This window comes from Helianthus annuus, chromosome 17, assembly GCF_002127325.2.
Source record: "Helianthus annuus cultivar XRQ/B chromosome 17, HanXRQr2.0-SUNRISE, whole genome shotgun sequence".
Lineage (NCBI taxonomy): Eukaryota > Viridiplantae > Streptophyta > Magnoliopsida > Asterales > Asteraceae > Helianthus > Helianthus annuus.
In genome coordinates, this window is record NC_035449.2 from 111,865,459 (window position 1) to 111,937,547 (window position 72,089).

Genomic DNA, 72,089 nt, shown 5'->3' on the forward strand with positions numbered 1-72,089 from the left:
CTGTAATCTAATCAACAATCAAACATTTCTATCATATCAGGCATCTTAGTGTCAGGCAAGTGATTACACAACTAATCATAAACCATTTCACAATAATCAGAATGATCAATAAACACAGAACCATGGTTTGGAGAACTAGGGTTTTGCATGCATCAAATAATCAAGGATTAACAACAAATAAACCTTAGATTGATTATAGATGAAGAGAGAGATCAAAAGTCCAACTTGAGAGCTTGTGCCACCAAGAATGATGAAGAAGATGATTGTAGATGAAAGTTGAAATACGTATAATGATTTGTGAGAGAGGTTAGGGTTAGGGGTTATTAAGGTTTCACAAACTACTCTACTCACCCCTAAGTATCATTTTTTACATAAAACACACACACCACATATAATTTACAGTTTCATCATCAAGTTCATGTATTTGTCAAATCATTCATAAAATAACACATAACCATGCAACAATCACAATACACTTTATCATATCACAACGTATACAGCTACAAAGCAAACAAATTGTGTAAGTAAACAACTAGACAAACAGTTATCGTGCAATAAATGCGAAAGTGGAATCTCGGAAACTCGAGTTGTCACAATCTTCCCCACTCCACACCACCACCACGATCTCCACCTTCAACCACCACCATCTACCCCCACCCCACTTCACCGTAATCACCACTGCCACAACCATCCCTGCCACAACCACCACTGTCGCCATCATCACCGTCGCCTCAACCACACACACCGTTGCACCTCTTCCATCACCGCTACCTACCCTCTGACACCGAAATCTCACCAGAATTCCTCCTCCATCAACCCCCTGCATTAGAATAAATACAATAAATGCAGGACCCACCACCCATTTCATCTTCCACCACCACCACCACCATCGATCATCACTCAACCACCATGAACACTCCACAAGGACCACCATCCCAAATTCTGCTGTTTCTTGATCATTTATACGTTTTATATATTGTAGCAAAATAACCAATAATTATTATGTCTTAGGATATATGATAGAAATAAATACACGTTCCAATTTATACAAGATAATGATAAATCAACTAATAATTTTTGAATCGTAGCATAATCCATATGAAAAAAGGCTAGCATTTGATTCAGATAATTTTAAATTCAAAATAAAATTAAGCATACCCTATCGAAATACCACACAAAAATATCATAGAGTTATAATCTTAAACCTAACTGAAATCACAAGGAAAAATTGTTTTTAATCTGGTAACTTTTTGAAGCGGTTCCTAAGGTTATCTTCCCACGAGAAAATCCTAAAACGCCGAAAATCACCCAAACACAAGTTATGGTTTCCATGCCACCGCTAATATTTCATAATTTTCTAGCTATCAAACTGGATTAATTAATATAGAACATTTAAAGGTCCCGACATATATACATTAAAATAGTAATGTTTATGTATTACCGTATAAAAGTTAGGCAATATATTCTAGATGGTTATTTTAGATATCGAGTCAAAAAATGATTTTTTCCAGATATTCATATGTATATGTGTTCAAAACAACTCTTTTGCTTTTCCAAGAGAATGATTTTAAAACCAATAATCACTTTATTGATTTTGGTTAATTGGTTTCCAAATTAAACACACATGTTCGTACGGAAACAAAGTGATTTGTTTATACTTTCTTACATCGACACCTGTGGGGTTGATATATAGCATCTCATCATCAAAGATGTCGAGAACCAAAACAATAGTCTGTGTTTTTCGGTAACATTTCACGGTTATCAGAAATAATCTAATTAACTGTTACATAGGTTTAGTTTGTACCTGGAGCTCGCCAAGGCGGTCGGATGATTTAGATTCGTGTACATGGACGAGAAATTGATTTGTAGCAGAACTTCATGCAATATTCAAACTTTTTCAACTCCAAAACCGCTGCTTCATGTGGCTGAAGTTCAAAAGAAACCATGGAGGGGGATTGGGGTTTTGACGTAAGCATTTTCGTACTGATAAATTGTTGTGAAACTAGCCTAATAACAACCAATAGAAGGAGAAAAAGAAGAATAATAGTGGGAGAAAGGATTTAATATTTTATTGATTGAGATATATTTACCAATGTTGTAGAAGGTGCTAGGCGCTAGTCGGGCGGCGAGGTACCGCCTAAGGATTAATCGAGATTAATAGGGATTAATCGGGATTAATCGGATTGGACTTTTTAAGTATAATTTTACAATTTTTTTTTATATATATAGATAACTTTATACTTTTTATTAATAAATTTACAAGTTTAGAGATAACTTTATACTTTTTATTAATAAATTTAAAAGTTTAGAAACCATATGTAAACTAGTGAAAGATAGAGGGGGTTAAATGTTAAAATACCTAAAATTAAATGTTAAAATAGGTTTATAAGTAATATTTGGGTTGTAAAACAATGTGCCAGATTCAAAAATGGGTCAAATTTTGTGTTTAATGGGCTGTAAAACATGGACCGATTAGTCCGATTTTGACCGACTGGGACCGATTTTGACCGCCTAAGACCGATTTTGACCATATCCGCATAATTGGGCCGACTAGCTAAAAATTAGTCAGTAACTCACCGCCTAGCGCCTAGGCGCCGATTAATCGGCCGCCTAGGCCGATTTCTGCAACATTGATATTTACAATAAGATACAGCAATAGGGATATATATACAAGAGTACAAAACTTGAAGAGCAAGCTAATATATTTTTTGTGTTGATAACCATAATAATAATTGATGTTTATAACAATTATTAATTTATTTTTTGAGTTAATTACCATTTTATAGATGTGAGGGGGACTAGGCAGGGCTGGGGTTTACAGTTTACCATGTTTAATTTTAGAGTCATTATAAAAAGGGAAATTGGCCTGTAATAATCTCACGTAGACCTTATTGGCCATTAATAATCCCACCTCAGAATATTCCCCCCACTAGTCCCACCTTTCACCTATTTTTCCTACAATGGTCCCCCGTTAAAAAAGCTTAACGGAGTTAAGCTTTTTTCCAAATTACAAACAAATTTTTTAGAGCTTTTGATTAGAACGACGATACGAGTCCATTGATGTAAAACTTGGCTCGAAACGGTGCTCCAAACGATAAAAACGGCGCTTCAATTCGGGTGTTTAAATTTCCAATTAACCAAAATCAAGTCACTTGGAGCACCATTTCAAAGTAAGTTTTACATCAATGGACTCGTATCATCGTTCTGATCAAAAGTCCTAAAAATTCTGTTTGTAATTTGGAAAAAAAACTTAACCCCGTTAAGTTTTTTTAACGGGGGACCATTGTAGGAAAAATATGTGAAAGGTGGGACTGGTGGGGAGAATATTCTAAGGTGGGATTATTAATGGTCAATAAGGTCTAAGTGGGATTATTACAGGCCAATTCCTCTTATAAAAATATCACTGGTTTGAAATTAAGTTAATTACATAAATGGTCCATGTATTTACAAAAGGATATTTTAGTAATTCTACTCAAATTTAACAGAAGTTACTGTAATACTCAAACTCGTTACAAATGGATAATCACAAGCCTCAAACCTGTTTAAAAAAAGTTAGTACCCAAAAGTGAAACTAGCTATAAACCACAAGGTCCATCTGTATAATCAACTCTAAAACTAATATAGTTCCAGCACCAGGAGAAGATAATGTCACCAGCATAATTCAAACTTAGAACTTCTGGGATGTAAACCAGAGTCTTAACCAGGCTGCCCAAATCATTGTTTTAAAGCATCTAATAACTTAAACAAAGGCATATTCAGTTATATAACTTGTTGGTTCATGTCTACCATAACGTGTGACATTGGGTCGATGTTTTAAAAGTTTGCATGACTACACCATTTGTTATCCACTTATCCTGTTTGAGAAAGAGGATACACCAATGTCCAAGCTAAACAAGTAGACAATGAGGCAAGATCATCCTAGGGTGTTTAATATTCAGTCTCAAACAAAACTAAAACCATTTAACATCTAACCAAATACACCTGACTAAAAAACCATTTGAAACCCAATCCAATAAACCAAAATCACCCATCAATCTTCCACTAGGAGGATATATGTAATCACCCACCCAACCTTTCCATCGACATGTTTTAACCATCTTTTGTAAGCTAGCACTTGATTACTTCGGTTATTTTCCGACCAAAGACCGGTTTTCTCTAAAATCGACCAGATCGAATATAGTTGATCAGGACGGTTCCGCTTTACGCTAGCCAGTCCTAACCCATTTTTACCATCCCTACTTTTCCCCTATCTCATTGGTTAATTTCATAAGCACATGGGTCTTACAAAGGGACAAGACAATAATTTTAAGGTACCGAATATGCCTTGGAATACAAGAGACAACGTTTGGTACAACATAAAAAAAAATACTGAGCAATTAGCAATCAGTCTTCCTCGAGGTTGATCGAGTCCTTGAACTTACCATACAAAATCTTCTTCAATTCGGCCATCTGAGCAAGTATCGATTCCTTCTCTTCCTCAAGTTTCTCCAAACGTATGGTAGTTTCCTGTTGCATTTTCTCAATCCGGATCTCGACTTCATCTTTTGGCACATGAGCAAAAACCTCGCCTATTTGGAACCTCACCACCTCTTCATCAGTTAGAATCAATTCATTGCTTGCATCCTCAATGTTCTCATTCGCTTCCTGTCGGAACACCAATTATGTCAAATTAAACAACCAAATTTTATCTATATGTATATATGCATGTTTGTTTCATAAAAGATTAATTCGTGGAGAGAGAGGTGTGTTTGTGCATGGTATATAAACGATTATCAGATGTATGGTAGAGAGTAAAGGAGGTGATTACATAACTGTCTTGTGTATCACCTTCAAAGTAATAGATACAAATGCATTATGCGGTTCTCAAAATAATATTGATCTGAATGAATGTCCCCCTCTCTCCATATATAATTAAACATGACCATTTCAAACTGAATTTCGGTTGAGGGAGGGGGGGATTAGCTAAATACTCTTGGTTTGCCATTTTCAATAAAACTTTCGTCGGTTCTCATGTACAATCACACACAAGCTATTAATATGCACACAAGTTAGGTTTCATGTAAAGATGTAAACAAGCAGCCTCGAGCTTGACTCGTTTAGCATAACAGAGCTCAAGCACGGACGGCTCTTTTGTGATCTATGGCTCATTTACACCCCTAGTTTCATGCCTACTCATCCTGTTATTTTAGTAGAAGAGGAAATTTTCTTTCTGGCTTACTCCGACTAGCAACGTATGGAGATTACCTTGCAAAGCCCGAAAGCCTTAGACTACCAAGGCCACCCTTAATGTAATTGTTTGCTTTCTAAGCACTAAAGAGAAGACAAATTGTGACAAGTATGGCATCATAGATGGAAATAGAATAAAGACACCTACAGCCTACAACTAACTTGGCACAGAAATTCAACAGCATATTAACACCCTATTCGGCTACTCCATGGTACATAAGCAAATTTTCCCGATTTAGTAGCGATTAGGAAGAAAACAACATCAGTTTTTGAGCTACAAATAACTTATTTACACGAAGGAAAGAGGGATGTGCATATTCATTATCTAAGGCCCGTCATTATTTTTGCATTTATTTGTCTTCTACATTTTAGATGAGTAGATTCACGCCCCGCTTGCGGTATGCGCATATCATAGTCACAGAATTCGCCCAAAATAGCACGAATTTCGAATTGGTACGTTTCGTATGGTACGGAATTCGTATACGACCCAATTCGCTATCAATTCGCGAATTTAGGGTTTGATTCTTCGTTTCAATTCGTTGTTTTGGATCGTTCCAATTCGTGTTTCCGGAGCTTCAACTGAAGCCAGGTGATTCGCGAACACATATTGAATTATCGACCAAATAGCGAATCTCGACAGAGAATCCTGGTGCCGGTGCTGCAATATCGGCAGGAAAGAAGAAGGAGAATAGCGGCTGTGCGTAACTTGGGTTTCAGCTTTAGGTTTAAATAAGTTTAGAAACTTTTAACATTTAACCCCTCTATCTTTTACTACTTTACATTTAGTCCATAAAGCTTTAAATTTTTACATATAAAGTGTAAAACTAGTTGTTTTATTTTAACATTTAACCCCTCTATCTTCACTAGTTTACATTTGGTCTTCAAACTTATAAGTTTATACAAAAAAATTATAAAATGAACATTATAAATGGTACACCGTACCAGAATAGCGTACCGGATCGTACCGAAATGAACATACCCCCGTCCGTACCGAATTCGTGCCATCTAGCGAATCGCGAACCCGAACCGCGTATCCGAACCGGAGCGAACCACGAATTAGGTGACTATGGCGCATATAATGTATATATGTGTGGGCTCTCGGCAGGCAAAAGTGAAAATGCACTAATTTTAACGTTATTTTACTAACTTCGTGAAAATAACGTTAAAAAGGCGAGGGACGGTTAATCATGCATCATGTGGTGGTGTTGATAGTCACGAATCGGCTTTTGTCCCAATTGCTGAGTGTTATTGATACGGATTCGTATACGAGTGGACGCTAGAAACCCTAGCATGATAACCTGCCTTCGATTACCCGAAAGACAAAGAACAATATTGTTCTAAAATAATTCTTATTCTTCAAAAAACTGAACCATCCAATCAGAGATTACAATGTTTAAATAAGAAACTAGAAAACGACAATTATGGAATAAAAAAAAAGATAAACATAGAAAAGATCATTACTAAATTAAAAGAGATAACTTATGAAAACCAAAAGATTGGATGGGCAAAATTAAAGGGCTGGCAGCCTCTAGCCATGGTTCGTTGGGCCTGGTGGTTCTTCGAATGGGCTCTGATCCGTATCATCCTCCCCTCCTAAAAATGGACTCGACCCCGAGTCACCTGCATCCTCGGGAACATATGGCGCTAAATCGGCGACGTTAAAAGTGGCAGACACTTTATAATGTCCCGGGAGATCGATCTTGTAAGCATTGTCATTGATTCGTCTTAGGACACGGAAAGGACCATCCACCCGTGGTTGAAGCTTCCCGAAACGTCCATGTGGAAAACGCTCACGTCGCAAATAAACCCAAACCAAATCACCTTCATTAAAAACCACTTGTCGTCGGTGTTTATTCTCCCGCGTCTGATATTGCAAATTATGCTTCACAATCTGCTCCCGAACTTGTTCGTGTAGCTTTTTAATCTGGTTGGCTTGTTCATCTCCTTCTGCGCTGTAGTGATCTAGCTCAGGAAGAAGAGCCAAATCAAGTGGAGTGAAAGGATTTCGCCCATACACAATGAAGAAAGGACTGCGCCCTGTTGCACTATGATTGGATCAATTATATGCAAATTCTGCTTGAGGCAAAACCAAATCCCACTTCTTTGGGTTATCACCGACAAGGGCCCGAAGTAAATTTCCCAAACTCCGGTTGGTCACCTCCGTTTGACCGTCCGTTTGTGGGTGGTGTGAACTACTAAATTTTAACTTTGCACCTAAACGTTTCCACAACGTTCGCCAAAAATGGCTAATGAACTTGACATCTCGATCGGACGTAATCGTCTTTGGAACCCCATGCAAACGTACGATTTCTGCGAAATAAAGTCGGGTGACTTGCGAGGCATCAAATGTCTTGACACATGGAATAAAATGAGCCATCTTAGAAAAACGATCAACGACAACCATAATCGAGTCCTTCTTTCTTTGTGTCAAAGGTAAACCCAATACAAAATCGAGACTAACATCCTCCCATGGTCCCGTAGGGGCGGGCAACGGTGTGTATAAACCTTGATTTGTATTGTGGGTTTTAGCAACATGACAAACACGACATCTTTTCAAAACCATGGAAACGTCCCGTGTTAGTTTCGGCCAAAAGAAACGATCTTGTACCAAAGAAACTGTTTTAGCCCTTCCAAAATGACCTGACAAAGCCCCTTGGTGACACTCAACAACAATGGCTTCCCTATAGGAGGATTGAGGTACACACAAACATTTCCTTTTGTACAGCAACCCATTTTTTTGTATGAATGACTGATATGGTGCAGTTCTACTCTTTTCCCAAATAGCATGAAAATCAAGATCGTCTTGGTACAAATTAGAAAACGATTCAAACCCGGTTACCTGAAAAGTGATGGTGGTGATGAAAGCTGGCCTACGGCTTAAAGCGTCCGCGACGGAGTTGGCCGAACCTGCTTTGTGCCGGATAACAAACGTGAAATCTTGTAGAGTTTCGACCCATTTTGCGTGTCGGGGATTCAACTTTGCTTGGCCCTGAATGAACTTAAGCGCCTGATGGTCTGAATAAAGAACGAATTCATTGGGGAGTAGGTAGTGTCGCCAATATTCAAGACTCCTAACAATGGCATAAAATTCTTTGTCATACGTGCTATATCGTCTCCGTGTGTCACTTAGTTTTTCGCTAAAAAAGCAATAGGACGCTTTTGTTGGCTCAAAACGCCCCCAATGCCGACCCCCGAGGCATCACATTCGACATGAAAAACGTGTTCGAAGTTTGGTAAGGCAAGAACGGGTGCGTTGGTGACGGCGGTTTTAAGAGCATCAAACGAGTGTTGGGCGGCGGAAGACCAAGTAAACTTACTACTCTTTAAGCATTCCGTAATAGGGGTGACAATAGTGGTAAAGTTGCGAATGAAGCGGCGATAGAAAGACGCGAGACCGTGAAAACTTCTAACCTCATAAATCGACTGTGGGCATGGCCACGATGTAATGGCCGAAACTTTAGAGTCATCCATGCGGATGCCATTACCCGAGACTAGATAACCCAAAAATATAATCTCTGTTGTCAAGAATTGGCACTTTGTTGCATTAGCATAAAGCTTTTGCTCTTGGAGGATCACAAAAACGTCGCGTAGGTGGGTTAAATGTGTGGCAACATCTTTGCTAAAAACCAATATATCATCAAAATAAACAACAACACACTGACCGATAAGCGGTTTAAAAATGTGATTCATTAACCGCATAAAAGTACTTGGTGCATTAGATAACCCAAATGGCATCACCATCCACTCATATAACCCATCTCGCGTCTTGAACGCGGTTTTCCACTCATCGTCGGATCGCATGCGGATTTGGTGATACCCACTACGTAAATCAATTTTGGAAAAGACCTTTGCGCCATGTAAGTGATCAAGTAAATCATCAAAACGCGGAATAGGAAACCGGTATTTTATTGTAATTTTGTTAACGGCCCGGCTATCAATACACATCCGAAAAGTACCATTTGGCTTGGGCACGAGTAGAGCCGGGACTGCACATGGACTCATACTCTCCCGAATGAGGCCTTTTTCCAACAGTTCGGTTACCTGGCGATGTAATTCCGCAAACTCTTTCGGATTCATTCGATAAGCGGGCTTGTTTGGAATACTTGCGCCTGGAAAAAAATCGATACAATGTTGGATTTCCCGTATGAGCGGAAGACCGGCGGGGATGTCGGTTGGAAAAACATCACGAAACTCGGTCAAGAGGGGTTGCACTTCTCGTGGAACTATCGGTACAGTGGGGTTTTCTTCGGCAATTAATAGCCCAAAAGTAAGATGTTCTTGGTTATTCTGGGTGAGTTTTGTGAATTCTGACTTTGCTACCAACAGTGAAGTGGACTCTTCTTTCTTAGGATCCAAGGGTGCCAAAGTGATATTAAGGCCATCCTTTTTAAAGGTGTAAGTATTGCGGAAACCGTCGTGTTTTACGCGGCGGTCATAAAGCCATGGGCGACCCAATAAAAGATGACATGCGTCCATCGGAATGACTTCACACCATAGTTCGTCTGTATACTTATTACCAATGGAGATTGGAACCAAACACCGATGAGTAACTTTAAGAAGATTACCCTTTTTTAACCATGTAAGTTGGTACGGGTCGGGGTGGTCTTGAAGCGGTAATCTGAGTTTTTCCACCATGGTACTTGCTACCATATTTTCACAACTGCCTCCGTCAATGATCACGGTACAAACCTTGCCTTTAGATGTACACTTTGTGCGGAAGATGTTGTTACGAAGCCATTGCGTGTCATCGGACGAATCTGCTACGGACGTGTTTAGAATACGTTGGATAACAAGTGCTTCACCCCGATCGGGATAGAGGACCTCGGATGGTTCATCCGAATCATTTTCTGGGTCGGTATCGTATTTCGGGACCGTGTCTTCAATGAGTGCGACCACTTGTTTGTTAGGGCATTCCCGCTTCACGTGACCAATGCCGTGACATTTTTAGCAGCGGGTCGTGATGTTCCCAGGTCCTGACGGCTGCTGTGGAGGTAAGGTGGAGTCCGGCTTAGGGTTGTCTACCCGAGATTGAGACGATGAAGGTGTTGGCTTGTATGAAGAAAACCGAGTGGCGGGTTTGGGTTTGGCCGCTAATTGGCGTTCCACTCGTTGACCTAACCTGCACACATCAGAAAAATACCAATATTGTTGCAACATAACGACATCCGCTATGTCCGAACGTAGGGCCCCCAAGAAACGGGCAATAGTTTGTTCTTCGTCTTCTTCAATACCGCACCGCATGCGTAATTGTTCAAACTTGACGATAAATTCCTCCACAGGAAGTGCAGCCTGCTTAAAGTTGTAGTATTCCAGAAACGAGTCTTGTTTATGATTTACGGGGACAAATTTGGAACGCATCAAGCGTTTCATCTTTTCCCATGTTTCAACCTTGTGTTTACCCTCCCGACAACGTTGATTCTGAACATGCTCCCACCATAAAGAAGCATATTTACGTAGGCGAATAGCGACGAGTTTTACCTTTAAATTGTCGGGGACTTGGCAGAGATCGAATATACGTTCAACGGTTTGGAGCCAATCAATGAAATTATCAGGTTCCATGCGTCCCTCAAACTCTGGAATTTCGGTGCGAATGCCCAGGGCGCGGATTGGATCAACAGGAGGCGGTGGTGGGGGTTCTTGGCGGCGGGGTGGGCGGGCAAAAATATTGTGAAATCGATCGTCGTCTTCGTCATCCCAGATGACGGATTCGGTTGCGGAATGATCATATGGGTCGTATCTATCAAATCCCTGTTGCTGATTGAATTCGAGTTCACGAACCCGTTGTTGCAGTCGCTCGATCTCGGCGTCACGCGGATCACGCTGTTCCGGACCACTGCCTCCGGCGGCGAATCTGTGGTGCGGTTGACGATCTTTCCGAAAAGTGGACATCCTGACGAACCTGAAGCTGCTGATACCACTTGATACGGATTCGTATACGAGTGGACGCTAGAAACCCTAGCGTGATAACCTGCCTTCGATTACCCGAAAGACAAAGAACAATATTGTTCTAAAATAATTCTTATTCTTCAAAAAACTGAACCATCCAATCAGAGATTACAATCTTTAAATAAGAAACTAGAAAACGACAATTATGGAATAAAAAAAAGATAAACATAGAAAAGATCATTACTAAATTAAAAGAGATAACTTATGAAAACCAAAAGATTGGATGGGCAAAACTAAAGGGCTGGCAGCCTCTAGCCATGGTTCGTTGGGCCTGGTGGTTCTTCGAATGGGCTCTGATCCGTATCAGTTATGTGCCTTATGTCCAAGGCTTGATGCAAAACTACTATCGAGCCGTGGGTCTCACTGGAAGCAGCCTCTCTATTCCTACAGGGTAGAGGTAAGGCTGTCTACATCTTACCCTCCTCAGACCCTACCTTAGCTTTGCTATTGGTGGGATTTACTGAGTATGATGATGATGATGATGATGATGATTTTAGATGAGCAGATTGGTAACTTCATTTTCGTTCATAAACTTACAATAGCCAAAAAAAGAAAAACATATATAGAATGTCGACAGTTATAGTTCTAATCTAGAGAAACTACAAAGGTACCTTGGCAATCTTTATTTCATCTTCAAGTTCGTGAAAGCGGTTGTTGAGTCTCCCAAACTTGTTGATGTTCTGCTGATCCTCCCATGTCACTTCAGTTTCAGAGCCACCAGCCTTTCATTTTTATTAAAATGGAAAGTTAAGTAATAGAAATCACAGAGAAAAGTCCGAAGTTATTAAAATATATTATGCATTGTTTATTTATATATGGTAATGGTATCTACCGAAAACTAAAACACAAAAAGAAATGAAAAAAGAGAAAAGTATTTAAGGATCTCACCTGTTGCATGATTGATACTGGAAGATGATGCTTCCAGAGACAATAGAGGGCTTCAGCTAAATTATGTGCACCGTACTGCATCCATGGCAATATAAGTGTTGTTAACTTAAAAGACTTCCACCAACCTTGATATCTTTATGAATCTAATCTAGTCTTTTATCACTCTATCTGATTATAAAGTATCTTGGTTTTAAAAAGTGCAAGCTGCTACAAACCATTTTGGTCCCAAAATCCGCATCACATACGTGAGGGGCACACCCAAATAAGCTTTATTTACAACCCAGAAACTGCATATCTTTCATTTGCTTTACATTCAAACCTATTTATCAAGTCTAGAACTACATGCAGTGCACCTTCATTCCCCTGATGTATTTTCCTCAGCGCCTCATGTGCCTTTTTAAACCAAGTAAAGTATACAAGAATAATCCAGTGCAGTTTACTATTTAAACTAAACCTAATCTCATTTTACAAAATTAATTAAAAAATCAAATTCAACCCTAACAGGTAACACAAACGAAATCAGACTGACGAAACGAACAAATGATGATTGAATATGAAAGCAAAAATTGAGTTGTGGAGAGGAAGCCTTACTGCGTTGTCACCGGAGAACAGAAGGTCGCCGTTTCCGGAGCGGAGTGGGAGGACACGACTGATAGTGATCAAGGGTTTTGCAGATTCATTTATGTGTTACTAACCGATACTTTTACACTGTATTTTAAAAATCCATCAAAGTTCACCCTTTGTGAAGTTCAAAGTGTCGTTTTTTCCCCCAATTATTATTAGGGTTATTGGATTTTAACACCCCAAACTATTGGTTATTGGTCGTTGTCATCCTCAACTATCACTTTGACGTCCGTCACCCCCAACTTAACACTTAGTGTGTTCTGTCACCATGTCGATAACTGATCACTAACTTTTGATCATGTTACTATACTTTTATTTTAGGCTCAAGCTCGGCTCGGACTCGATAAGGCTCGGCTTATTTCGAGCATTTTCTCGAGCCGATCTTGAGTAGTTCGCGAGCCGCTCCACTTGTTTGCACTCCTGCTTTTAACCAATTCTGATTAGAAAATTATCTACTTTAGTTTTTTCACACTTAGAACGATACATTATCAACTTCTAAAAAAGAGGCAATGAATTTATTTTTACACTTAGAAGGATACTTTATCAAGTTCTAAAAAAAGGCAATGAATTTATCTCTTAGCTTTTTACAACTATGTTAGTTTTTTAACATGTTCAGGAACTTTTGATAAATAAAGATTGTATTGAATTTAGAGTAAAATACACGGATACTTCCTGTGGTTTGGTAAAATTTCACTTTTAGACTATGGGGTATGGGGCGGGGATTGGGGTGTGGGTTGGAGAGAAACGCCCAAGTCACCACCCCGGGTGGGCTTGGGTTTGGGCGTGGCCCCTTGGGCGGGAGTTTAAGGCCGAGCGTGGGGCATGCTAGCGATCCTATGTGGCCGGCTCTTATTGGCTTGTTGGCTAGGGAATAGTAATACACCTGGCCAAGCCACGCCGGGCTAGCCACGCCCCGCCATACCCCACGGACACGTCACTCACCAGCGGGGGGCTCAAACTCCACGTGTCAACCCATGCCCCAAACCCCCGCCCCACCATACCCCATGGTCTTAGTTCCCAACTTTTGGAAATTACACTCTTGTTCCCTGTAGTTTGCTCGATTGTTACTCGGATAGTCCTTAGAGCAGATGGCCGTTAGTTTATGGCGTTAAGTGGATATGAAATGACATATTTACCCTTTATAATAAAAAAAATAAATAAAAATTGATTAGGCATCACCACAATTCTTCAACCTTCACCCACCACCTACCACTGTCACCTACCTCCACCCTCTATGTCACCCTCCTCCACTTTCCACCATCACCGCCCTTGCCATCATATTCCCATGCAAGGAAGCACAAAATCGTGAACTCCATTAAATTGGAAGAAATTTAGGACAACCATATGATACTTCATCCAGATCCATAAAACCCCAATCATCACACAGAGCATATGAGTAGCCGATTGAACACGGCTAGTTGTCGCCGCCAGAGAATTCGAACATTATCATCATCATCTCCAACCACCATGAACGACCCCCGCATAAAACCAAACTGCTATCACCGGAGTGACCACCGTTATCACCGGATAATCTTAGGTGGAGATCGGTACTTGTGGCTCTGTCGTGCCTCTGTCGTCGGCCGGCAAGCCACCCTCCATCTCTGCTTCCAAAATCATTATAAACATTTAATAATTCAAACTATACATTTTTGGCGTTTTGTAGATTTTACCAATTGAATTAATCCCATATATCTTATAAAGGTAATTTTTCTTGCGTTCATGGCGTTCTTAATAATTTAAAAGATTATAATAAGATGAGATAAAACAAATTAATAGTCTTCTGTGTATGGGATTACATCAGAGATATTGAATAAGACAACTATCGAAACGTCGACAAAAATGTGTAGGTCCAGGGGCGGTTTTGGGCCTGTGCAGGTCGGGCCACTGCACAAGGCCCAAATTGCCAAGGAGCCCAAATATTTTTTTTTAAGTTTCTATGTATTGTTTATTTATTAGATCTGATAGTTTAAAGTCCAAAACAAAAACCCAACTCAAATTTGGGCCTCAATCCCTAAATCCACTTACATAATCTTGTTGGCTGTGGGGGTGCAAAAAGAAAAACGCAGAACAATTGTCATTTTCACGATTCATCTCCAAGGCTCCAAGCTTGCAGCGCATGATTCCCTGAGCGATTAGGAATTGCGATATTTGGCCGACATCATCAGTCAATCGCTCGCGTTAACCATTGAAATTGAAATTCAATCCTAAAACATAAATCCCCAAACTTGATGAGTTCTGCAGATTGATATAACCATGATCACATGCTCTTGATCTGGGTGACGTACTGTTTGATCTTGTTTTTGAGGTAAATCCTTTAATCCATAGTTTAACAATTCATAGTTGACTGCTTACAAACTGTTCGACGAAATGCCCCGGTGAAGTGTTGTGTCTTTATAAGGGATTTTATTGTTTCTGATCAGTTTTTGATATTCCTTTGAGGTAAATCTATTAATCCCATCTTCCATATATCGTAGATTGCATTCTATAATACTTGTTTCTGATCACTATCAATGCCATTAAATATGTTTTTGGATATTAGGCAATTTATTAGGTGTTTTTTATATACTAACGATTTAAAGAAGTAAAATAATGAACTGGTTCTAAATGAACATAGTTGAAAGTTATCTAAATTTTCAAAATTGAAGTTGTTGAAGTCTTATATGCGATCGACAATGTCCCAAGAAAGACTTAATGGCTTGGCGATGATATCTATTGAAAACGAAATATTAGAAAGTATGGACTATAAAGACTTGATCGAGAGCTTTGCTTCCAAAAACGCTAGGAGAGCCTAACGATTTGCTTAAGTAAGTTAGTTTGATTATTTTGCTACACTACTATTGTTTTGTATATTTTTATAACAATTAATCAATTATTGTCGTATTGTGGTTTTTGGATATATATAATTCATAAGTTTATATTATACAAAGAGGGCCCAATTTTTTTGTCTTGCACGAGGCCCAAATTTTTTTTATTAATCTCGGGGACGACCCTGTGTAGGTCGTCATGCTATATTTGGATTTTTTTAAACAGTATAGTTTATAAGATATGTCAAGAATACGTAAAAAAATTATAAATTTGTTGTGGATGGGTGAATTGTAACTAATTATCTATAAATTTGTTAAAACCGTAGGGATTTAAGTGTAATAAATTTAGGGGCTAAAAAATAAATAGTGTTTAAAAAACTAAAACTACCCTCATTTTAAGGGTTTTTCTATAAAGAGTTAATTACTGTTTTCGTCCCTATGGTTTGTCAAAAATTACTATTTCAGTCCATTAATTTAAAATTTACGATTTCAGTCCCTGTGGTTTCATTTTCGTACCCATTTCAGTCCCTGTGGTTTTACTTTCGTAACCATTTCAATCCATTATTCTGTTAAGTACAGGGACTGAAATGGTTATGAGGTGGACTGAAATGGTTACGAAAGTGAAACCACAGGGACTGAAATCACAAATTTTAAACTAATGGACTGAAATAGTGATTTTTGACAAACCACATGGACGAAAAACGGTAATTAACTCTTCTATAAATAAAGTGGGGAAAAATTTATTATATTTTGGGTATCTTAAAATACCCTCACTCTTGTATTATAATATTAGTATAGATAAATTTGTAAAGACATTTGACATCGACATTTAAATAAGTGGCCTGCCTTTGCAGGTAACTTGTTTGTGTTCATAACGACGATAGGGGAAGGGTATCCACGATGATACGCCTTTGAAACCCGGCGGAAAACCAAAATAACTGAAGCAAAACAAAATAACCACGCACAATGAATACACACTGCTAACAACAGCTTGTCATAGAAATCAATGAAAGAATTACTGGTCAGAATATGATAGTTTTAATTCAATAACTCTTGAATGGAAAATCAAGAATTTTGCCACACATATCACCTCATATTTGATGCCGCAGCAACCACCATCTTTCTTCTTTCTGTTCTTTCAGCGATCTTCAGTCTTGGTGATTTTGGTTTTGTGACTCCTTTTGATGACCTTTTTATGTAAACAACCCAAAATTAAATTAGGAAAATGAGAAACCACAGGGACTGAAATCATAATTTTTAAACTAATGGACTGAAATAGTGATTTTTGACAAACCACAGGGATGAAAACAGTAATCAACTCTTTTTTATATTACGAGAGCAAAAGCTACAGCATCCATACTTTTGAGGTAAAAAAGGCTTGCTGAAATTTGGCACTGGTCTTGCATGAGGTACCAAAGTCCTTCTTAGTTGTTTTAAAGCTTTCTCCTCCTCCATCTGAACGATAATCAGAATTACTTAACTTTCATGCATAGATAGATATTTCACAATAAAAATATCAGAATCAGCCATACCATCTTTGCAGACTCTTCTTCATCACGGTATCTTTTGTACATCATCTCTTTCTCCTTGACTTTTTTGTCAAATTCCGCTCTATACACTGCTCGGTGTTGTGCATGCAGATCGAATTCCTGAACTTCAGTCAGTGGCCTGCGGACTTTCTCAGGTAATGGAACAGGATCCCTGCCATTTTAACCAAAAGTCAGCATAAAAAGTATCGGTTTTGACCAAATTTCAGCTTTTTTTTTTCTTACTCTTTCAATATCGGTTGTGCCTTAAACATTCTCATCCTAGCTTCTTCCTCTTTCAACCTCTTTCTTTCTTCCATGTCCTTTCGTACTTCTTCTTCATGCCTTGCCACACTCTCTAATCGAAACGGTTCTGGTTTGGTGCACTGTTTAGGCTGTGGTTTTGGTGGAACCTACACACATAAATTGGCCAACAAACGTGCCAAATTCCACCCATTTAAAATATATAATGGGTCGGTCTTCATTCTGTTTTCCTTATATGCGTAAATGTGTTGTTCATTTAATTAGATGAACAAACATGAACACACACGTCTCTTTTGTGCATTTATGTTTGTTCACTTGCATTCATTCATTTTACATAATTCATTTATATCCATTCGTTAATATTCTGAAAAAATGTGCATACACAACATGAAGAAAAAACCCCGTTCATGTTAGTTTACAGGCCTAAAGGTGGATGGATAAGTTTGCATACCACAGGGTAATCCGTAGTAAACTGATATGGGGTAGCTTTGGGAATTATGGCCTGCTCCTCTTCTATCTGCTTGTGCATCACTTCCGTTACAAATCTCTTTACTTTCTTTGCTCCTCTTTCCTCAGTTTGCAAATGGAACGGATTGGGTGCAGTATTCCTAGTAACTTGTTTCTGGTTGTGCGAAACCGAGTGCACCGATAGCTGTAAAAACGTAACACAAATGTTTCATTTGTTAGAAAAAAATTCGTAACACTCAACTAATTTGTTGAGATTGCTAATACTCACCTTATGAAACAAGTCGGCAACATTTGAGGATGCAGGCGGAATCCTTTCATCAGTAGCAAAACGAAACTCTTGTGGCGTTGTAACTTGTCGCTTTCGGTTACAAAACAATCCCATCTCACCTTTGCTTTCAAATATCTGCACAAAGTATTAGATAAAACACAGTAAGCAAAATGTAATGATATAGGAAGCATAACCTAACGAGGGTTGGTGTTCATTAATACCATCTTGTTCAAAGGCCTGGCCTTGAATTTGGGAGCGTTCTCTAGCTCTTCCTTTTCTAGTTCTTCGGTACTTTTGATCTTCACAGGTCGTGCCCTTAATAACGTTTGTAGAGGTGGTGTTTTTGGTGTTGTAAGATGAGGCTTCCATTGATGAACCCGAGAGGCTGCTGCTGTTTCTGTTGATGCAACGGTTGAAGTTTCTGCATTTTGATTAGCTCTTTCGGTTGTTTCCAAATGAAATTCATGGAATTCGGGAAGCTGAGGTGTGCTTCGCTTCATCGCTGGTAAGGTTGGAGCCTTAAGTATCTGTTGAAACAATTTGATTTCAACAAAAAAACATGCTTTTGATTTGTTGGTGGTAATATGATCTGAAAAGAAAATTTATTACCTTTTTGTTGAGAGGACGAGCCTTGAACTTGGGAATTTTAGCCATCATCTCTTCCTCGAGCTCTGCTGAACTCTTGAGTTTAACAGATCTAACGCGCTGAGATGTTTCAAAAGCGGGGTCTTTCGGTCGAGTTAGTGTTAGTTTAGTCTTTCTTTGCATCACTTGACTTGGAGGATCATCCTGTAGTGAAAAGTTCATTAAAAATTTAAAATCACTTAACCGAAACAAATTTATTATCATTAGCTAAAAAAGATGAAATTTACATGTGATAGTGAAGAAGGACGGGGAGGCAGATTCAGATCCCGTGTGCCGGTTTGAAACTTTCTCATCATTTCCGCCGTTGAAACAAATGGAACCGGGGCATGGTCACGAATATACATCTTCTCAAAGTAAGAACAATAAAAAAAAAAAAGTTTAACATCAACATCACTTATTTGAAGCATAAAATAGTAGAGAGAACTTTCTTGAAACAATGAAACAAACCTTTCTTTCTTCCGTTCGAGATCTTGTTGATGGGATGGCTAAGTTGGAGTTGCTAACAACCCCTGGACTTGTTTTGTGGGGCAAGATTTGTGTTTCGATATTCAAAATCTGAAATTTCTTAAGGATTTCAATTGTTATTGAAACTGTCGATTTTTTTTTTTTTCAAAAATTGGTTCTTTTGAAAACGCATGATGACACATGGGTAGTTTTTTGGTTTAACTTCAAATATGAATCAGACACTTCAGCAGCAAAAAGACAAATTTTCGACACTTCGTCTTATCTTGGTCAAATTTGCATACCCGTAGCATCTGAAAGATTTGAAGTCCAACAAAAAAGGAACCCATTTGTCGTAATGCATTTTCAACACACCCATTTTAAAAAAAGTTCTAAAAATTCATGAGGATCGATAAGAACAGAAACATACCTGTCTTGTCTTCCCCTCTTCAAGCTTCTGCCTCTTTACGGCTTGGTTTTCTTGAGCAAAATTAAGTGTACCACAAACCTTATTCGTTCGATTTGTATCCCTGTATCACATACAAAATTAAGTGTAACCAAACATGGGATCACAAATGATCGACCAAATAAAAAAAACATAAGTAATGCTGGTGTACCTTCTCACAGTAGATGGTGTTTTGGTGCATTTAGCTTGTGTTTGGTTCTTCGATTCGAGTGTGGATGGATTCTTGAGTGCACTAGCAATTCTTCTGGCTGTCTGTTGCTTCTTGGATTCTGTTTGTAACATGTTCTTGTTCTTTTGAGAAGCCTTAGGGGTGCATGCTTCTTCTCCTGTATATATATTTGCATATCTAAGTTACATCGTTATTTTTGTAATGATGTTAACAACTTATGATATCATTATCACACCAACCTTGAGAAGGGTATGTGGTTATTTGGGTCTTAGTTTGTTCAACTGTCAGATTTGAAGAAGGGAGATCTTTCGTGAGTTCGGTTGGCTTCTCGACAACGCATAACTGTAAAGAAGAGGAACTGTGATCAGAAGTGTGAACGTTAAAGAATATACATCTTCTACTTTACAATTTTACATAAAGAATAATACCTGATTGGAAACGCTTTCAACGTCTTCATCATTTGAGGTCGCATCTTCAGAAGGATAACGCTCAGTATTTGCACTGATTTTGATAACAAAATAGAACACAATTATTAAATACTTTTAAAAACATAAGTAATAATTATGGGTTACCAGGAAACCCATGAAAGAAAACTGAAGAATGCAAATATGCTCTGACCTGTGTTTCTCTGGTTCCAAATCAACTTTCTTCAAAGTATGTGATGAACTTGTTGACTCAGATGGTACAGGTTCCTACAATCAGAAAATTCTAAAATTGTAAACAAAACGAACAATCAAGTTGTATGACAAACTGGGGCTTAATTCAGATAATTCATGGCTTATTACCTTCTCAGATGTTTCTGGAAAATTACAAACGGTGTCCAACTGAAAGGCTCTTGTAGTCTTGATCTTGTGCATTATGGCTTCAACCAAAAAAGATCAAACATGAGCCATAACTGCAAACATCTCTATTAGGGGCGTTGTTTATAAACCGGAACTGACCCAAAACCTCCCAAAGTTGGCCATTTACAATTTACTACTTTTTACGTGTATATATTTTATAAACAATCCTTATCATAAAAAAACTTAATACACAACCATGCTTTCTAAAGAAAAACAAGGTTCTTTTGTCTAAAACCACTAAACCGCCAAAACCGAACTGTCAAAACATGAAAACTGGCGGTTTCAGCCCACCCAACCATCCCAGCCGGTTCAGTGTGTCTTTTTCCCAAACCGTTGTTACCGGTTCGGCCCAAACTTTTTGTTGAGACAGGCTAAACCTTACTGTGAACATCTCTAAATTCTCTATAGAGAAACCGAAAACTATAGTTCATAGCTAAAACAATTTTCATGATCAGTCTTCATTAAAGAGGTTAAGGTTCTACAAGTGCAGCAATTTGAGTTGCTGACAAATAAATGTACACATGAACTCCATAGTATTGAAATTAATCAACAGACTTCATAATTTGAAACACATCCAATGAAAAAATAAATCAAACAACAGATTCAAGAACACCAGATCAGCATACAATTTAACCAAGAAGAAACCGAATAAAATCAATTTAACCAAATCATATAAACTTACTCGTAACTAAGAAACCCTACAAACCCTAATTCCTAAAACCAACCGAATCATAACAAAATCCAACACAAAAATACGAGAATTACGACGAAGAACTTACGAGAAGGGGCATAAGCAAGAGCCGTATCGAACCATAGCTGTGTTTCACGAATCTGATCGTCAGTTTCTCCTTTAACGAAATCGTAAAATTTTGGTGCACGGAATTCGTAATCAGGATCAATTATCACATCCACTGAGTCCTCCGTCATTGCTACTGGATTAATAACAGATTTCAACTGGAAATTGATTAGGTAGAAGACGAATTTTAGTTTCAGGTTAGGGTTTGAGAGCGGAAAACAGATTTCAACCGGAAACTGAGTCCTCCGTCGTCATTGCTACTGGATTAATAACAGTTTGGGTCTCTTTAACCATCTTATTATTTTAAAAAAGGGTCGAGAGAGAACAAGTGTGGTATTGGAAGACCCCTTTATATAACGGCTACAATGAGAAATCTCTACTTTGTAATAAAGTAATGGGTCGTATTATTGGCACACCTTGGAAAATTAAATCGACAACTTTAATACGTATTGTATACGTCTATACAATACGTGTTAGGGTTGATTTAAATTTCAAGGTCAGTCAAAGGCTGACAATATACGATGCGTATTGAAGGTGTCGATTTAATATTCCAATGTAGCTTTCTGTCACGCGAGCGAAGAAGCAGCACTTTGGACGGAAAACTACACGGGACAGATAGCGTGGTATGAAACAATAACAAAGCCTAACATTGACAGGACAGTGAATTATATTGATTTATTTGTATAGTTAAAGAAAAATTTCTTAAATTTATTTGTTTTATTTATTCCAATATTTACCTTCTTCAACATTTTCAGTTTTTTTTCACCGCTCTCTCGTGCCATCAATATTTTTTTTCACGAACAGAAAATCCCAAAAAAGTTTACCAAAGATCACCGGAAGCAAAACATGTCGAACAACAATGTCTTGTTAATTGTTTCAGATGACAAGGTTTGGCCTCTCTGTTGGACGGTGTCTGACGAAGGTAAGCTCTGGCTGCAGAAGGGTTGGCCTGAGTTTCATAAGCATTATTGCTTAAAGTTTGGACATTTTTTAGTCTTCAAACATCTAGGAAAATCTAAATTTCATGTTAGAATATTCGACCCGGAAGATGTGATTAATGTAAGCGTGCCGTAAAGTTGCATCTTTTAGAGAGAGACCTTTAAATTGCTGGGGTGTGACTGTTCAAACAATATGAATGAACGCAACGAATTTGACAACAGTGATGTGACACTTCGGGTTTTCCCGGGCAACTTTCTTGATGTAACATTGCGTGTACGTATATTATTAAATGGAAACTATGAATTATCTGTTATTACGTGTTGTATGTATGTATATTATATATATATATGAGTGTGTTACAAGTGAGCCGAGACCCCAAGGATCCGACTCGAGACCACTCCCAGTCTCGAGTAAACCGTAACAGGCGGGCCGGTTGGGCCATGCAACCGAGGAGCCCATTTCGGGAGCCCTCAACCCACTCAAGGTGCACCACCCCTCCTTTATATTAACCAAGAACTCAACACACCCTCCTTTACACTCTCCCTCATTTCACTCTCACACTCTCTACCTCTCCCTCACTAAAACCCTAGCATCATCACTCTCTTCTCTTGTCTCGGATCACTAGTAGCGGCTCACATTCCAAGCTAGGAGGTTTCCCCTTTGGCCGATCTCACAAACACTCTCACACTCGAACACCATCCGGTTAGTATTTCACACTATTTGATATGTTGATGATTATTTGATGAATGTTACACATGATTAGTCTAAATGTCTCCTTGTATGGTTTTGGTATGATAAACATGATAACTTGGTGAATAGATTACATGATAAAGGATAGGTGCAATGATAGTTCATAAGGATGTGCTATTGTATGTTATATGAATCAATATAGATGATGTTATACTATGAGTTATGAACCGAATTGTTTACAAGCATGATGACCAAGTAATTTTGATTGTTGGCATGATCATACGGGTTTAATGAGGTATAGATGTGTGTTAGAGATGTTTGGATAAAATGATGAAAACCCTAGAATGATGAACTAGATGAATGTGATATGAATATTCAAAAATGCTTGTTTTGATCCATTTTGGTTGATAACCGGACAAGAAAACATGTTGGTGGAATGCTATTGGTTAGTACACATTATCACAAATATGAAATTCTATTGGCTAGTACATTGGACAGGTTCTAGAAGGATTCTGGTGCACGTAATCATGGTTGCGAGTCGGAACCCTTGGTTGCAACTCGAGACCAAAGCATGATGAACCGAGACGAGCTTCAGGGACTCGAGACCGACTAAGTCTCGACTTGAGACGACATGATCTCGACTCGAGACTGGGCTCGAGACTCCTGAGATTGCGACTCGCAAGCAGCACACTCGAGACCAAAACGTGATTCTTCGAGATCTCCCGGTTGCGACTCGAGACCGTGTATTCTCGAGTCGAGACCACCCTTGTCTCGACTGGGCTGCCTACGTGTTATTGGGCCACGACTTGTTGGGCTATCTGTTGACTGGGCTGCATGTGTTCTGTTACTGCTTATTTGTGAAAATGTTAGGGCAGGCCCAATAACCCAACTGTATGTTTGTATGCATGCTAAGTGTGTCTATACGTGTTTGCTATACGTGATTACTTGTACCCCAACTTGACCTATATTTGGTAACCATGCTAGGACGTGGTGACCAACGTGATTGACCGGGTATTTAATCTACCGAGCAACCCAAGGTGAGTTCACAACCTAAAGCATGCGTTCCCGGTGGTTTGGGAAACGGAACTAAAAACAACACTATCCCCTTATGAGGGATACAACTTACTTTCTTCCATTGTTATTGGGAACCTTTAGTTAATTACTGTTTATACGGAATGCAACATACGACACTAAACGAAACTCTATCACTCAAGTCCCTACTACATAATACCGATTAGTCGCTGGGGCCAGGCGAACGGGTTATTAGTTGATAGCGCTATTTAGGTCTTACCAACCTCACACCATGCCATGGTATGGGATCGGTCGTGAACTAATGTACTCAGGCATCCGTCAATGATGATAGAACATTGACATCGGGGCATCCTGCGGAAACGCAAACGGTTACCTAGTGTTCGGTATTGGAAAAACAGTTTAGTCGCTAACTTTTGGGGTAGCTCCCCATGGCATGTATAAACGGATAAATTAACTGGTGAAACAAGTTTTTGGTAATTAAAACTGGACAACTAGTGAACTCACTCAGCATTATTGTTGACACCTTACTGCATGCTTTGCAGGTAACCAGTGACTGAGGAGCTGCTGCTTGGGGATGTGTAGTGTTCGTCCACCCCTGTGTTGGGTGTTAAATAAACATGAACTATGAACCTTGTTTAAAACTGTTTTACTTATGCTTCCGCTCCTTACTACTATTTGAACTTAAAACTTTAAACTCTGAACTTGATATTTGCTAATCGTATGGTTAGTAAGTATTACTATGGTTATTAATTCAATTATTCAGTATAATTGGTGGCTGGATCTTGGTCGGTCACGCCCTCAAGCGGATGATACTCCGCAGGTGGAATTTGGGGGTGTGACAAGTGACAGCTTATTAAAAGTTGAGTAAATTACAAAAATCGTCCTTTATGTATGTCACTTATTGCAAATTGTTTCATTTGTCTTCAATAAATACAGAAAACGTACTCGATGTTTGCAAACCCTTGCAAGTTATGTCCTTTAGCCCTAACTCAGTTATTTTTTGTGGTTAAATCTAACCAAATAGATCCCACATGAGGGTATTTTTGTGGTTAAATATGACCAAATGGACCCCACAATAGAGTAAAATGACCAAAAGACCCTCGTATGGGGTCCATTTGGTCAGATTTAACCACAAAAAATTAATTGAGTTAGGGCTAAAGGACATAACTTGCAAGGGTTTGCAAACAACGAGTACGTTTTCTGTAATTATTGAAGATAAAGGACACAGTTTGCAATAAGTGACATACATAAAGGACGATTTTTGTAATTTACTCTTAAAAGTTCCTCAGGCTCACGATAACCGCACTGGTAACAAACTGGTACTACTGGTGGTCTTCTTTCATGTTTCTAAAAATAATTTGAAGGCTCACAAATTTCAATATCATTTTGGTGATTTTCTAAGTGTTTGTAACCTTCGTCTGATTCTGAAGACGATAACTCGTTATATGTATTTTTATGTATCAACCTGCGATTTCTTCTGGAAATCGCCATTTGCACATACTGTGGAGAACTTGTTTGCGTTATCCTTCTTGGTGAAGGATGATCGGTTTTTAATATTATCATTCAACACGTGACCCGAATCGATTTCGGAGAATGTGTAATCCAGAGGTCGGTCTCGGGTGGGCATAAGATCCGTGGGCCCTATTGTCGGATATGTGACTCCATGGAATATGTGATTAAGGTAAGCGTGCCGTAAAGTTTCATATTTTAAGAGAGACCTTTAAGTACGGATCCTACAGCTGCATTTGGAACAAGAAGTCCAACAATTCATTCATTATCTGTTGTTGTCTCAACAATATGAATGCATGCAACAAATTTGACAACTGTGACAGCTTATTGAAAGTTCCTCCAGCTCACGGCAACCGCACTAGTAACAAACTGGTATTGCTGGTGGCTGTTTTGGAAATTGAAGGAAAAGGAGTGCGATTATGTTTTTTCAACGGGGATGTAATGCAATGATTCCTCTCAATTGAATAGATACACACTTGCTTCATAGGACTCACTTGAATCGTCTCAGATGTAATAACAATACGGTTAGTGGATGTTAATTGCTGGGGTGTGACTGTTCAAACAATATAAATGCACGCAACGAATTTGACAACTGTGACAACTTATTAAAAGTTCCTCAGGCTCACGACAACTGCACTGGTAACAAACTGGTATTGCTGGTGGCTGTTTTGGAAATTGTACGGAAAGGACTGTGATTATGTTTTTCAACGGGGATGTAATGCAATATAAAGTTTAAACTTATCGTTATCTAACTACCGAGTTACACCAATTTGTTGAAACCACACATTCGTGTGTTGTAGTTTGGAAAGATGACCGAATAGAGATCTGAATAACATATATATCCAACTGAACATATCTAGGATCGTGATGTTGACCCGAATGAGTCGTTCAGAGGAGCTTTGATCAATTACAGGTGCGGAAAACAAGTAATTGACTTAGAAACAGCTGATTCTTCACTTTAACTACTGATTGTATTGATTAGAACTCAATTACACTCAGTCTTCACACTGGCAGCACTTCGGCGTGGAATACAAGGCCATTCTTACAGATTTCGCTCCAGGTGACCTATATATAGGCCACCTGATTTCGCCCCAAGATGTACACAAGTCAACAGGAGCGAAATCAGCTAATGTGATTTCGCCCGAAATCAGCTAATGTGATTTCGCCCGAAATCACCCAACTGACACTATGAGCGAAATCAGCATGCTAACAACATAAACTATCCTATTTTCTCGTAAAACGTGCCCTAATCTATACAATGCAATATAAGACTCAATACAAGACGAAGTCGACAGATGTATGCACCAACAGACTCCCCCTCAGATGTTGACGAGTCGTTCGTGTCGAGTCTTTTCAAACTTCAGCCTTGATCAGTCTCTGGGCTTCACTTTCATTAACAGCATCAACAGACTCCCCCTAACAATGTGCTGGCATTTCTTTGTTCTTCAGCAAACTGCTACAGGATCGTTGTCTGGCTTTCATAGGCTCACGATTGTTGCCTGGCTTTAACTTTGACCTCAGAATCTAAGCCTGGCTCAAGCTCTATCCACATAGTCTTCAGGTATCGAAATCTGGCTCTCTAACATTAGCTTTTCAGTATCGATCAGCCTGGCTCTTCAGAAGATTGTTCCAAGATCGTCACTTGGCTCTCGTTCTGCTCAGGACTCAGGATCGAATAACCTGGCTCAACTTAACCTGCATAACCTCTACCTCAAAGTAAATTTCAAATATTTCAAATATCGAGGCATGCACCAACACATACTCTCCCTCAGATCAAACTATCCACTTTGATGAACCGCTTGTTGATATAAAAACATATTTTGACATTCAAAACACACTCCCCCTCACAACAATGTCATCATGTTTAGCACTTGAGATTTTGAAAATCAGTTTTCCAACATCAGTTGTTGAAAATCTTTTTGACTTTTTCAAAATTTATGCTAAAACACACACAAAATCTTTTTGGATTTTTCTAAAAGAAAGTAAATGCAGAAACGAATATTTACAGACAATATTTTTGTGAGTTTGTGTAAGAGGATCATATCAGTTTATGAGACATGTCACGAACACCGTTAAGCTTGATTTACATTTTAAGTTCTAAACAATTCACCTAGATTGTCAGTATATTTGTCCACTTAAATTTTCACACAAATTTCAATTGATCCGAGATACGATGTCAGTGTTTTAAGCACTTGAACTTATCCGTGTGTCCCACTACTTGAATAAACTCCCTTATCCAGATCCCAATATTCAGTCTTACAGGTGAGTATACCACAGATGATATCTGTTCAGGGGTTAGGTGCAAAACCGTGAGAGCTCAGGTCAGAACTTCCGTTCAGCAGAGAGATGCCGGCTCGACTTTTGGTGTGTCCCCTTTAGAGGATCTTTTGATTTCAACAGCAGTGACTATCAATTTTATTGTTTCATCAACTTGCTGAGGGCAATGCTTTTTCAAGATTTGCAGAAAGTATTATCCGGGGACTAGGTCAGTACTTCCATACAGCAGAAGTCATGGGATAATACCCCAGATATCACTGATCATAAAGACCTAGTATCTCAGAATAAGGGACCTTTCAAACAAGATTTCAGGGGTTACCTATATATCCAAGCAGTTGTTCCCCACAGAATAATCAAGTTTGAATTTTTTTAGGTTTATATCTCGTCACAATTTACTAAATGTATAAAAATCTACTGACACATCCGCAGTGAGATTGTTTATCACATTTTTTACATTACAATTCTTTAGCATGTTGTGACAGTCCACTGATGTACTATCATTTCCTCTTTTGACAACAAAACTCATTTTACATTTTATCATGTTTTTTGTATTTTTCAAATTTTCTAATTTTTTGGATTTTCTGAAAATTTTCTACTCCCCCTAAAATGCAAACACATTAAAGAAAAATTTGAAAACAAACTAAACTCTTGACCCAATTCTAAAACTATACAGAAACTTTGACAACTGACATCGAATTGCATCAATTCGCCATCCACTAAGGCATAAACAATCCGAGCTCCCCCTTTCAACAAACCATTCTCTCATTTAGATTTCAAAACACTTAAGTTTGTTTTAATCAAAATGATTTTTCCGGAAAATGAGTTTGTTTGTACCAATTCTAATAGATTTGGGGATATGGTTCATCATCTGTTTAATCATGTGTAGTAAATCAAGTACAAATTAATGTCCCTGATTTACCGTTTTGCAATAAAGCAACCTCTGTACCAATTATAAGTATATCTGAATCAATACCACTTGTAGGAATGTCACGTCTACATAAATCACTTTACCAATCAGGATGCCGATTCCTGCTTCACACTTACCGACCTGGAAGCTCCGGCGTAGTCCTTTACCTATAACATTCAAACACTTTCAAAAACTTTCATACAAACTCATTAAAAACATGAATGATGCCGATTCCTGATCCACGATTACAAACTTGGGATCTCCGGCGTAGTCCTAAGACTTTAAGGAAAATAAACTTCCATCCAAGTCTTCTCAGACTTGATGGTTTTCAATTCTTGCGCAGTAGGGTTGTAAGTTGCCTTTTTAGTTGCATAAAAATCCTTAACCCCCTTTGCTTTCCCATTAAGCATTTTCCCAAAAATTTTCTTAACATTCCCATTGAATGTTTTCTCGACATCAAACTTAGTTTTCTCGGTATAAAACTGATTCGAGATATCAACTTTACCAACTTTCTGTTTAACCTCTTCAAATTTCAGTGATGGAAACTCATCATCATCCACTGAATTTTTCACCTCAACCTGTGGCTCTTCTGGCTTTGTGGAACCAGATTCATCGCCGACTATCTCATCAACTTTCTTAACAACCCACACTTGGTTGTCTTTCTCTTTCTTTTTTGTAAAAATTCTTTTTAGAACACTCACCAATCTCATAAGTTGAGTTTTCAAAAATCTTAAATTTTTCGATTGGTGGTTCAACATCAACTTCTTTTTCTTTCAATTTCTTAGAAACTCCCTGTTTTGTTTTGGCATTTTTCGGACAGTTCCATGCAATGTGACTGTTAGGAAACTTTATCTGTAAGTATTGAAGAAAATCTCAATCAACTGGATCGCTGAAGAAGATAACAGTCCTGAAGAACACAGCAAGATGAAGAAAAATAGTTGGGACAACCGAAAAGCAAAGTATCTACTACAAAGAATCTCAAGTTGATAAAAGAGTTGATTTGGATTATCAGAGAAGGTCGTTTCTGATGGATCTGATGATATTTCTGATGAAATATCATCAGTTTCTGACAAATTCTGATCATCAAATTTTCTGATGATTTGTTCACCAGAATTTCTGATGAAGTGGCTTATCAGAAATTCTGATAACAGACCCACTTGTCTAAAATCACAACTCTATCCTGCCACCCATGACCGAAGCATGACATTATTGGTTTTCATGATTACAAATGCAACTTGAACGATGGATTCAATGAATATGTCAAATTGCTACTTTATGCAGGACTTATTGCATGAATAAACAATTATTTATTCATGCCCACAACCGTCTATAAATAGAAGGCTCGAGAGGCAGAAGATACTTGAGTTTGAAGCCTAGCATTCACATACATACACTCAAACTCCAACTGCTCTTCTCACCCACAGAAATCAAGATTCATTTGTATTAGATAATAATCTTACAATCACCTTGTTAAACTAAAGAAAATTGAAAGAAAAGTGAAACACCTGATTTTTCCAGATATACATGGGTTGAATTTTTGAGAAAGAAAAGTGAAACACCTGATCTGATCATTAATTTTAAAGAAAATTGAAAATCTGTTAAAACTAACAGTAAGAAGGATCAGATCAGACGATGGGACAGAATTCAAAAATTCTGAAATTGAAAGCTTTCTTGTAAACAAAGGAATCTCTCATGACTTTTCTGCTCCCAGAACCCCTCAACAAAATGGGGTTGTTGAAAGAAAAAATAGAACCTTAGTAGAAGCTGCCAGAACAATGCTTGCATATGCCAAAATGCCCTCTCACTTCTGGGCAGAAGCAATTGCAAATGCATGTTTTACTCAAAACAGAACTCTCATCAACAAAAGGCTAAACAAAACACCCTACAACATAATAAATAATAGAATTCCAACTGTAAAATTTTTACACACATTTGGTTGTAGATGTTTTGTTTTCAATGATTTTGAAAGCCTTGAAAACTTTGACAGAAAAGCAGAAAAAGGTATTTTTCTTGGATATTCATTGTCCTTAAAAGCTTATAGAATTTTCATTCTTAATACAAGGACAATCAGAGAAAGTTTATATGTCTCATTTGATGATTCATCAGAGACTGAAGTTTCTGATGAATACATGAAAGAAATAAACTTCTCTGATAAATAAGAAAATTATGAGCATCTCTTTGAAATAATATCAGAAGATCTTTTAGAACATGACAAAGCTTGTACATTTAAATCATCAGAAATATCATGTACTAACCCTGAAGAACAAGTAAATAGCACAACAGAAAATCAAAATTCTGGTGCTTTACATGAAACAGAGGTAACTGAACAGGGGGGAACTTCAAATCCATCAGAACCAACAGTTGTTCAAAATAGGTTGAGATGGATCAAAGGGCATGTTCATTCTGATATCATTGGCAATCCAGCTGATGGTGTGAGAACAAGATCTGCAACTGCACATGAATGTGCATATGCTGGGTTCTTAAGCACAATAGAACCCAAATATGCCAAAGAAGCTCTGAATGATCCAGATTGGATACAAGCTATGCAAGAAGAGTTGGATCAATTCGAAAAGAGCAAGGTGTGGAATCTGGTACCCAAGCCCAAAGACAAATCTGTCATAGGCTCAAAATGGGTATACAGGAATAAATCTGATGAAAATGGCATAATCACAAGGAACAAAGCAAGGTTAGTAGTCAAAGGTTACTGTCAACAAGAAGGTATTGATTATGATGAAACCTTTGCACCTGTAGCTAGATTAGAAGCTGTAAGAATTTTTCTTGCTTATGCTGCATCCAAGGATTTCAAAGTTTATCAAATGGATGTAAAATCAGCTTTCCTAAATGGTAAAATTGAAGAAGAAGTTTATGTGCAACAACCTGAAGGCTTTGTTGATCCAAAATTTCAAAATCATGTTTATAGATTAAACAAAGCCTTGTATGGATTGAAGCAAGCTCCAAGAGCCTGGTATGAAACATTATCAAACTTCTTACTCAATTCTGGATGAGTAAACTGCCATTTTGGTCCCTGTGATTTGGGCACTTTTTCCATTTTAGTCCAAATCTCAAACTTGTTACATCTGGGTCGCCATGGTTTGCATTTTGTTGCCATTTTAGTCCAAAATCCAAAAACCCTCTATTTTGACTGTTGAAAGCTGATTATTTTGTCCTTTAGTGCAGGGGCATTTTGGTCATTTTTAAATACAATTCCTTTTGTGCAACCAGCAGATCAAAACCCAGATGTTCATCTTTATCATCAAAACTTCAGCGATTCATCATCACCCATAAATCCTAGAACAGCGATTCATTATCATCCATAATTTTCAACCATCCAACAGTCACACCCACACCTCCTTCCTCGTTTATCGGCGACCATAAATCCTAGATTTTGACTAACACCAAGCATATCATCATATTCGAGTTATCGGTTCGTTAATCACAAAGGATTCAAACTATCAGACTAGTAATTCAGCATTTTCATATTACCGCCATGGATTTTTAACCCAAATCTGATCCATTTACCAAAACTTTAACCCAAACCTGATCCCTTCTAATAATTCCAAACAACCTTTTCGAATCTATGTATATGTCTAAGCAAACAGTCAGTTAACAATTATATGTATTTACAGCTTAAAAAAAAATTACAAGAATTTACAACAAATACAGAGGAACACAACTGACCAAGTGCTCATGAGATGAACGGGGGTTTGCCGTCGTCTTTGCTCTGTCGTCGACGCCGTCAGAAGTCACCATCACTACAGCCGCTGCCGAAACTTCGAACCTCCTTTATCAACATCAATTAATCAGCTTTTCATCTTCATCATTGACAACTTCAGCGATTCATCATCATAACCAAAAACCTCAGTCATCGATCATCATCAATTTCACCAACATTGTCGTCACAGCGGCGGAGCCGCCGTCATCGGAGTTCCTTTCTCTCTCTCTCTGATCTCCTGAACATACGGGTGTGACTGTTGGATGGGATGACGCCAGAGTGGCGATGGTGAGAAGGGGGAGGAGGTGGCGGTGGTGCTATAAAGAGTGAGAGAGATGGAGGGAGGAGGTGGCGGTGGTGGTGGTGCTATAGAGAGAGAGAAGAGATAGATAGTTGATCTGGGTTTTATTGCTAAAAAAACTAAACATTTAAATGAATTTACAACAAATGAAATTTAAAAAATGACCAAAATGCCCCTGCACTAAAGGACAAAATAATCAGTTTTCAACAGTCAAAATAGAGGGTTTTTGGATTTTGGACTAAAATGGCAACAAAATGCAAACCATAAGGACCCAGATGTAAAAAGTTTGAGATTTGGACTAAAATGACAAAAGTGCCCAAACCACAGGGACCAAAATGGCAGTTTACTCATTCTGGATTTACCAAAGGTACTATTGACACCACACTGTTTCTCAAAACACACAAAAACCATACCTTGTTGGTTCAGATATATGTTGATGACATTATATTTGGATCAACAAATGGAAAATTTTGCAAAAAGTTTCAAAAGTTGATGACCAACCATTTTGAAATGAGCATGATGGGCGAATTAACCTTTTTCTTAGGGTTACAAGTCAAACAAAGAATTGATGGAATATTTTTAAGTCAATCAAAATATGTCAAAACAATTCTACAAAAATATTCACTTGAAAACTGCTCAGTTTCAAAAACTCCAATGGCAACAGGGAACAAATTGGATTCTGATAAAGATGGAATAAGTGTAGATATTAAAACCTATAGAGGGATGATAGGGTCATTGTTATACTTAACTGCAAGTAGACCAGACATCATGTTTGCTACATGTTTTCTGGCCAGATATCAATGTGACCCTTAGGAATCTCATTTAAAAGCTGTAAAAAGGGTTTTCAAACATCTAAAAGGCACATCAGAACTTGGTCTCTGGTATCCAAAGGATACAAACCTTGAATTAATTGCATACACAGATGCAGATTATGCAGGGTGTAAGATTGACAGAAAAAGCACATCTGGTGCTTGTCAAATCTTGGGGGAAAAATTGGTATGTTGGGCAAGCAAGAAGCAAAACTGTGTTGCCACATCAACAGCAGAATCAGAATATGTAGCAGTAGCAAGCTGTTGTTCACAAGTGCTGTGGATGCAAACTCAACTGAAGGACTATGGAGTAAATCTGACAAAAATACCAATTTTGTGTGATTCAAAGAGTGTAATTGCAATAACAGAGCACTCAGAATATGATGTGAGATGCCAACTTCTGATAGAATATCTCATGAACTGTCCAATTACAGGAGCTCTAACAAAAGAGAAAGAAGTGCCAGAAAAACTGCTGCAACAATTTGTTCACACCTTTGATGAAGTTGAAGAAAACCAATTCTCTGCCCATGTATGGGAAAATGTTTCCGTAACATTAACTCCTGCAAGGGTAAGAGAATGGCTTGAACTACCCATTCTTGATAACTATGTCGAAGCACCAAGCAGGAAAGAGCTATTAAGCTTTATTATTGGACTTGGTTACAAGAACAAGAAAGTCAACAAAATTGGTTCAATCAGAAGGAATGAACTACCAGCAATATGGCAAGTGATGATGGAAGTATTAAACAAATGCCTCACTTCAAAAATTGGAGGAACTGATCAGATTAATCAAGCTATTCTAACAATCATGTATGGACTCATAACTGGGTTCAGAATTGATTATGGATTAGAAATTTTTAACCTGATCAAAAGGTCAATCATCACTAAAAATGGAAAAATAATCTCACATTTGCCATATCCGAGATTAATTTCTATTTTTATTTATGAAACATTTGCTGCAAGAGAAATGGAAATTCCAATTCTGGAAAATCTGTGGAGATCAAACACAATGATGGCCTGGAGTTCTAATCATGGATGGGAATCTGACAAAGATATCCCTATATAGCCAGAAAGCATGCTATGTTTCATTTCACAAGATTCACAATACAGAATACAGCATGAGACTCTTCTAAACAAGTCAGACTCCACATCAGAAAGAGCCAGCAGAGAAGTTTTCAAATGCTCTTCATCACTGGAAGGAGATGAAGAACAAAAGTCAAAATCATCAAAAGAAGCAGAAGGAGAGAGAATTCTGATGATTACCAACACATCAAATGATGCTGAAAATGATCAAATTCATGAAGGAAGAATTCATCCAGATTTTGATATACTACAAGAGTCAGCACAGGAACATCATGCAGAATCACAAATAGCTGGAAAAATTCATGAACAAGTTCAATTTGGTGGCACTGAAATTGAAACAACGGAAGTAATACATCATGAAGAATCTCATATCGCCGGTACATCTTTCTCAAGAACTGTTTTAGTTGATACTTACTCAAAACAAACTAATTCAGAAAGTTCAGTAAATGTTTCTTACAACTTAGAACATAAAGAAACTGAAATTGATAAAGAGGTTACTAGTGCTTATAATCTCAACTCTGAATCAGAAAATGAGGAGGAGTATAAGGTCTCAACAGATAGAGATCAGGAAACTGATCAAGGAAATCTGGAAAAAGGTGATATGTTTACCTTAAAAACTTATGGAGAATCACATCTTGATGTGATTCAAGGACATAAGGAAATCCAGGATGAGAGTATGTCACTCACCACTGGTGGAGATGATACTGGTAAACTTAAAGCTGCACCAAATTCTGGTAAAGCAAAAAGTGATCCTATCATTTCCAAAACAGCAGCAAATGTGTTTGCAGCTGGTATGTTAGCAGGAACATCTGTTGTTCCAAATATCCCTGAAAAACCCATGAATCAAGAAAATCTGGAAACAATGTTGGAAAAAGCTTACAAAATCTGCAAAAGAAATCCAGTGGAAGAAAAACTCGATATGTTGCTGTCAGAAATACAAGGTCAAAGGGCTGAAATGAAGATATTATCAGAATCAGTGGAAGCAATAAAGAAACAAACTGATGATAACTCTGAAGCATTAAAGTCCCTTTAGAAGAGGAAAGAAAAAGCACCAGAAATAAACATTTCTGCATCAGAAGTTCAAACGATTCTCACAGAAATAGAAAAGATCAAAACACAAGCTGTGAATGTGATGGAGTCAAGACAGTCAAGCAATAGAAATAAAGTTTTGGAAGAAGAAATTGCCATTCTAAGGGCAAGTAACAACAGTATCACAGATGCCTTTGAGAAGCTGTCAAAGGAATGGGCTGAAAACCAGAAGAAAGCTCAAGATGAATTAAACCAAGCTCAAAAGAACATGGCCAACAACTCAAAACTGATGAGGGAAACACAACAACTAATGGAGAGAATGCAATTCAATGTTGCAAGTTTAGCCAAAGTGGATCCTCAAAAACTCATGAAGCAAATTCCTGATTCAAGCTCACATCAGAAGGCTCCAAGTTCAACTCCTCAACAATCAACAACCACACCAATCACCAAAGCTGATACCACAGTGATGGGACCACCTCCAAATATTCCAAAAGAAGAAATGTTGAAAAGATTAGCAGCTGCAAAACCTCATGTAATTACAAATTTGAAGATGCTGGCTGCTGTTCCAGATCCAACAATATCTGATGATTCAGCAATAAGCAAATACATGAATATACAAACAATGAAGGAATGGGAAGAGGAAGGAGAGTCTGAACCAAAGTCAAAAATTGTTAAGAGGAAAATCTCAGAATCCAAGTCTATCATGGTCAAAGAAATTGCCAGAGATGTAATGATATTTCCTGAATACAATCTGGTGAGCTACTACTTGACAAAAGAAGATGAAATACCAAGATCACTATCTCCTACCAGGCTGGGCTTAAGAGAAGAAAGAATGAAAAGAGGGCCTTACAGCATTCACAAGCACAATGAAAATCCGGTAAAGAGAATTCTAAAGGTAGAAGAAGTGAAAGTAGCAACTGATGATATAGGGGGAACGTTTGTACAAAACAGATACACACTTCAAAGAGAAAAGGGGGATGAACAGAAAGTGACTGATGAAGAAATAGCTGACCAGTTGCATCCTTTGGACATTCTGTTCATGAAGGATAACTATGAAAAGGAAAAGAAAAATAACCAAGAGGTCAGAAGGGCATTAAATGGCATATCAAAAGCTGGAATATTGCTATTTGAAAGGATGGCTTTTTCAGACTTTGATCTATGCATCAATTATGAGCATGTGCACAACAAAAAAGGTGTACTTTAGATCACCTAAGACAAAAGTTCCCTCAGAAATACTAGATGATGCAAGATCTGGAGACATCATAATGCAAACAAGCAAAGATGGAGAACAAGAATATGGTGTAATCTTCAGAGATCAAGACAATAACAAAGCTCTGTTCAGAAGTGTGGACATCTGTAAGTACTCAAATCAAACCCTGAGGTATATCTTAAGAACCATGAACAGAAGACAGGAACATCTTCAGAAGATAGAAAAGAACTTGGAAGGAAGCAGGAAAGAAATTGAGCAAATGATTGAAGAATGGATTCAAGCAAGAGGATGGTATAAAGACATGTATGACAGCTGCAACAAATACATCTCCTACAAAAAGAAGATAAAGAAAGGAGATATGCATAAGAGAGTGAAGCTGAATTAGAAATTGTTTATTTTTATCTTTTATGTAATTTGTTTTTCAAAAACTCTAGTAACTGGTTTAAATTTTGCAAGTATTAAGTTTCCACTGTTTGGAAAATTTTTTTGTTCATGAGATAGTTCATTTTCTTACAATACTTAGGGAGAAACTGTTAGGAAACTTTATCTGTAAGTATTGAAGAAAATCTCAATCAACTGGATCGCTGAAGAAGATAACAGTCCTGAAGAACACAGCAAGATGAAGAAAAATAGTTGGGACAACCGAAAAGCAAAGCACCTACTACAAAGAATCTCAAGTTGATAAAAGAGTTGATTTGGATTATCAGAGAGGGTCGTTTCTGATGGATCTGATGATATTTCTGATGAAATATCATCAGTTTCTGACAAATTCTGATCATCAAATTTTCAGATGATTTGTTCACCAGAATTTCTGATGAAGTGGCTTATCAGAAATTCTGATAACAGACCCACTTGTCTAAAATCACAACTCTATCCTGCCACCCATGACCGAAGCATGACATTATTGGTTTTCATGATTACAAATGCAACTTGAACGATGGATTCAATGAATATGTCAAATTGCTACTTTATGCTGGACTTATTGCATGAATAAACAATTGTTTATTCATGCCCACAGCCGTCTATAAATAGAAGGCTCGAGAGGCAGAAGATACTTGAGTTTGAAGCCTAGCATTCACATACATACACTCAAACTCCAACTGCTCTTCTCACACACAAAAATCAAGATTCATTTGTATTATATAATAATCTTACAATCACCTTGTTAAACTAATTTGTTTCAAAGTGATATAAACTTGATAATTCTGTAGGTCTTGTTTCTTGAAAGTCTGATTTCCATTTCCGCACATCTTTTTCACATATACTGAAATCACTTGCCATATTACGTAAAAAGAAGTTGTTAAGGCCATGCTGGGTCCAACAGTGACCAGCTTCATTGCATTTGAAACAGGTTCGAGTTTCCTTTGGACGAAACACTCCAGTTCCATTCCTCTTCTTTTCAGCAAGAAACTCCTGGTTTGATTGTCTCCAGAACGGTTTCTTCTGTTCCTCTTTTGCACTTCCACCTGAAACAAATTCTGTTTTTGTTTTAGAATTTTTCATATTTTTATGATTTTTTGGTGGAATAAATCCTAAACCTTTCTTTTTGTAGCTACGATTTTGCTTTGGTTTCTTTTGAAAACCAGAACCAGAATTGTAACCCTTTTCTTGTTTAATCGTTGTTGAACTCTTGAAGTGTATCTTTTAGGTTTTCCAGTAAGATTTAAATCTTTTATTTCAGAAATATTAATTTCTGTTAATTTGAAAACCTTTTTTATCAATTCAGTTTTGACACCTCTTATTGGAAATTCTTTGTCAGAATATAATTTGTCCGAATCATTTAAAGTGTATGCTACTTCAAATGTTTCATCATCCAAATTTGCCTTTGATAACAAAAATTCTTTACTGTAAGCCTTTTTGACCGACGACTTTGGACCATTGACTGATGAACTTGACCCTCTAGACTCAGACTTTGACTCGGACTCCTCATCAGTATCCAACACCTGATCGACCACCTTTTTGATTAACTCAGACTCATGATCAGTGTCAGACGAGGTGAACGTGACATCAATGTTTTCTGGTAATTCATCAGTTGTGTTGGTTCTTAGCTTTATATTGACAGCTTTTTCAAGTTGCACCTCGTTTGGTTTTCTAGGAAAATACCCTTCCCAAATTGGAGGCGGACACTTGTTATAGCTAACAGTCGGTTTCTTACCAGTATCCTTTTTCTTCGGCTTGTCGTCTTGAAAAGCTTCCATACCTGCAACAGTTGGGTAAATTCAATTAATGAGATAATCAGAACTAGAATAACTCTGCAATAATCTTCTGATTCTCTCATTTTCAATCTTCTCTGTCTCCAACTCTTGCTTCCACTTAGCACTCTCTTTGATGTAAAAATTGATAGCTTTCTACTTCGACATCATGACTGCATTCATCATCGTTAGTGCCTGTTCTCTCTCAGAATTTGTCTTTTGAAGACCAGTTACTGTTTTGTTCAAGACATCATAAGATTCTTTCACATAGTTGAGATTAAACAGCAACTGCTCTTTCTTCTTCTCATACTCAGCAATCACATCATCTTTTATTGCACATTCCTTGCATGCTTCCAAACACTTCATGCAAGGCTTGATGACTTCAACAATCTTTTCAACTTCGATTGTTTTCACCACTTCAACCACCTTTTCTGCTTCAGTCACCTTCTCAGCTTCAGCAATCTCTTCAGCAGCACTTTCAACATTCTCATTCTGAACAACATCTTCAGATTTCATTTGTTGTTGTTCTTTTGCAGCTCGTTTCTCCTTCAGTTTTTCCAAGCGATCTGCAAAATAGAAATGATAACTTTCAGGAGAAAGATGAGATTTAGCAACATTGATATGTTTCTCTTCCTCATCGTCACTATTATCATCAACTGGTGACTGATCAAACTGTACAGATTTTTCAGAACTAGCATCTGATATCCCAGAATCTGATGGTGTTCGATCAAAAACAACTTCCTTTTCTGAACTAACATCATTTTGTACACTCTCATCTGAACTCTGTGAGCTTTCATCAGCACTTTCTGAGCTTTTGTAGGACCGGTTTTGACGCCGTTCGATTGCGTAACGTACGTTTCACGTGCGGAATCCGTGAACGTGCGTGACCGAACACACAATAACGTACTACTAACGTGATTCCATTGAGAAATATGACAATTCCGATACACGAATCACGATTACAACCACTTTCTCTCTCTAGACTTTCTCTCTCTAAACTTGGATCTCCAAAAGTACAAATGTGGAAGAAAGTCTTTCAAGAGTTCTTCACTTCACTAACTTCTAAACTTATGTCATCAACATCCTATTTATAGGCCTTGGAATTAATGAGGATTCTCATTAATTACCAAAACGTCACCTTGCTATTTCTAACTAATTATGACATTATGCGCTTGATTTCTTCCGGCTTTTCACTACGACTCGAATTGACGAAGGCGATAGACAATAAATGCATCAACAAACTCCCCCTTGGATATTGCCGTAGTCAATCTGTAGTGAAACTCGTAGCAACTTGACTTTCTCTCTCTCTAAAACTCGAACGAAGATGTAGTCGACAGACAACTGCACTAACAAACTCCCCCTTGAATGTTGACGGAATCTTTAGTGAGAGTCTTCAACTACTCTAGCTCGAACAGAATCCCGGTGGATCTGTCTTCAGCTTCCGTTGCTCTCTTTCTTCAGGCTCCCCCTTTCGTCAAGCTTCCGTGCTTTTGGGATCGACACCTGGCTTTGCGTATCAACAGATTAAGAAACCCGCACATCTCAAACACACAATTATAACAAACAATATTGTGATTCAACTTAATGAATCAGCTAAACATTTGAGAATTTTCACATTTAAAACTGATAAAATTTGAAACATTCCAATTTCTAATTCAAATTAATGAATTATCTTAAAGATTTCAAACCATTAACCAACCTGTCTGTTCATCATGTTTAGTCTTTGAGATTTTGAAAATCAGCTCTCCAACATCAGTTGTCGAAAATCTTTTTGAATTTTTGAAAATAAGAAACATAAATGCAAAGACAGAAATTAAATGCAGAAATGAAATATGTACAAACATATTTTTGTGAGTTTGTGTAAGAGGATCATATCAGTTTTTGAGACACATCACACGCACCGTTAAGCTTTTAGACATTTTAAGTTCTAAACGATTCACGTTGATTGACGATATAGTTGTCCTCTTAAATTTTCATACAACTTTCAATCTATTCAGGATACTATTTAAGTGTTTTATAAACTTAGTTTGATTCATGTGTCCCACCTCTTGAATATACTCCCGTATCCAGAATCCCAATATTCAGTCTTACAGGCAAGAATACTACAATGATATCTGTACATAAATTAGGGGTTAAATGCGAGAACTGAGGGATCTCAGGTCAGAACTTCCGTTCAGCAGAGAGATATCAGCTTCGACTTAGCAGTGTGTCCCCTTTAGAGGATCTTTTCAGCTACAACAGATGATTATCAATTTTATTGTCTAATCAGCTGAGGGCTTTATGCTATGTTTCAAGCATTTTGCGGAAAGTATTAGCCAAGGACTAGGTCAGAACTACCGTTCAGCAGAAGTCCCGGAATAATACCCCAGACATCATAGAGTATAAACACCTAGTATATCAGAATACGAGACCTTTCAAACGAGATTTCAGGGGTTACCTATATATCCAAGTAGTGTTCCCCACGAATTTCACAAGTTTGAAATTTTAGGTTTATATCCCGAATAAATCTACTAAATGTACAAAAACCTATCGTCACATCATCAGTGAGACCGTTTATTACATTTGACATTACATTTCTTTAGCGTGCTGTGATAGTCCACTGATTTACAATCATTTCCTCTTTTTCACAACAAAACTCATTTTTAAATTTTTAATGTTTTTGACATTTTCAAATTTTCAAATTTTTTAAAAATTTTTCTCCCCCTAAAATCAAAATATGTTTCAATTTTGATTTTCTGAGAAAATTTGAAAACAATAAACTGTACAAACTTGACAACTTGATGAGAATCACTTCAATTCTCTATCCACCTGGCATAAACAATCAGAACTCCCCCTCACAACAAACTATTTTCCCATTATGATTTCAAAACACTTAAGTTTGTTTTAATCAAAATGGTTTTTCCGGAAAATTAGTTTTGTGTGTCATTTCATAAACTCGGGGTTTCATCACCTTGTTTTTTCAAATTACCACTTGTAGGAAAGATGAATCAAGTACAACTTAATGTCCCTGATTTATCTTTTGAAAGACGAAAAATCAACAGAGTGAAATTTCAAAAGAAATGTGCCGATTCATGTTCCACGCTTACCAACCTGGGAACTCCGGCAAGTCAGGTTTTTCATTTGAACAGTTTCACCCAAGCCTGACTGTCCTTGGGTGATTTTGAATTCTTGTTCAATAATGGTGGAAAGTTTGCATCATCCATTGTTAAACCCGAATTCTCAGTTTTTACCTCAACAACTGGCTCTTCTGGTTTTGACGAACCAGAATCTTTGCCTGAATGTGGCTTGTCTGACTTTATTGTGTCAGATTCATCGCCGACATGTGGCTCCTTTGTTTCCGAAGAAACAGATTCATTGCCACAAAATGTTACCTTCTTCTTGTCCTTTTTCGTCCTCAGATTTGTATCTGATGAATTCACCTTGCTTGACTTTACAATCGAGGGAGTTGATTCATCAGAACTCTTATTCGATCTGTCGGGTGAACCCGAGGACAAAATCTTCTCCAGATATTCTCTGGCCTTCTTCCTCTTCTTTCGCAGTTTGTCCTTTTGCCCTTGAGAAAGCTTCACTTTCTTTTCTAGAACTTTAGGTTCTTGAACCTTCTGTTCTTTGACTTTCTGGTCTGAAACTCTCAGTTCCTTGGGCTTGACATTGACTGGTTTCTTTGCCAATTTCTGAGAATTAACCCTCAATCTTTCATTTGATCTCCTTGGGCAATCCCTGGCAATGTGTTCTTTGATTTGACAATTATAGCATCTTCTTGTCTCAAATCTTTGTCTCTGGCAGTTAACAGCAATGTGTCCTTGATAACCACATTTGTAGCACACTCTGTTATCGTACCAATCACCATCTTCATACCAAACGCTTAGATCAAAGCACTGTTTGGCTTGGTGATACTCTTTCCTCTTCCTGATTGTTGGATTTGTCTTTTGAGCACTGTGGTCAAACCTGCACCACTTATTACCAACAATTTTTGAGTTTTCGTTTTTCAATTTTTGTGATTTTTGATTGTGATTGGATGATTGATCTGATGAGCTTTTATTTTCTTTTTGAACAATTTTCAAATTTTTAACTTTTTGTTTCTGTTCTACAATCTTCTTAACATGTTTTTGTTTTGAGCATTCACCTATTTCAGTATTTTTGAATTTTTCTTTTAATTTCAAAAACAATTTTTGTTTTTCAATTTTTTCATTTTCATCATCAGATTTCTCATCACAATCTTCAACTTTGACATTGTCAAAGTTTGTGACACAGTCACTTATTGGAACTGCATTGATCGGTTTTGTACATGGAATATTCACATAAGTTGAAGAAGTCACAAAACCTTTCAATTTATTTTCAAGCTCACTGATTTTCGTTCGAGCTTGTTCTCCTTCTTTTTCAAGATGAATAATCTTCTGAAGATGAGAATTTATCATTTTTTGCTTTTCGATGTTATTTTTGCTAAACACATCTCTCCCATCTTCAAGAATTTTTATTTGACTTTGAAAATCTTTGTCAGTTTTTACTTTTTCATTTTCTAATTTTTTTGTTTGATTTTTCAAAACATTTTCTGAATTTTTAAGATTTTTGTTTTCTAATGTCAAACTCTCTAAATCCCTCAAGAGTTTGGCATTTTCGGATTTCAGATTTTCACAGTTTGAGCACTTCTCAATCATATCTACAGTTTCAGCTTTCTTCTCCACCTTGATAGCTGAAATTTCTTTAACCTGCTCCTCTACCTCTTGAACAATTTCCTCAGATTTTAATTTTGCTTCATCAGTTGCTTCATTTCTAATCTTTTGGAATTCACGTTCTCGCTCTTTAATCTTCTCAATAAACACGCTCAAATTCACGTTTAAGTATATCTTCTTCAAGTCTAACAGATACGTTCTCCATCCATCACCCGGTAAAGCATTTGCCAACTTGTTAACCAATTCCTCATTGGTCTTGGTTATCTGCAATCTCACCATCTCCCAATACAACTCGACATATCTTTTGATCAACTCTTCAATTGATTCTCCATTGATACCAGAAAAATTATTGAACTTGTTCAGTGCAATATAAATTTCAGAATCCATGTCTTGGTAATGAGAAATACACAGCAACAGATTTTCAATCAATTAGAAAATTTCACACAAACAAAAAATCTGATGAATATCCGATTGATGAAAATCCGGTGACAACAAATCACTTCGAATTACCTGCAAACACACAAATAAACGATCAGTAAAAATATCAAACAACTGAATCGGACGGAAGGTTGATCGAACGGATAGTATGCTGGTCGATCGGACAAAAACGCTGTTCGATCGAGTGAGTCAACAAAAAGTCAACTTGTTGTACGATCGGCCGACAACACTTATTTAACAATGACAAATAACAACAAATCTTTTAGTGGGCCTTTACATGTGATTGGGCCTTTCTTTCAATAGAACGATGCAAATGGATGATCAATCAAAGAGTGGGCCAAAAAGCCTAGTGGGTCGGTTTAATGGGCAAGTAAAACCTTTGATTGGGCCTTCACTATAACTCAAACAACCTAGTTGGGTGGTGATTTAAAAAGTGGTGTACCTAAGATTGGGATTGGGTCACATGGGCGGTGATATCGATTGTGACAACAACAACAAACACCATTACATGCAGCCTGAATTAGTGGACCTTTCTAAACAATTCAAAACAAGTGGGGCGGTGATGTAATGGAGCGGCAACTTTAATTGGGCCTCAAACCTTAGTGGGGCGGTCACTAGATCAACTAATTGCAAATCACATAGGGCGGTGTAACTAAGAAATGTGACTAGGCCGATGTTTAATGGGCGGCACAACAACAATGTATGGGCCTTTGTATAAAGTGAACGGCAAACAGTGATTGGGTCTTATGAATTAGTGGAGCGGTGACATGGGCTGTGATTTGAATTAATTGGACGGTGTAACTAACAAACGACAACAACCTACCACAACTGATTAAATCATGTCGTCTAAATGTCCTGATTGGGCCGATTTAATCAGTGATCAGTCAATCAATGTGAACTTTTTATGTTGCCGGCAACCTGTAAGATCAGAGAATCACGTGAAAGTGATGACACTAAAGCGAACCACAATTGATCAACATTTGGAGCGGACCACAATAATGTCAAATAAGCGGATCAAAAGTTGTTTGAATAAGCGAACCAACATAGGTTATTATAAGTGAACCTCCAATTGTTTACCCTTTGAGCGAACCTGTGTAATTTCTTACGAGCGGACCTATGTAAAACCAAAAGAGCGAACCTGATCGATTACTGAATAAGCGAACCTGTTCAATTTCTACGAGCGGACCTGAATTGTGACCAAATGAGCGAACCTGTCTGATCGTATGACGCGAATTCGACCCGAAAAACCTCAATTTCTCCTAAACGACTTGGAGTTTCGATCTGAAACTTGGTAGGGTTGTAATTCAATGTTGTTCGCACAATATATCAAAAATTCAGACGAATCGGACCGTGAAATCACGTTCAATTTGCCGAATTTCCGTAAAAACCGTGAGAAATAAGTAGAAGATGAAGAAATCGATGAAATCGGATCTGATTCGGCTCTGAAATCGCTGAAATCTGGTACGAGAACGATGTGTTTGATCGTGCAATCGAGCTCCTAGCTCTGATACCAATTGTAGGACCGGTTTTGACGCCGTTCGATTGCGTAACGTACATTTCACATGCGGAATCCGTGAACGTGCGTGACCGAACACACAATAACGTACTACTAACGTGATTCCATTGAGAAATATGACAATTCCGGTACACGAATCACGATTACAACCACTTTCTCTCTCTAGACTTTCTCTCTCTAAACTTGGATCTCCAAAAATACAAATGTGGAAGAAAGTCTTTCAAGAGTTCTTCACTTCACTAACTTCTAAACTTATGTCATCAACATCCTATTTATAGGCCTTGGAATTAATGAGGATTCTCATTAATTACCAAAACGCCACCTTGCTATTTCTAACTAATTATGACATTATGCGCTTGATTTCTTCCGGCTTTTCACTACGACTCGAATTGACGAAGGCGATAAACAATAAATGCATCAACAGCTTTCATCAGATGCAATAGACTCTTCCTCCACACTCTTCACAGTCTCACCAATAGACTTCATCCATGTTGCAAACATGTCTGGTTCTCTAACAATCTTAGGGATGAAAGCTTTGAACTCTCCTTTTTCATCAACAAACATATCCCAGCTGAAGCCTTCAGGTAGTCTTTCATCATCTTGCTCGACTATACATGCTTTGCTTTCAGGTGATATGTAATTGTTGCAGTTGAAGTCTACCAAACACGCTCTCTTTGAATCCTCAATCTTCCTACCATGAGCCACCTGTGGTTCTTGCTGTTGACCAACTTGCTGATATATGGATTTTCGGTAATAGTCGTCTTTTCCAAATGGATTCTGAGCACCACTAGCTTCCCTGTTCTTGCACTCTCGCTTGAAATGGCCTTTCTCCCTGCATCGAAAACAAATAACTTTAGATTTATCAAAACCTAACGTAGATACATGTGCATCGAGAAAGTCATTTCTCCCAGTAATAAGCTTGAACTTTTCAGCTCGTCTGAGAACACTCGCGAGACACCATTTGATATCCATCAGTTCCATCTCTTCGGCGTCTATCTGATCGTAATCCTCCTTTGTGAGCATAGGATTCCCAATCCGACCAGCAACTAGACCTTCATATGAGAGAAGCAAGTAAAGCCATGTGGTCTTTAGCAGTTTCTTCCGAAAAATTTTGACCTTCTGGAATATTCAAAGCAATGTTGCACTGGATCACATAACCATTTCCTGTCTTTGTGCTTTGAGAATGGAAACTTGTATTTGACTCTTTTGGATTAACACTTGGAAATGATGAGAATCCACTGCTGCTTTTGTTAGAACCCTGATCAACTTTTTCCGTTGAATCCTCAGCACTAAATGCAGTCTGGATTTTAGGACTTCTCTCAAATTCTGGAACTAGAACACTACCTTTGTAGTACATTTTTACGTCCTGTTGACCACTTGGACTGTTCATCCTAACGATCTTCTGCTGTTCCAAATCCTGACTCTCAATCTTTTCAATAAACTGAGAAATAGTTAGCCCATTATAAACACCCGTATTCTTTAGAATCATCAAATACGTTCCCCACTCTTTCTTCGGTAGTGCATCAACTAGCTTGTGTACCCACTCTTCATGATCTTTTGTAATACTCAGCATTGACATGGATCGCACCAAGTGGCAGTATCGTTTTATCAGCTTCTTCGTATCCTCTCCCGGTAGACTACTGAACAGATCAAACTCTTTCTTGAGCAACGCCTTCTTGCTCTTTATCTTGTTCTCACTACCCTCAAACTTAACACGAAGAGCATCCCAGATTGACTTTGAAGTTTTGTCATGCTGTAGCAGAATGAAGATGTCTTCTTTGATAGCTTGTTGAAGCAGACTGATCATCATCTTCTCTGCTTTGTACATCGTCCGTTCTTCATCTGTAAATTCTGATAGCTCTTTAATAACCCGCAATTCTGTTCGAGGCAACACATATTTCTTAAAAATACATTCCCATGACCTAAGATGGTTTGCCTGAACCCAATTTTCGAATCTGTCTTTCCACCTGTAGTATTCTTCGATACTCATCAGTTTCGGGGGCTTTTGTGTAGTTCCTGTCTCATTTTCCAAACTCATGGCTTGAGCAATGACAGACGGAGTAGACGGAGTTGCAAACGCGTTATAGAACTCGGTATCCATGATTTGTCAACACGTTGTTCAAAAACAGTGACTTTCGAGCGAAATTAACCAATTTACAGCTTCGAGCGAAATCCCAATAACCACAGGGGCGAAATCACTGATATTGCACACAAGCGAAATTAGATCTTGCAAATTGGAGCGAAATTAGAATCTAAGCACCCTTGGAGCGAAATCTGATACAAGCTTCTGGAGCGAAACCTCAGAGAATGCAGGAGCGAAATAACACTTTCTGAGCGAAATCAGACAAGTTTTGGCAGCTTGGAGCGAAATTAAGAGTTAAACCTAAGCAAAATCAGAAATGTCCATTACGAGCGAAATCAACTCAGAGGGCATTTTGGTCCATTTTTAGTCCGATTTTAGGTGTGAAACTATCAAGGGTTTGTCTATGTTCAGTTATACACAGTCTGTGAAATTTTGAGCGGATTTTGACCGTTAAATCTTATTCTGGTGAAGAAAGAAGGTGTAGAAGTAAGAAATCTTGATGAATTCCAGCTATTCTCTGCAGAACTCCTCCTCCTGAGCTCTGATACCAATTCTAGGATCGTGATGTTGACCCGAATGAGTCGTTCAGAGGAGCTTTGATCAATTACAGGTGCGGAAAACAAGTAATTGACTTAGAAACAGCCGATTCTTCACTTTAACTACTGATTGTATTGATTAGAACTCAATTACACTCAGTCTTCACACTGGCAGCACTTCGGCGTGGAATACAAGGCCATTCTTACAGATTTCGCTCCAGGTGACTTATATATAGGCCACCTGATTTCGCCCCAAGATTTACACAAGTCAACAGGAGCGAAATCAGCTAATGTGATTTCGCCCGAAATCATCCAACTGACACTATGAGCGAAATCAGCATGCTAACAACATAAACTATCCTATTTTCTCGTAAAACGTGCCCTAATCTATACAATGCAATCTAAGACTCGATACAAGACGAAGTTGACAGATGTATGCACCAACAACATACGGACCTCACTCCAATCCATGTAGTTGATTTCATTTGAACAAACTGTGGAGAACTTGTTTGCGTTATCCTTCTTGGTGAAAGATGGTCGGTTTTTGTTGGTGCATGCATCTGTCGACTTCGTCTTGTATCGAGTCGTGTACTAGATATGTTAGATCAGGGCACGTTGTACGAGAAAATAGAAGTTTTAGGTTGAATTAGATGTGATTCCGCTTGAAAGTGGAATGTGTACTTTCAAGCGAAATCAGATAGTTGTAATTCCGCTTGAGTGACATTTGAAGAGATTTCGCTTGAATGGTGATTCCTCTTGAGCATGTTCAAGTGGAATCAGAACACTATAAATAGGTCATAGGTCGTTTGAGCGAAATCAGTTAGATCAGTTGTGTAATTCCGGTACTGAGGTGCTGCCGAAGTGCCGTCTGATTGTAAACAGTTGCAGATCAATCTACAAGGCATATTAAAGTGTATTAAGCTGTTTTCCACATCTGTTTCTTAGTTTCTGCCTCTGAAACAGATTAGAACCCCTCTGAATGACTCATTCGGGTCATCACACGATCCTACAAGTGGTATCAGAGCTCAGGAGGAGGAGTTCTGCAGATTATAGCCTGATTTCATTGTGTTTTCTTACTTCTACACCTTCTTTCTTGAATTAAACAAGATTTAACGGTTAAAATCAGCTCATTTTCATATATACTGTGTAAAACTGTATGTTAACAAATCCTTGAAAGTTTGAGAACAAAATTCGATTTAAAAATGGCAGAAATGGACCTTCGAACGAATTCTGCTTGAACGAACATCAGACTTATTCCGCTTGAAAGGTGTTATTTCGCTTGAGAATTTTAAGCGAAATCAAGTATTTCGCTTCAGTATCATATTCCGCTTGAAAAGGTTCAAGCGAAATCTGTGTTTTAGGTTCAAGTCAGATTCCGCTTGAAAGTTGCTGCTAATTCCGCTCCAAAATTGTTAGTTGGGTATTCCGCTTGAAACTAATAGTTGGGCATTCCGCTTGAAATAGTTAGTTGGTTATTTCGCTTGAAATTTCAAGGGTATTCCGCTTGAACTTGACTATTTCGTTTGAAAAGTTCTGTTTTTGGAAAACGTGTTACCGAATCATGGAAGAAGAGTTCTATAACGCGTTTACTACACCTTCAACTACTCCGGCTGTTATTGCTCAAAACATGAATGCAGAAAACGAAACCGGAACTTTGCAAAAACCCCCCGAAACTTATGGGAATTGAGGAATACCATGGATGGAAGAGTCGATTTGAGAACTGGGTTCAGGCAAACCATCTGAGAGCTTGGGAAAGTATTGAAACCAAGTATGTTAGACCACAGTCTGCGTTGAATGTTGACAAAATCATCTCAAAATTTTCAGAAAAAGAGAGAGATAGTTATAAAGGAGAGAAAATGATGATTAGTCTCCTACAGCAAGCTGTCAAAGAAGACATCTTTATTTTGCTTCAGCATGATGGGAGTGCGTTCTCAATTTGGGAAGCACTTAAGAAGAAATTTGAAGGAAGCACAGAAATGCTCAAAAGTAAAGCATCATTGCTGAAAAAGGAGTTTGAATTGTTTACTAGTATGCCTGGTGAGACTACAAAGACTCTCATTGAGAGATACTGTCATCTTGTGCGTACAATGTCTCAGTTGAAAATTACTAAAACTCCAGCAGAATGGGTTGAAAAGCTAGCTGACGCTTTACCACAGAAAGAATGGGGTACTTATCTCATGATCTTAAAGAATTCTGGAGAGTTTAGCAGATTGTCAATCAGACAGTTTATTGAAAAACTTGAGGCACAGGATCTTGAACAGCAGAAAATTGCAAGAATGAATAGCTCAAGCCATCAACAAGATATCAAACTGTACTACAAAGGAAATGTTCAAACAGTTGAAGCAAGTCCAAAGATCCAAACCGCGTTTAGTGCATGAAATTCATCTGGATCAGTCAGTCAAAGTTAAGTAAACACTAGTGGATTCTCAAATGTTAATCCTCCAAGTGTTCAAAGTGAAAATGTTGGTAATGGACATATGATTCAGTGTAATGTAGCATTGCATCTACAAAATGGACAGAATTTCTCAGAAGAAGTGAAAAGTTATATGGCTTTGCTGGTTACTGCGTTGGAATCTTACGAAGGATTGATTGCTGGAAAAATTGGCAATCCAATGCTAACAAAGGAAGATTGCGACCAGATTGATGCAGAGGAATTGGAGCTTATGGATGTAAAATGGGCTTTAGCAAGTGTTCTAAGAAGAGCTGAAAAGTTCAAAATGATTACAGGAAGAAATGACTTTTTGGATGCTCATCTTTCAGCTTTAGGTTTTGATAAATCTAAAGTTACTTGTTTTAAATGCAGGGAGAAAGGACACTTCAAAAGAGAGTGCAAAAATCAGGAGTCTAGTGGAGCAAAGAATCCTTTTGGAAAAGATGATTACTATCGAAAGGCTATATATCAACAAATCACCAATCAACCTCATCAACAAAAGGATTCACAAACTGCACATGGAAAAATGATCGAAGATGCAAATAAGAAGGCTTATTATGGCATTATTGATCAAGATGATGAGAAAATGGCTGAAGGTTTTAGCTGGGACAAGTACATTCTAGCTGATCCAAATGTTAAAGCTTTTATTGTTCAGATTGTTCAAAAGCCAGAGTTGATGAAGGAATGGATGGCTGTGTTATCTGATGAAGATGAAAAATCTGTTTCTTCAGAAGATAGTTCAACAGAAAGCAGTGATGATGATGAAGAAATTGAACAGATTAATGTTGGAAAAACTCATTTATCTTCTGACAGTTTTGAATTTTATTTTGCAGATAAACTGAAGAAACTCAAAAAGAGAAAAGCTGCAAAAGAAATGAAAGAAATCAAGATTGTTGAGAAAATAGTTGAAGTAGAAAAAATAGTGGAAGTCGAGAAAATTGTGGAGGTCGAAAAGATAGTTGAAGTCACAAAAACTTGTCTTACTTGTTTGGAATCTTGCAAACAATGTGAAGAAAAAGATGAGAGGTTTAGTGAATCAGAAAAGTTAAAAGAAAAGTTAATGTTTGATGTTAAGAATTTAAAAGAATCATACGATGTGTTGAACAAAACAGTGAACAATTTGCAAAAGACAAACTCAGAAAGAGAAGCTGCTTTGAAAATGATGAATGCAACAATGATGTCAAAGCAGAAAGAGATAAATTTTTATATTGAAGAATGTGCGAAACAGAAGCAAGAGTTGGAAACTGAGAAAGCTGAAAATGAAAGAATCAGAAGATTGTTGTTGGTGCATCAAGTGTCTGTTAACTACGTCTTAATCGAGTCTTAGGTCTAGATAGGATTGAACTGTGCATGGAAAACAAGATATTATGTATTTAGTATGTGATTCTGCTTGAAAGTGGGCATGTCCACTTCAAGCAAAATCAGAAAGTTTGATATTCCGCTTGAACCACCAAACATAGTGATTCCGCTTGAGATCATTTGGAGCGAAATCAGGAGGTTGTGCTTGAACCAGTTTCAAGCGGAATCAGACTCCTATATATATGTGAGTGGTGAGCTCATTTGGAGCGGAATTAGAGAGCTGTTTCTGAGCCGAGGTGCTGTCCGTGTGTTATTTGACTGTGCAAAAGCTCAGGATTAATCAGTAAAGTAAAAGATTGAAAGGAAACAAGCTGTTTGACGTTGTTTACATTGATTCCACCCTTGTAAATGATGATGAACTACTCAACTTGACTATTAAGGGTCACGTAACCGGTCCAACAAGTTGTTGGACCGTTGTTTAGACCCGAAAAGTCAGTCAAAGTAGTTCATCTTCGTATATAAAGGCGGAATCAGTATATATGAAGTTACACAGCTTGTCCTTTCAATTCCTATGCTTTTTATTGCTTTCTGAATAAATTTTGACAGAGTTCCGTTCCACAAGCACACACATACATCACTACTAGATCCACTCAAATGACTTCCTATTTATAGGCTAGGGTGGTTCGCTCATATGGACAACCATATGAGCGGACCTGTATCAATGACACAAAAGCGAACCCACTAACTACCCTATAAGCGAACCTACCATGACCCTATGAGCGGATCTATATACAAATGTACATAAAAGCGAACCTAATACATAACTTTCTAAATTTGACAATTCAGACCCTCTGTTAACCTATCTTGACCTAAGACTTCACGTAGACGTAGTCAACAGACATTCCGTGCATCAACACAAGTGGTATCAGAGCTCAGGACGAGGAGTTCATACCAATTCAGCTTGATTCTACTGGATTTTCTCATTTCTACTCACTTCTACTCACTTCTACTCATACTTTTCTGATTTGAACAAGTTTTAACGGTTGAAATGGCCTGAATTTCACATATGTCATGTAAAACATAGTTTTAGCAAATCCTACAAAGAATCAGATCGAAATTCGAATTAAAACTGGTAAAAATGGCCTAAAAACTTGATTCCGCTTGAACGGGTGTTCGAGTATTCCGCTTGAAAAACTGAGGACATTTCAAGCGAAATAGCAGATTTCGCTTGAGAATCATATACCGCTTGAAAGTCTTGATCTGATTTCGCTTGAAATCAGATTCCTTTTGAAAGATATCATCTGATTCTCCTTGAATCAGAAAGTTGTGAGGTTTCGCTTGAAATTCCAAACGAAATAAGAGATTTCGCTTGAGAAGCTTATTCCGCTTTAAAAGCTGATTCCGCTTGAATTAGCTGTTTTTCTAAATTCCGAAAATTTTCTAAGTGTTTGTTAATTGTTTCAGGTACTTAAGATGGATGATCTGTTCATGAATCCATTTTGTGATGTGTTTGCTTATACCAGTGGTTCGGGAGACGGCACAACGAACAACACGAATGAAACTACACCAACCCCGAATGCGAAGAAGATTCTTTCTGATGCGATGAGCATAGAGAGTGCTTATGGTACATATAACAAGCCTCCTAAGTTGATGGCGATCGAAGATTATAATCGGTGGGCTACGAAATTTGAGTAGTGGCTTAAAGCATTCGCATATCAGAGCTGGAAAAGTTTAAAGAATGGTTTCATTTTGAAAGATTGTGTTGGTGAAAATTTGACTGATACAGATGATGTTGAAAGATACGTTGCTGAACAAAAATGCATAGCGTTGATTCATCAGTCAGTCAGAGATGATATAATTTCATTGATCGAATATGAGAATTCAAAAGATCTTTGGGAAAAGTTGAAAGGTAAGTGCATAGGTAGTGCTGAGATTGTAAAGAACAAAAAGAAATTGTTGCGTAAAGAGTTAGATTTATTTGGTTGTATGAAGAATGAATCTGGTTGTAAACTGATCGAGAGATTTGGGCATCTGAAGATGGAGTTGGCTAGACATAGTATCACTTATACTCAAGAAGAGCTGGTCGACAAGTTGTTTGATTCGTTGCCGAATGATCAAGATTGGCAATACTTTGCCTTGATGTTGAAGAATACTATCAAGCCGCCAGAAGTGTTGACTGTGGATTTGCTGATCGAAAGACTAGAAAGCCACGAGTTGGAGATAAAGAAATCGAAAGTCAACAACACAACTCATCAGCAGAATGTGGAGTTGTACTACAGAGGAAATCTACCAAAGGCTGGGTCTCCAAGAACATCGTTTTCTGCAGAAAGTTCAAATACTATGAATCATGAAATTCCTCACAGTGGTTTTCACAATGGATCTTCTTCAACACCTTCAAGCCAATCTGCATCAAAGAACTCATTTCAATGCAACATCGCTGTAGATTTGAAGAATGGTCAAAATTTTAGCGAAGAATCTGCAAAGCAGCAGATGGTTTTCTTAGCATCTGTGCTTGAATCGTATGAGAGTCTTGTAGCAAGCAAGATAGGCAACACCAACCTAACAAAGGAAGACTACGATCAAATAGATCCTGAGGAGATGGAATTGATCGACATAAGGTGGTGTATGGCCAGTGCAGTTCGAAGAGCACAACGTTTCATGGAGATTACAGGAAGAAAGTCTATTGGTGGACCTTCTACCAAGTTAGGCTTTGACAAATCAAAAGTGACCTGTTTCAGTTGTAAACAGAAAGGTCATTTTAAGCGCGAGTGCAGAAATGCTTATGCTGATGATTCTGAAAATCCGTTCAGAGAAGATTACTACAAGAAGGCAATTTATCATCAGAACAAGGCTGAACCCCCCAGGATGAAGCAGATTGAAGACAAAGAAAAATCCAGAGCTCTTGCCGTCATTCATGACGATGAAGGTTTTGACTGGAGCGAGCTGCTACCTGAGGAAGACGCAGTAGGTTATGCGTTTGCAGCAAAAACAGAAATGAAACCTTACAAAGACACAAGAACAGCGGCAGAAAAAGCACATGAAAGACGACAAAAAGCTGAATGGAAAATGTTGAGATTATCTCGTGTATTCAGTGAAGCTAGAAAAGCGAAAAGATGGGATGCAGATAGAGAGTGTTACCTTGATCCAGAAAGAAACATTGCTATAGATGCAAAGACTCTTAGTCTTGATGCTTTAATTGAAGAATTTGCTGAACAAGAAGAGGCTCAAAAGAGAGAATGGTGGGGAGGTGGTGAAGAAAAAGAGAAAGAGAAAGAAAAAGAGCCGGAGCAGAAACCAAAGAAGATTGACGAAGGGATCATTGATACGACACTGAAGATGACAGCTGAAAACTTTGGAAAGATGGCTGATAAGGTGCTGGCTGCTAAGGAACTTGAGGTAGACTCTAAGTCTGTATCTGAGTCTAAAAGCCAGGTCAGTTCAAATGCGTCATCAAGTGAGACAGGTAAAAAGGTCAAAGGTGACAGTGACTGCAAACATTGCATGAAAAACTGCAAAGTTTGTAGTACACAAGATTACCTCAAAGATACAAAGGTTAATGATCTGACAAAAAGAGTCAGAAAGGTTGAAGATCAGATTCTTGATCGTGACAAAATGCTCAAATTTTCAAATGAACAAGTTAAAAAGTTGACTGAGAAAATTGACAATGATAAAATTGAAGTAGAAAAAGTTAGGAAAGAAAATGAGAAACTAATTCATGAAAATCGTCAACTCTCAGAAAATTTTAACAAGTTAAAACAAACAATTCAAGATTCTGATGAACGAAACGGTAAAACAAGAAAAGAAAATGAGCATTTAACTGTGATTCTTAGACACAAAGAAGAACAAATTAACAAGCAATTGGATGAGATTGCTAAGTTGAAGCTTCAATTTGAAGAAGCTAAGATTGAAAATGAGCGCATCAATCTGAAATTGACCAGTTACAACTCCGCAAGCTTTGTTTTGCAACACATTGTTCCCAGACCTATCGGGAAAAACAAAGCAGGCGAAGATGTATTCTCTGATGGAACAGGGGTGGGGTATCATCAAGTTCCACCACCAGTTTTGAATAATTATTCAAAGAAAAAATCAGGGTTGGTTAATGATGATGATGAAAATGAGGTGAAACTTCCTGATACAATTGATGTCACGTTTACTTCTTCTTCCGATGAAGATAGTGTCCAAACTGACGTTGTAAAAAGTGTGGTTGAGAATGTTCTAAAATCTGAAGGTGACACTACTGAGGAAGATGAATGTTTCTTGGACAAATACATTCCGAAGCCAAAGTCCAAGAACAACTTAAATGAAGGACCAAATCTTGTCATGTACAAGATGTTGGGTTCGGATAAGTTGTTTTCGGATTCTGAGTTTCCACTTGAGAATGTAAATGTTGCTAAACTGACAAACGTGTTCAAATTGATTGAAGTTGATCTGTCAGAAATGAACAGTTTAAATCAAACAAAAAGACAAATGAATTTTGAAAAAGATAAAGCTTACTACAAGAAGCCAGTTGTTCCACCACGTTTTTATAATAATAATCGAAACAAATGGTCAGGTGGATATCAGGGTGGTAAGTCTTATCAGAAAAAGAATGTTCAAAACAAAAGGTTTGTTAAGAAGAAAGTGTTTATGAACAGTTCGAGTTCACTTTCTGATGAAGAATCGAAAATCTTTTCGAAAACAAACAAAGAGTTCTTTGAGAAGAAGGCCTCACAGCCTCAGTCCGAAGGCACAAGTCGAGTAGTTGACACTCGAACATGCTTCAAAAATCAAGTTGGATATATTGCACGAAAGTGTACCAACTTGAAGCCTAAGACTGAAGTTGTGAAGATTCAGAAAAAGAAAGTTGATGGGAAAGGAAAAGCTCCATTGGTTGTTGAGAAAAAGGTCTTGAAAAATGAAAACATCAAAATAAAAACTGAACCTGCTAAAAAGATGGTAACTAAAAATGATAAATTTTATAAGAGGGTTGCGTCAGCTCAACAAACATGGAAGCCAAAAGTAGTTGAAAAGAAAGAAAGTGTTCCAAAACCAAAGGTTTCTGAGACTGAAAAACAATCGTCTTCTACCACACCGGTAAAGATGAATGTTCCTTTGGATTATTATGTGAAACTTGAGAAAGAAAAGCAAAAATCTGAGAAGAAAAATGTTCAGAAGAAAGACCAACCATCTGGTCAACCTCAAAAAGATGAGTTTTTCCTATATAAAAAGGTTGAGGTTGGGTCTGAAGAAAGCTTAAAAATGAATGACAAAAATTTTCCGCCACTTTACACTACAAAATCTCACATCAAAGCTGAGTTACCTGAGTCAAAACAGGCTTGGGTAGCTTCCAAATCTAACTAAAGTGTTTGTGGTTTGTGCAGGAGCTTCCGAGATCCGTTTCACGATGGATTATGGATAGTGAAGCTTCTCGGCACATGACAGGGAAGACAGTGTTGCTGTATGATGTTAGAAATTTTAATGGAGGTTATGTAGGTTTCGCAGGAAATCAAGGTGGTAGGATTATTGGTGAAGGAACGTTATCCAATGGGATTGTAACGTTTGAAAGAGTTAATTACATTGCTGAGCTGGAGAATAATCTGCTGAGTATCTCGCAGATTTGTGACAGGATGTATACCACTCACTTCACTGACAAAGAATGTTTGATCTTGAAGCCAGGATTTGTTATCCCTGAGGAATGGATTATCATGAGGGCACCAAGAGTCAATGATCTGTACGTGTTGGACATGAGCGTAGCTACTACAACCACGGGTCAGGCTCATTGTTTTGTGTCCAGAGCAACGGAGAAAGAATTGAGATTGTGGCACCGGAAAATGGGCCATATACATCTACGAAAAATGAATCACCTGGTGCATAACGACTTAGTTTTGGGTGTTCATGTCAAAGGATTTCATCTGGAAGGGGAGTGCATTAGATGCATCAAAGGCAAGCAGAAGAAGAAGTCACATCCTAAAAAGCAAGTCAATTCAGTTACAAGACCTCTGGAGAGACTTCACATGGATTTGTTTGGTCCTGTGAATGTCAAAAGTATTACAGGAGATTACTACTGTCTTGTGGTTACTGACGATTATTCCAGATTTTCGTGGGTATCATTCTTGAAATCAAAAGATGAAACGTATGACAGTTTGATGGCGATGTTCAAGAAAGTTAAAAATCTGTACCAAAGGCGTATCAAAAGAATCAGAAGTGATAATGGTACTGAATTCAAGAACAATAAGATGGAAGAATTTTGTGATGAAAGAGGTATATTGCATGAGTTTAGTGCTCCGTACACTCCACAGCAGAATGGAGTCGCAGAACGCAAAAACAGGACACTAATCGAGACGGCTAGAACAATGCTTGCAGATTCAAAGCTTCCAATAAATTTTTGGGCAGAAGCTGTTTCCGCCGCATGCTATACGCTCAACAGAGTTCTCACTGTCAAGAAATTCAACAAAACGTGCTTTGAGTTGATCAATAACCGCAAACCTAATCTGAAGTATCTTGAACCGTTCGAATCACCCTGTACTGTTCTAGAGCCTTTTGGAAAGTTTGGTCCGAAGAGTGTTGAGGGAATATTCATTGGTTATGCAAGTCCTCTACGACGTGTTTTCGTTCCAAGTGAAAAGCGGATTATTGAAGCTCCAAATGTTGAATGTTAAGGTAATACAATGCCGCCGCAGAATCCTGGAGATTCATGGCGTTATCATTATGACACTTTGTGGGATTCGTTTGACGTGATGGAAGAACCAGAAGAAGAAGAAGAAGATTTCTTTGATGAGTTGGATATTCTGAGGGAATACGAGTCATCGCAGGAAAGGTTCCCAGATGAGTATTCAATGCGACCATGACAAACTTCGAATGACAACGAAGCAGGTCCAAGTAATGCTGGTGAACATGATGATGTCCAATAAAATGAAGTTGCTCATGATAATCAGACAGAACAGAATGATAATCAAGAATCTGAGAATATGCCGATATTTGATCGTGGCGATTCAGATTCTGAGGGGGAGCAAATTCAGAGTTCAAGTCAAACAGATCCTATCAGTGAACAAGGTGCAAATCAGAATGTTACTAATCTGGAAGGCGATGTAGATGTTCCGAGCGAAGTGATGCCAAGAACTCTTTCATACCATCCAGAGGAGCTAATCATTGGAGAGTTGCAATCAGGCATTCGTACTAGACGTCAAATTGACCAAGGCCTTACATGTTTTTATTCTACAGTAGCACCTTTACAAACTGAATTTTCTTTAAGTTGTTTTATTTCGTAGATCGAATTGGGAATTTACAAAGAGGCGCTAACTGAAGATTCTTGGGTCAATGCTATGCAAGAAGAGTTAAGTCAGTTTGAAAAGTTGGGAGTGTGGAAGTTAGTGGATTTGCCTGATGGTCACAGGAAGGTCAACACAAAATGGGTATTTAAATGTAAGAGAGACGATAGAGGAGTTGTTGTACGTAACAAAGTTCGACTCGTTGTCCAGGGCTTTAGTCAACAGAGGGGATTGATTTTACTGAAGTGTACGCTCCTGTGGCTCGACTAGAAGCAATCAGAATTTTCCTGGCATTTGCATCTTGGAAGAACTTCAAAGTATATCAGCTAGATGTAAAATCGGCGTTTCTTTATACGAAGGTTAACGAGGAGGTATATGTCGGACAGCCACCGGGCTTTACCGATCCAATCCACAAAAACAAGGTCTACTTGCTGGACAAAGCGCTGTATGGTTTACACCAGGCCCTGAGAGCTTGGTACGAGACTTTGTCTCAACACCTACTTGCCAACAACTTCATTTGTGGAAAAGTGGATGCCACTCTCTTCACTAAAGAGGTCGACGGACATCTTCTGATAGTTCAAATATACGTGGACGACATAATATTTGGGTCAACAAATGAGGAAAGATTTTGAACAAGTGATGAAGCAAAAATTCGAAATGTCATCAATGGGAGAGATGAAATTCTTCTTGGGTCTTGAAGTTGATCAACTACCTGAGGGAATTTTCATTCACCAGACTAAGTATGTTCATGATATTCTAGAGAAATTTGGAATGTCAGGTTCTACTCCAGCGTCAACCCCATTAGCAACAAATCATGGGATACACCCAGATTCCACCGGAGCCAGGGCAGATGAAACGTTTTATCGTTCCATGATCGGTTCATTGATGTACTTAACTGCTTCAAGACCCGAAATAATGTATCCAACGTGCCTCGCAGCAAGATTTCAATCTAACCCGAAAGCTTCGCACATGGTCATTGTGAAGAGGATATTTCGGTACCTGAAAGGAACTCCATCATTGGGGTTGTGGTATCCTAGAAAAGGCGACTTTACGCTCGAAGGGTATTCCGATTCAGATTTCGGATGCTGCAAAGTCAATGCAAAATCAACAACAGCAGGATGCCAGTTCTTTGGACCTCGTTTGGTTACCTGGCAGTGTAAGAAGCAAACGTCTGTGGAGCTATCCACATGTGAAGCGCAGTACGTATCTGCTAGCAGTTGCTGCTCTCAGATCTTGTCAATACAGCAACAGATGCGCGACTACGGTTTGTAGTTTCTTAACACACCTATCTTTGTTGATAATGAGGCCGCTATTAATATAACTAAAAATCCAGTACATCACGCTAAAACTAAACATATAGAAATTCGACATCACTTCATCCGAGATTGCTTCGAGAAGAAGTTGATACGAATTGAGAAAATCCACACTGACGAACAGAAAGCTGATTTACATACCAAAGCTTTTGATAAAACTCGATTTAAATATCTTTTAAAACTGAATGGTATGATGCTTTCCTCAGTGTCGGATGGAATTAGTGGCGTTGATAAAGGTACTGTTGTAGATGAAGCTGAGAAACAATCTGCAATGGTTTGTCGATTTTTACTTGTTTTGGTATTTAGGGGGAGTAAGTAAATATTTTCAGAAAATACAAAAACAGTAAAAAATTCAAAAATACAAAAACATGAGAAAATTTCAAAATCCAAAAACAATAGAAAACTGAAAATGAGTTTGTGTAAACAGGGAAAATGATAGTACATTAGTTTGACAGTTACAGTACGCTAAAGATTTGTAAAGTTCAAAAGTGTTAAACAGTCTCGCTGATGATGTGTCGATAGGTTTTTACACATTTAGTAGGTTTGTTCGGGATATAAACATAAAAATTCAAAGTTGCTTATTTTGTGGGGAACACTACTTGGATATATATGTAACCCTTGAAATCTTGTTTGAAAGGTCCCTCTTTCTGAAATACTAGGTCTTTATACTCAGTGATATCTGGGGTATTATTCCGGGACTTCTGCTGAATGGAAGTTCTGGCCTAGTCCCCGAATAATACTTTTCGCATTGCTGGAAACATAGCATCACCCTCAGCATAAAAAACGATGAAACATTGCAAAATGATAATCGTGTGCTGTTGAAACAAAAGATCCTCTAAAGGGGACACACCAAAATTCGAACCGTCATCTCTTTGCTGAACGGAAGTTCTGACTTGAGCTCTCACGGTTTCGCATCTAACCCCTTACAGATATCATCTGTGATATACTCACCTGTAAGACTGAATATTGGGATTCTAGATACGGGAGTATATTCAAGAGGTGGGACACATGAATGAGTTTCAGTTCCTAAAACATCTAATTCGTATCCTGAATAGATTGAAAATTGTGTGAGAATTTAAAGTGGATCAGCATATCGACAATCTACGTGAGTTGTTTAATTCCGAGTATGAAATTAAAGCTTAACGGTACTAGTGACTTGTCTGATAGCTGATATGATTCCCTAACACACTCACCAAAAATATGTTTGTAAATATTTTACTTTCATTACAATCTGCATTTAAGTTTATGTATTTCATTTCTAGTTTAGAAATCTTATTGAAAATCCAAAAAGATTTTCTTTCTGCTTTATTTTTCTGACAAACCTAAGTGGAGAGTTGATTGTTAGATTTTCAAAAGCTGAAGCAGATGCGGGAAGTTTCTTGACTGGAGGATGAGGAGAGCTTATCTTAAAAATTTGATTGTTGAAAAGTCAAAAATAAGTTCATTAACTTGATACTTGTAATTTTCAGAAAATGTTTGAAAACTCTTGAACAAAAATCAGTTTGTTTTGTCAAAGATCAACCAAGGTCATTAAGTTGGACTTGGTAGATTAATTGAGTAATCAGGGTCATTAACTTGGACCTTAATACTTTAAGTGGATTTCTAGAACTGATGAACAGTTGTAAAATTTTAAATTGGTATAGATTGTAATGTTACATGTTTGAGAAACAGGATTCAACATCCCCATGGCAACAAAATGTTAAAGTTTGAGCCCGATTACGACCCTAGATCCCAGCTTATCGAGAGGGGGAGTCTGTGAAAGGGGAGTCTAGATTCTGGAACAACACACAAAAGGGAGTTTGAAGATTGAAGATTGAAGATTTGAAGAGAGCTTTTACAAGAAAGACAATTTGGAAGGAGACAAAGACTGAAGACTCGACGCTGAAGACTTCGTCAACATCCAAGGGGGAGTCTGTTGGTGCATCAAGTGTCTGTTAACTACGTCTTAATCGAGTCTTAGGTCTAGATAGGATTGAACTGTGCACGGAAAACAAGATATTACGTATTTAGTATGTGATTCCGCTTGAAAGTGGGCATGTCCACTTCAAGCGAAATCAGAAAATTTGATATTCCGCTTGAACCACCAAACATAGTGATTGCGCTTGAGATCATTTGGAGCGAAATCAGGAGGTTCCGCTTGAACCAGTTTCAAGCGGAATCAGACTCCTATATATATGTGAGTGGTGTGTTCATTTGGAGCGGAATTAGAGAGCTGTTTCTGAGTTGAGGTGTTGTCCGTATGTTATTTGACTGTGCAAAAGCTCAGGATTAATCAGTAAAGTAAAAGCTTGAAAGGAAACAAGCTGTTTGATGTTGTTTACATTGATTCCGCCCTTGTAAATGATGATGAACTACTCAACTTGACTATTTAGGGTCATGTAACCGGTCCAACAATTGTTGAGAAGTTATACAAGTTCTGATTATATAAATGACAGAATTTATCCAATTGTTGCAGGTTTTGAAGCATTTGAAGACAAGAAGTCAAAGAAAAAGGATACTGCTAAGAAACAGAGTGTCTGTTATAATAAGTGTCCGCCTCCAATTTGGGAAGGATACTCGCCTAGAAAACCAAATGAGGAACAAGTAAAAAAGGCAGTCAATATAAAGTTAGAGTCCAAGTTAACCGATGTATTACCAGACAACATTGACATCACATTCACAGCGTCCGACACAGATCATGAGTCCGAATTAATTAAAAGAATGGTCGATCAGGTGTTGGATAAGGATGAGGAGTCAGAGTCAAAGTCCGAGTCCGAAAGTTCGTGTTTGTCAGTTAGGAGTTCGAGTTCATCTGAAAAGAGTTCAAAATCGTTGGGAAAACGGATTTATAGTAAAGATTTTTTGTTATCGAAATCCAATTTGAATGACGAAACATTTAAAGTTGTATATACTTTGAATGATTCTAACAAATTATATTTTGATAAAGAGTTTCCAATAAGAGGTGTTAAAACTAATCTGATCAAAAAGGTTTTCACATTAATAGAAATCAATATTTCTGAAATAAAAGATTTAAATCCTTCTGAAAAACCTAAAAAATACACCTCAAGGGTTCAACAAAGGATAAACAAGAAAATAGGTTGTAATTATGGTTTAGACTTTCAAAAGAAATCAAATCATAATGGTAATTACAAAAAGAAAGGATTGGGTTTTATTCCACCTGAAAATTATAAAAATGAGAAAATCTATAAAAAAACAAAATTTGTTTCAGGACCGTCTGCTGAGGAGGAAAAGAAGAGCTCATTCTGGTGACAATCAAATCAAGAATTTCTTGCTGAGAAGAAGAAAAATGAAGTTCAGATAAAAGAAACCAGAACCTGTTTTAGATGCAATGAAGTTGGTCACATTGCATGGAACTGTCCGTTAGCAACAAAAACTAAACAGGGAGTTTCTGGAAAACTAAAAGAAGTGGTTGTTGATAAAACCGAACCACCAACTGAGAAATTTAAAGTGTTCAAAAATTCAATTTATGAAGTTGGTGAATGTTCAAAGAAGTTTTACAGGAGAAGTGTGAAACTTGACAACCAAAAATGGGTTGTTAAGAAATCTGAAGCAAAATCTGGCAATGAATCTGATTGCACAAAATCAGAGGAGCCACATGTTGATAAAAAGAGTGAAAACTCAGTTCCTTCAATGAATGATGAAAATTTTCCACCATTGAGGACTGAAAATTTTAAACAAAAGATTGGGAAAGTTGAGATCTCGAATCAATTTTATTCTAAAAAGAATGAATTTGATGTTGAGAAAGCGTTTAATGGGAATGTAAAGAAAATTTTTGGAAAAATGATTGATAGGAAAGTTAAAGGGGTAAAAGACTTTTATGCTACAAAGAAAGCAACATACACCCTAACTAGAGATGAGTTGGTATCACCCAAGGCTGGTCAGGCTTGGGTGGACATTTTCTTTCATTGAAAAACCTGACTTGCCGGAGATCCCAAGTTTGTAATCGCGGATCAGGAATCGGCATCTTTCTTAAATTGATTTTGTGAAATGAATCTCAAAATTTTTATATTTTACAGGTTAAGTGTGACTTGCCGGAGCTTCCAGGTTGGTAAGTGTGAAGCAGGAATCGGCATCTTTATGGTTAAATGAATTTGTGTAGATGTTTTATTCCTACATGTGGTTAAATGGTGTGAATAAACTTACAAGTGGTAAGAGGTTGGATCTTACTAGTGATTCATCAAGGTCATTAAGTTGAACTTGATGTAATCTTCATACATTTGATATTTCTGAAAAAGCAAGATGATGAACCCCGAACTTGCAAGTGGTTTTAACAAAAACTTATTTTCCGAAAAAAACATTTTGATTGAAACAAACTTAAGTGTTTTGAAATCTAAATGGGAAAATAGTTTATTGAAAAGGGGAGTTCTGATTGTTTATGCCAAGTGGATGGAGATTTGAAGTGATTCGATATCAGTTGTCAATTTTTCCTGTATAGTTTGTTTTCAAATTTCATTAAATGTGTTTGCATTTTAGGGGGAGTAAAAATTTAAAAATTTCAGAAAATCCAAAATCATTAGAAAATTTGTAAAAGTCAAAAACATGATAAAATCAAAAATGAGTTTTGTTGAAAAAAGAGGAAATGATAGTACATCAGTGGACTATCACAACATGCTAAAGAAATGGAAAGTTAAAAAATGTGATAAACAATCTCACTACGGATATGCCAGTAGGTTTTTGCACATTTAGTAAATTGAGACGAGATATAAACCTAAATTCAAACTTGCTTATTTTGTGGGTAACATTTCTTGGATATATGGGTAACCCCCGAAATCTTGTTTGTAAGGTCCCTCTTTCTGAGATACTAGGTCTTTATACTCAGTGATATCTGGGGTATTATCTCGGGACTTCTGCTGAATGAAAATTCTGACCTAGTCCCCGTATAATACTTTCCGTATTGCTTGAAATATAGCATCGCCTTCAGTACAAAAAATGATGAAACATTGAAAAATGCTAATCATGTACTGTTGAAGAAAAGATCCTCTAAAGGGGACACACCAAAAGTCGAGCCATCATCTCTCTGCTGAACGAAAGTTCTAACCTGAGCTCTCACGGTTTCACATTTAACCCCTTTACAGATATCATCTGTGGTATACTCACCTGTAAGACTGAATATTGGGATCTGGATACGGGAGTATATTCAAGTAGTGGGACACACGAATAAGTTTAAGTGATTAAGACATTAATATCGTATCTCAAAGCAGTTGAAATTTGTGTGAAAATTTAAGTGGATCTGTATACTGATAATCTAAGTGAATTGTTTAGAACTTAAAATGAAATGAAGCTTAACGGTGTTGGTGATTTTGTCTCAAAAACTGATATGATCCTCTTACACAAACTCACAAAAATATTGTCTGTAAATATTTCTTTACTGTATTTCTTTCAAGTTTCAAAAATCCAAAAAGATTTTCAGTGTGTTTTAGCATAAATTTTGAAAAATTTAAAAAGATTTTTGACAGCTGATATTGAAAAGCTGATTTTCAAAATTCCAAGTGCTAAACATGATGATCATTTTGAAGGGGAGTCTGAGTTGGTGCTTATATCTTTATATTAAAATTGTGAAATTTACTTTGAGGAAGAGAATGTGCAGATAACCTGAGCTGGATAAGAGCCAGGTCACGATCTTGGAACAACATCAAAGAAATTTGAAAGTTGAGAAGAGTCAGGTTTCGATACCTGAGGACTCTGAATCAAGGGATGTGATCAAGATAATTAGAAAGCTTGATTACAATTTTAGCACATCGAAAGGAGGAGTCTGTTAGAGAAAGAGTGAAGGAAGCCCGAAGACTGATAAAGACTGAAGATGCGAAGACTCGACACTTAAGACTCGTCAACATCTGAGGGGGAGTCTGTTGGTGCATGCATCTGTCGACTTCGTCTTGTATCGAGTCGTGTACTAGATATGTTAGATCAGGGCACGTTGTACAAGAAAATAGAAGTTTTAGGTTGAATTAGATGTGATTCCGCTTGAAAGTGGAATGTGTACTTTCAAGCGAAATCAGATAGTTGTAATTCCGCTTGAGTGACATTTAAAGAGATTTCGCTTGAATGGTGATTCCGCTTGAGCATGTTCAAGCGGAATCAGAACACTATAAACAGGTCATAGGTCGTTCGAGCGAAATCAGTTAGATCAGTTGTGTAATTCCGGTACCGAGGTGCTGCCGAAGTGCCGTCTAATTGTAAACAGTTGCAGATCAATATACAAGGCATATTAAAGTGTATTAAGCTGTTTTCCACATCTGTTTCTTAGTTTCCGTCTCTGAAACAGATTAAAACCCCTCTGAACGACTCGTTCGGGTCATCACACGATCCTACAGTTTTTAATATTAAAATTCAACGCGTAACCCAAATCGATTTCGGAGAACGTGTAATCCAGAGGTCGGTCTCAGGTGCGCATAAGATCCGTGGGCCCTATTGTCGTTCCCAAAGTACGCTATAATATGCGAAAATACGCTAAAATACTCTAAAATACGTAAAATACGTTAAAATACACTAAAATACATGAAAATATGCTAAAATATGTTGCAATACACTAAAATACGTCAAATGAGGATAAAATATGTTAAAATACGCTAAAATACACCGAAATACATTAAAATACACCGAAATAGGTTAAAATAACCTAAAAATAAGTTAAAATAAGCTAAAATACGTCAGCATACGCTCAAATATGTCAAAATACTCTAAAATACACAACAATACTGATGTAGACTAGGAAATGGGATATGAAATTGGACCTGTTGATTCACACAGAATACCAGGAACAATTCTTCCAAAATTCGTTGATTCTTGTGGAATACCGAAAATTGGGGGTTTCACACTCAAGACACTCACAAGTGAATTGGGAGAAAAAAATGACTTTTCATTAAACTCAAAACTAATTATCTTCCTCCCATTACATCCATATAAATAACAACGTAAATTCAAAACGGGCCTCAAAACACACTTGGGCCAAAAGCTAGAACCAAATAAAAGTCCACGAAAAGCACTAAAAAACATAAGAATATAAATAACTCATAGAAATAAGCGTTTTTGGGCTTTGTTCTCACGATCGTATCGCCTGGTCGCACGCCCAAAACGGACACCTGTAGCCCATGTTAGAGCCATTTTAGTGAAGCCCCTTTTGTCACGCGATCTTGGGCCTCTAAATACAAGATGGCCCGTTCCTCAACACTTGGGCCTGCATCAAATACGATAAAATACGTCAAAATACGCAAAAAATACGTCAAAATACTGTAACACCTCATAAAATCACGTCCAATGATGTATTGACACGTGTAATAAACCCTAATGAAGTCAAGCATTGAATTTAAGGGACTAATTTTTCAAAAAATCGAAAACTTTGATTATGAAAGGACTGGAAGTGTTAACATACCTAAAATAAGTTTCTGAATAACCTCGTATGGTATTAAATACACAAATGAGCCACTAGTTGATCGAGTGTAGCCGTTTGCATAATTAGTTGAAAGTTTGCGCAATAAAGGTTTAAAAGCGTCAACATGTAAATTCTTACCTCTGAGTGACCTTTTAACAAACCGGGAGCTTCATGATATTTGATTTTACTCTCGGGAATGCCAATTATTGGCCATCTAAGGTTTTTATGCCTTTAAGTGACGATACGCGCAACTTTGCAAGTTTAAGGGGTTAAAAGTGTCAATATGTTTAATTGAACCTCTGAATGACCTTTTAGCGAACCCGAATCATTGTGATGTTTAATAATACTCCCAAGAACGCCTAATATGGATTAGATAAGGCTTTGATGGTATTAAACGATGATATGCGCAAGTTTGCGCATTAGAGGGACTAATTGCGTCAAACTGCAAAAGTCTATCGATTCGTATGGTATCGAACTGTAACATTTGTGCTTGAAATCAATGTGAATAGTTCAGTTATCAATAAAACAATGTTATTTGATCCCAATGTGTGTTTGTTTATGTTTTACATTTTTCATGTTTTGACTTTTGTTCAATTTTAAACTCTACATCGCTTTCTGGAGAATTATACGCAAACTGGTGCGTAAACGTACTCAGTTTAATGCGACAAATACTCCGGAACATCAACATATACTCAACATACCTTAAATAACCTTTACATAACTTAGAAATAAGTTTTGAAGGCTTTAGTATGGCAAAAACTAGTTAATTCGCTTACAGGGACTAAATTTGACAAACTGTGAAAGTATGCCAATTTGAACTGTAACAGACATTCCGGAACATGACCATAAGTTAAACACACCTTAAGTATCCTTTATATAGCTTAGAAATAAGCTTTGAGGGGTTCGGTGTGCTAAAATAAACTTTTGGGTCATTCAGGGACTAAAAGTGTCAAAAAGTGCATAAGTTTGCACTTTCACGCATAACTTACGTTCTGAATACATCCAGACATCCAAAAATTTATGTAAGAATTATAATATTATGCCTTAGTGGTTGGCATGAGAAAAATCCATTCGTCGCGTCATTTAGATCGTTTTTCGCGCTTATGCGCTTTCCGTCGTAATTAGCCGAACATCGCGATTGTACGACCAAACGAACCGACATCCGGCATATTTTTGAGCATGTTTCATGTCCTCAATGTTTAAGCATCATTTTAGGGCCTTAAAGATGGCTTAATAGGCCTTAAAAATGTCGGAAATGGCCTTAAACCACAACAGGGACCTAAACTGTCAATTTCCAAAGTTGCATGCAGATCAGACCACCCAGGCGGCCCGCGTAAGCCCAGGACAACCCTTTACGTGGCTCGCGACCACCCCCAGTATGCAGAAACTCGTTTTTCCAGCTTTTAGTAGCCCTTCAACACCCCAAAGGGCAATGTCTCTTGCAAATCTTAGGGGTTGGGGTCACATTGTGACACCATAGCATTTTGACACTTGTACGGATGAGATTCGAGCATGTAAATCGATAAACGATCCTAATGGTCTTGCATATCCTATAAATACCCTGTGACACTCTAGGATTTCCCGAGCAAACATCTTGAAATTGTGTGTATACATGTTATTAAATGAAAGTTGTGTTTATCTTGATGTTCCATGTGACACTAAGTATGTATACGTGTATATATATATATATGTATATATATATATATATATATATATATATATATAGGTATGTAGTGGGCCGAAACCATGAACCCGATTCGAGACCACTCGGTCTCGAGTAAACAGTAAACAGTTGGGCCGGTTGGGCCATGCACCCTTAAAACCCACTCGGAAACCCGTTAGGGTGTACCCACTCGAGGCGGGTATAAAACCCTTGGACCTAGCCAACAATGCCATTCTTGGCAACAATCATTTGTGCATCAAATCCCTAGAAACATTCCCCTCATCCCTCTCACCTCATCCACTTTCTCTCACTAAAAACCCTAAACCTCACTAACCACTCTCCACTTCTCTCGGATTCAACCGGAAGCAATAGGGCTCTCGGAATCAGCTCATTATCATCATTCGGAAGCTAGCTCATCAATCCTCTATACCCTCAACATCTAGCCGGTTAGTATTTGTGGGTTATTTGGCCTTTAAGGTGATTTTTGGATATTTGATGATACTACTTTGTTGAATGAATGTATAGTATAATAGGTGTTACTGTTTTGAATGTTTGATTGGATAAATGATTGATGATAAACCTTATGCAAGCATGCTTTTATATTGTTAGACATGCTAGATTTAGGAACCAATAATGATGGTACTAATTTGAGTTCATGCTAGGATAGATTTGTTTGAGTAATCATGTTTACAAAAGGAAAATAAAATCGCTTGACTCATAAGAAATGTTTGAATGTATGATGAACTGCTTGAAGAGGTGATAAATATTTGAAATATGTTGTTTTGATCCATTTTGATTAAAGGTTAGACAAGAAAACATGTTTGTGTGATTTGATTGGATAGTACACAATTACATGAAATTGCAATTCTATTGGTTAGTACATCAGAGGTTCTAGAAGAACTTCATGTGCACGTATCCGTGGTTGCGAGTCGAGACCTTCGGTTGCGACTCGAGACCACCAAGGTGACAACTCGAGACCAAGAGGCAGGCATCAAGGAACCGAGACTATCACGATCTCGACTCGAGATCTCCTGTTCTCGACTCGAGACTAAGCTCGAGACTCCCAAGGTTGCGACTCATGCCGGCATTACTCGAGATCTCAGGGTTGCGACTCGAGACCGCACGTTCTCGAGTCGAGACCACCTGGTCTCGACTGGGCCGTTTGACTCAGTTATTGGGCCATAAAGTATGCTGGCATGTTTGGACTATGTGTTTAACTGGACTATGTGTTAACTGCTGCTGTTTAACCGTGTAACTATTAGAGCAGGCCCAATAACTCACTAGATAACTGCCTGCATTCTATGTGTTAGATACATGTAGGATATACGTGATTACTTGTACCCCAAACCTGACCTATACTGGTAACCATGTTAGGACATGGTGACCAGCAAGCTTGACCAAGTAAGCTAATCTGCCGAGCAACCCAAGGTGAGTTCACAACTTAAAGCATGCATTCCCGGTGGATTGGGAAATGGAACTAAAAACAACACTATCCCCTTGTGAGGGATACAAACTTGCTTTTCTTCCCTTGTTACTGGGAACAAACTTACTTTTCTCCCCTTGTGTGGGACTCTTAGTTAATTACTGTTTACACGGAATGCAACGGGCAACACTAAAGGAAACTCTATCACTCAAGTCCCTACTACTTAATACCGATTAGTCGCCGGGGCCAGGCGAACGGGTTATTAGTTGATAGCGCTATTTAGGTCTTACCAGCCTCACACCGTGCCCGTGTATGGGATCGGGAGTGAACTAATAGACTCTGGCAAATCCGTCAATGATGATAGAACACTGACAAACGGGGCACTTTACGGAAACGTACGGTCACATGAAGTATTCGGTATTGGAGAAACAGTTTAGTCGCTTACTTATGGGGTAGCTCCCCATGGCATGTATAAACGAATAAATTAACTGGTGAAACAAGTTTTTGGTAATTAAAAACTGGACAACTCGTGAACTCGCCAACATTTTTGTTGATACCCTACTGCATGCTTTGCAGGTACCCAGTGACTCAGGAGCCTGCTACTTGGGGATGTGTAGTGGTCGTCTAACCCATGTGTTGGGTTCTAAATAAACTTGGACTATGAACTTTGTTTTAAACTGTTTTGTCTATGCTTCCGCTACTTATGTTACTATTTGAACTTAAAACTTTTGAACATGATTATGATATTTGCTAACCCTGTGGTTGGTGAATACTACTTTTGCTATTAATTAAATTGCTCAGTATAATTGGTGGCTGAGTCCTGGTCAGTCACGCCCTCAAGCGGATGGTACTCCGCATGTGGATTTTGGGGGTGTGACATACCCCCCCTTTCTTGCAAAAACCCTCAAATCTGATCAAAGAGCTCTAAGTTGATGCCATTGCTTCATACCTGAGCTCCTGGATCAAGATTAGCTTTCGGGGACCCTTCGTAAGTGTTCTTTCGTTCTTTTATTCGCTTTTCGAGACCGACAGTCA

At 37.9% G+C, this 72,089-nt stretch overlaps 2 protein-coding genes and 1 pseudogene across 3 annotated transcripts; 1 reads left to right on the forward strand and 2 right to left on the reverse strand.

Annotated features, from left to right (window-relative positions):
- Positions 1–4,239: 4,239 nt before the first annotated feature.
- Positions 4,240–12,782, reverse strand: LOC110921265 (probable prefoldin subunit 4). The gene is made up of 4 exons (XM_022165555.2): positions 12,652–12,782; positions 12,061–12,135; positions 11,784–11,894; positions 4,240–4,644 (listed from the first exon to the last, which is right to left on the reverse strand). The coding sequence occupies exons 2-4, from the start codon at positions 12,067–12,069 to the stop codon at positions 4,384–4,386; spliced, it is 381 nt and encodes a 126-aa protein (XP_022021247.1). The 5' UTR covers positions 12,070–12,135; positions 12,652–12,782; the 3' UTR covers positions 4,240–4,383.
- Positions 12,783–16,423: 3,641 nt separating this feature from the next.
- On the reverse strand, positions 16,424–21,684 carry LOC110921932 (protein TPX2). 2 transcript variants are annotated; one of them, XM_022166258.2, is made up of 17 exons: positions 21,357–21,684; positions 20,521–20,597; positions 20,354–20,427; positions 20,164–20,236; positions 19,975–20,077; positions 19,718–19,892; positions 19,531–19,630; positions 19,107–19,214; positions 18,887–19,003; positions 18,624–18,803; positions 18,236–18,541; positions 18,015–18,149; positions 17,730–17,930; positions 17,261–17,427; positions 17,021–17,189; positions 16,849–16,943; positions 16,424–16,677 (listed from the first exon to the last, which is right to left on the reverse strand). In XM_022166258.2, exons 1-17 carry the CDS (start codon positions 21,502–21,504, stop codon positions 16,575–16,577), a joined length of 2,331 nt encoding a protein of 776 aa, XP_022021950.1. In that variant the 5' UTR covers positions 21,505–21,684; the 3' UTR covers positions 16,424–16,574. The 2 variants fall into 2 exon arrangements, with proteins under 2 accessions (XP_022021950.1, XP_035842015.1); XM_035986122.1 differs by lacking the exon at positions 19,107–19,214.
- Positions 21,685–31,270: 9,586 nt separating this feature from the next.
- On the forward strand, positions 31,271–34,612 carry LOC118488884 (annotated as a pseudogene).
- The last annotated feature ends 37,477 nt before the right edge of the window (positions 34,613–72,089 follow it).

Coding starts and splice junctions, on each gene's coding strand:
- LOC110921265 (XM_022165555.2), bottom strand. Junction 4,645..11,783: donor ATGAAATAAAGATTGCCAAG/GTACCTTTGTAG, acceptor GTGTTCCGACAG/GAAGCGAATGAGAACATTGA.
- LOC110921932 (XM_022166258.2), bottom strand. CDS start 21,504: ATGACGGAGGACTCAGTGGATGTGATAATTGATCCTGATTACGAATTC. Junction 18,542..18,623: donor CTCGTCCTCTCAACAAAAAG/GTAATAAATTTT, acceptor TTGTTTCAACAG/ATACTTAAGGCTCCAACCTT. Junction 17,428..17,729: donor TTACTACGGATTACCCTGTG/GTATGCAAACTT, acceptor TTATGTGTGTAG/GTTCCACCAAAACCACAGCC.